General features: G+C 74.3%; 3 protein-coding genes across 3 annotated transcripts in view; all 3 read right to left on the reverse strand.

Annotated features, from left to right (window-relative positions):
* Window positions 1–649: 649 nt before the first annotated feature.
* On the reverse strand, window positions 650–16,055 carry LOC135325256 (acidic fibroblast growth factor intracellular-binding protein-like; the record flags this gene model as incomplete). Its single annotated transcript, XM_064503136.1, is given in 10 exon segments — window positions 650–1,140; window positions 3,336–3,399; window positions 4,591–4,672; window positions 4,675–4,698; window positions 7,148–7,281; window positions 8,578–8,678; window positions 12,357–12,483; window positions 14,434–14,632; window positions 15,209–15,383; window positions 15,955–16,055. Coding segments are annotated over 9 exon segments (1,307 nt in total), but the record flags the coding sequence as incomplete, so codon positions are not given.
* Window positions 16,056–17,394: 1,339 nt separating this feature from the next.
* LOC135325257 (autophagy-related protein 2 homolog A-like) lies at window positions 17,395–52,859 on the reverse strand. Its single transcript, XM_064503138.1, has 28 exons — window positions 52,749–52,859; window positions 51,689–51,782; window positions 50,921–51,058; window positions 49,813–49,955; window positions 48,517–48,693; window positions 47,668–47,822; window positions 45,886–46,036; window positions 43,270–43,454; window positions 40,347–40,427; window positions 38,515–38,621; window positions 38,314–38,406; window positions 38,147–38,217; window positions 36,785–36,861; window positions 35,630–35,809; window positions 34,573–34,657; window positions 33,315–33,532; window positions 32,294–32,509; window positions 31,173–31,278; window positions 29,646–30,436; window positions 28,424–28,525; window positions 26,764–26,848; window positions 26,580–26,676; window positions 24,931–25,000; window positions 23,738–23,820; window positions 20,785–20,906; window positions 20,024–20,178; window positions 18,828–18,932; window positions 17,395–17,815 (listed from the first exon to the last, which is right to left on the reverse strand). The coding sequence occupies exons 1-28, from the start codon at window positions 52,855–52,857 to the stop codon at window positions 17,537–17,539; spliced, it is 4,275 nt and encodes a 1,424-aa protein (XP_064359208.1). The 5' UTR covers window positions 52,858–52,859; the 3' UTR covers window positions 17,395–17,536.
* A 4,921-nt stretch (window positions 52,860–57,780) lies between these two features.
* Window positions 57,781–68,688, reverse strand: part of LOC135325318 (transcription initiation factor TFIID subunit 4-like) — a 14,752-nt gene continuing 3,844 nt past the window's right edge. The window contains exons 2-11 of the mRNA XM_064503276.1: window positions 67,458–67,614; window positions 66,554–66,676; window positions 65,977–66,079; window positions 65,155–65,255; window positions 64,244–64,348; window positions 61,404–61,500; window positions 60,156–60,305; window positions 58,980–59,044; window positions 58,404–58,455; window positions 57,781–57,831 (exon numbers count right to left, since the gene is read on the reverse strand). Of these exons, the coding sequence (XP_064359346.1) occupies window positions 58,424–58,455; window positions 58,980–59,044; window positions 60,156–60,305; window positions 61,404–61,500; window positions 64,244–64,348; window positions 65,155–65,255; window positions 65,977–66,079; window positions 66,554–66,676; window positions 67,458–67,614 (933 nt within the window). The 3' untranslated portion in view covers window positions 57,781–57,831; window positions 58,404–58,423. The remainder of the gene's footprint in view (window positions 57,832–58,403; window positions 58,456–58,979; window positions 59,045–60,155; window positions 60,306–61,403; window positions 61,501–64,243; window positions 64,349–65,154; window positions 65,256–65,976; window positions 66,080–66,553; window positions 66,677–67,457; window positions 67,615–68,688) is intronic.

A 68,688-nucleotide genomic window follows, 5' to 3' on the forward strand; every position in this document is an offset into this window, starting at 1 on the left:
CTGGGGGGGGGGAACCCCAAATCACCCCCAAATCACCCCCCCCAGCACCCCGAGACACCCCAAAACCCCTTCATCCCCCCCAAAAGCGCCCCCAAACCCTCTGAGCCCCCTTAACTCCCCAAAACCCCCTTTTCACCCCCAAATCAGGACCCTCCCCCCCCCCCCAAAAAACCCACCCCGATGATGAGGTTTGGGGGATCCCTGGTTTTGGGGGGATCCCTGGTATTTTGGGGGGGGGGGTTGGCTGGGGGGGGCAGGATTTGGGAGCTCTGGGATGGGGATTTTGGGGTGAATCCCAGTTTTTTTGGGGTGGTCTTGGATTTGGGGTGCCGGGGGGGGGTCCCAGGTTTGGGGTGTCCCTAGATTTGGGGTGGGGGTCCCGGTTTTGGGAGCTCCGGGATGGGGATTTTTTTTGGGGGGGGGGGTCCTGGGTTTCTGGGGGGTCCCAGGGCTTTGGGGGGGGTCCAGGGGATTAGGGGGGTCCCAGGGGTTTTGGGGGGGGTCCCAGGTTTTGGGGTGTCCCTGGATTTGAGGGGGGGGGTGCTGGATTTGGGGGTGCTCCAGGGTGGAGATTTGGGGGAGTCCCAATATTTTGGGGGGGGGTTTCAGGGACTTGGGGGGGCACAGGGAGCTGGGGGGGGGGTCCCACATTTTGGGGGGGATCCCTGGGTTTTGGGGGGGGGCCCTGGATTTGGAGGAGGATCCCTGGATTTGGGGGGGGGTCCCCGGTTTTGGGGGGAGTCCCAGTTTTGGGGGGGTCCCTGGTTTGGGGGGGGGTCCCTGGTTTGGGGGGAGTCCCAGTTTTGGGGTCCCTGGTTTGGGGGGGGGTCCTGGTTTGGGGGGGGGTGTCTCAGGATTTGGGGGGCACAGGGAGCTGGGGGGGGTCCCAGATTTTGGGGCAGATCCCTGGGATTTGGGGGGGGTCCCTAGATTTGGGGGGGGTCCCCGGTATTCGGGGGGGTCCCCGGGTTTTTTGGGGGGGGGGGTCCCGGTTTCGGGGGGGTCCCCGGTTTTTTGGGGGGGGGGGTCCCGGTTTCGGGGGGGCTCCGGCACCTTCTCCACCAGGTCGATGAAGAAGTCGCGGACGTCCTTGGCGTGCGTCAGCTTGGCGGCCATGTTCACCAGCGCCCGCGACAGGTTCTGCGGGCCCAGGCGTCCGGGAACCCCCCCCCGTCACCACCCGCCAAGGGGCCCAGGCGTCCGGGACCCCCCCCCCTGTCACCACCCGCCAAGGGGCCCAGGCGTCCGGGACCCCCCCCCCGTCACCGCCCCGCCAAGGGGCCCAGGCATCCGGGACCCCCCCCCGTCGTCACCGCCCCACCAAGGGGCCCAGGCGTCCGGGACCACCCCCCCCGTCACCACCCGCCAAGGGGCCCAGGCGTCCGGGACCCCCCCCGTCGTCACCGCCCCGCCAAGGGGCCCAGGCATCCGGGTTCCCCCCCCCCCCGTCACCACCCCGTCAAGGGGCCCAGGCGTCCGGGACCCCCCCCCCCCCCCGTCACCGCCCCGCCAAGGGGCCCAGGCGTCCGGGACCCCCCCCGTCACCGCCCGCCAAGGGGCCCAGGCGTCCGGGACCCGCCCCCCGCCCCCGTCACCGCCCCGCCAAGGGGCCCAGGCGTCCGGGACCCCCGCCCCCGTCACCACCCGCCAAGGGGCCCAGGCGTCCGGGACACCCCCCCCCACTGTCACCGCCCCGCCAAGGGGCCCAGGCGTCCGGGACCCCCCCCCCCCGTCACCGCCCCGCCAAGGGGCCCAGGCGTCCGGGACCCCCCCCCGTCACCGCCCCGCCAAGGGGCCCAGGCGTCCGGGACCACCCCCCCCCGTCACCGCCCCGCCAAGGGGCCCAGGCGTCCGGGACCCCCCCCCGTCACCACCCGCCAAGGGGCCCAGGCGTCCAGGACCCCCCCCCCCCCGTCACCGCCCCGCCAAGGGGCCCAGGCGTCCGGGACCCCCCCCCCCCGTCACCGCCCCCCCAAGGGGCCCAGGCGTCCGGGACCCCCCCCGCCGTCACCGCCCCGCCAAGGGGCCCAGGCGTCGGGACCCCCCGCCCCCGTCACCGCCCCGCCAAGGGGCCCAGGCGTCCGGGACCCCCCACGTCGTCACCACCCGCCAAGGGGCCCAGGCGTCCGGGACCCCCCCTCCCCGTCACCGCCCCGCCAAGGGGCCCAGGCGTCCGGGACCCCCCCCCCCAATCACTGCCCCGCCAAGGGGCCCAGGCGTCCGGGACCCCCCCCCCCCGTCACCACCCGCCAAGGGGCCCAGGCGTCCGGGACCCCCCCCCCCCAATCACTGCCCCGCCAAGGGGCCCAGGCGTCCGGGACCCCCCCCGCCGTCACCGCCCCGCCAAGGGGCCCAGGCGTCCGGGACCCCCCGCCCCCGTCACCGCCCCGCCAAGGGGCCCAGGCGTCCGGGACCCCCCACGTCGTCACCACCCGCCAAGGGGCCCAGGCGTCCGGGACCCCCCCTCCCCGTCACCCCCGCCCCGCCAAGGGGCCCAGGCGTCCGGGACCCCCCCCCCCCCCAATCACTGCCCCGCCAAGGGGCCCAGGCGTCCGGGACCCCCCCCCCCCGTCACCACCCGCCAAGGGGCCCAGGCGTCCGGGACCCCCCCCCCCCAATCACTGCCCCGCCAAGGGGCCCAGGCGTCCGGGACCCCCCCCCCCCGTCACCGCCCCGCCAAGGGGCCCAGGCGTCCGGGACCCCCCCCCCCCAATCACTGCCCCGCCAAGGGGCCCAGGCGTCCGGGACACCCCCCCCCCACTGTCACCGCCCCCGCCAAGGGGCCCAGGCGTCCGGGACCCCCCCCCCAATCACTGCCCCGCCAAGGGGCCCAGGCGTCCGGGACCCCCCCCCCCACCGTCACCGCCCCGCCAAGGGGCCCAGGCGTCCGGGACCCCCCCGTCACCACCCCGCCAAGGGGCCCAGGCGTCCGGGACCCCCCCCCCGTCACCACCCGCCAAGGGGCCCAGGTGTCCGGGACCCCCCCCCCTCCCCCGTCACTGCCACACGAAGGGGCCCAGGCGTCCAGGACACCCCATCACCACCCCGCCAAGGGGCCCAGGCGTCCGGGGGGGGCCCAGGTGTCCGGGACCCCGCATCACTGCCACACCAAGGGGCCCAGGCGTCCGGGGGGGCCCAGGCATCCGGGATCCCCCATCATCACCCCGCCAAGGGGCCCAGGCATCCGGGGGGGGGCCCAGGTGTCCGGGACCCCCCGTCACCACCCCACCAAGGGGGCCCAGGCGTCCGGGGGGGGCCCAGGCGTCCGGGACCCCGCGTCACCACCCCAACCCAGGGGGCCCAGGCGTCCGAGGGGCCCCGGCGTCCGGGCGCACCTTGAAGTTGGCCTCCATCTCGGCGTAGACGGAGATCTTGCCGCGCAGCGCCGTGCACACCAGGCTGGGGGGGGGGGGGGGGGAAACCTGCTGCAGCCGCTGCCCCCCCCCGGGGCCCAGGCGTCCGGGAGACCCCCCCTCCCCCCTCCCCGGGGCCCAGGCGTCCGGGCACCCCCACCAGGGACCCAGGTGTCCAGTTGCCCCCTCCCCCCCCCCCCAAAAGGGGCCCAGGCGTCCGGGCACCTCCCACACAAGGGGATCCACATGTCCGGGTGCTCCCGGGGGCCCAGGCGTCCGGTTGCCCCCCCCCCCCAACAGGGGCCCAGGCGTCTGGTTGCTCCCCCCCCCCCCCCAACAGGGGCCCAGGCGTCCGGGTGCTCCCTCCCCTTCCCTAAAGGGCCCAGGTGTCCGGGCACTTCTCACCCAGGGGGGACCCAGATGTCCGGGTGCTCCCGGGGGGCCCAGGCGTCCGGTTGCATTCCCCCCCCCCTCCCCCAACAGGGGCCCAGGCGTCCGGGCGCCCCCCCCCCCCCAGGGGCCCAGGCATCCGGTTGCCCCCCCCCAACAGGGGCCCAGGTGTCCAGTTGCCCCCCCCCTCCACAGGGGCCCAGGCGTCCGGGTGCTCCCTCCCTGGAGGGGCCCAGGCGTCCGGTTGCCCCCCCCCCCCCCAGGGGCCCAGGCATCCGGTTGCCCCCCCCCCAACAGGGGCCCAGGTGTCCAGTTGCCCCCCCCTCCACAGGGGCCCAGGCGTCCGGGTGCTCCCTCCCTGGAGGGGCCCAGGCGTCCGGTTGCCCCCCCCTCCACAGGGGCCCAGGCGTCCGGGTGCTCCCTCCCTGGAGGGGCCCAGGCGTCCGGTTGCCCCCCCCCCCCCCCCAGGGGCCCAGGCATCCGGTTGCCCCCCCCCCAACAGGGGCCCAGGTGTCCAGTTGCCCCCCCCCTCCACAGGGGCCCAGGCGTCCGGGTGCTCCCTCCCTGGAGGGGCCCAGGCGTCCGGTTGCCCCCCCCCTCCCCCCCCAGGGGCCCAGGCATCCGGTTGCCCCCCCCCAACAGGGGCCCAGGTGTCCAGTTGCCCCCCCCCCTCCACAGGGGCCCAGGCGTCCGGGTGCTCCCTCCCCAGAGGGACCCAGGCGTCCGGGCGCCCCCCCCCCCCCCAACAGGGGCCCAGGCGTCCGGGTGCTCCCGGGGGGCCCAGGCGTCCGGGTGCTCCCTCCCCAGAGGGGCCCAGGCGTCCGGGCCCCCCCCCCCCGCGCGGCACCTCTTGTGCAGGTCGAGCAGGTCCTTGTCGGCCACCAGCACCTTGAGCTCCTTCAGCTCCTGCAGGAACATGCGGGGCAGCTCCCGTCCGGCTCCGCCGCCTCCGGCGCTGCCCCCGCGGCCACAGGGCACGTCAGCGACGCCGGGGACACCGGGGACACCGGGGACGGCAGGGACACCGGGGACAGCAGGGACAGCGGGGACAGTGGGGACAGCGGGGACACCGGGGACAGCGGGGACGCACAACGCCGGGGACGCCGGGGACAGCGGGGACACCGGGGACAGTGGGGACAGTGGGGACAGCAAGAACACCAGGAACAACGGGGATACTGGGGACACCGGGGACACCAGGGACACCGAGGATGCACAATGCCGGGGACACCGGGGACAGTGGGGACACCGAGGACACCAGGGACACCGGGACACCGAGGATGCACAATGCCGGGGACACCGGGGACAGTGGGGACACCGAGGACACCAGGGACACCGGGGACACCGAGGATGCACAATGCCGGGGACACCGGGGACAGTGGGGACACCGAGGACACCAGGGACACCGGGGACACCGAGGATGCACAATGCCGGGGACACCGGGGACAGTGGGGACATGCGATGCCAGGGGCAGCGGGGATGTCAGGGACAGTGGGGACAGCAGAGACAGCGGAGACACCGAGGACACCGGGGACGCACAACGCCGGGGACACCGGGGACAGCGGGGACGCACAATGCCAGGAACAACGGGGATACTGGGGACACCGGGGACAGTGGGGACACCGAGGATGCACAATGCTGGGGACACCGGGGACAGTGGGGACACCGAGGACACCAGGGACACCGGGGACAGTGGGGACACCGGGGACGCACAACGCCAGGGACGCTGGGGACAGTGGGGACACGCAATGTCAGGGACACCGGGGATGCCGGGGACACTGGGGACAGTGGGGACACCGGGGATGCACAACGCCGGGGACACCGGAGACAGTGGGGACACGCGATGCCGGGGGCAGTGGGGATGTCGGGGACAGTGGGGACATCAGGGATGCACTGGGGACAACTGGGATGTCGGGGATGTCGGGGACACCGGGGACACCAGGGACAGCGGGGACAGTGGGGACACCGAGGACGCACAACAGCGGGGACAGTGGGGACACGCGATGCCGGGGGCAGTGGGGACATCGGGGACGTCGGGGACAGTGGGGACATCAGGGACACACTGGGGACAACTGGGACACTGGGGATGTCGGGGACACGCAATGGCGTTGGGGACATGCAATGTCAGGGACACTGGGGACACGGATGCAGGGTGATGTTGGGACGGCGGGGACACAGATGTCGGGGGACGTCAAGGAGCATCAAGAGACGTTGGGGACACAGGACACCACGGGGACATGGGGACACCAAGGACACGGGACATCAAGGGCCACTGGGGACAGGGGACATCAGAGACGTTGGGGATATGGACGTCAGGGGACATCGGGGACACCGGGGATGGGGGATTTCAGGGGACATTGGGGGACACAGGCAGCTGGGACAGCGGGGATGGGGGACACATGGGGACACCGGGGGACACGGGGACACTTGGGGACACCAAGGACATGTGAACATGACGGGACACAGGTATGTGGGGGACACTGGGGGACACCAGGGAGAGGTGGGGACACAAGGACACGTGGGCCAAGGGAGGGACACAGGGATGACGGAGCCATGGGGGACAGTGGTGACATTGGGGTCCCAGGCGTATTGGGGACATTGGGGGGGGACATGGGGACATCAGGGACTCAGGGACATGGGGGGACACGAGGGGACATTGGGGACACCAAAGGGACGCAAAGCACCTTCATCCCAGAGTCACGGCAGCTCCCAGAGTGTCCCTGTCCCCTGTGTCCCCCCAATGTCCCCACGTCCCCGGGGTGTCCCCAGGGTGTCCCCGAGGTGTCCCCGAGGTGTCCCCTCACCCAGGGCGCCCTGGATCCGGTGCTGCATCATGCTCTGGGCGCAGGCAGCCCCGTCCCGTGGTGTCCCTCCATCCCCGCGTCCCCGTGTCCCCACGTCCCCGGGGTGTCCCCGAGGTGTCCCCGAGGTGTCCCCGAGGTGTCCCCTCAACCAGGGCGCCCTGGGTCCAGTGCTGCATCATGCTCTGGGCGCAGGCAGCCCCGTCCCGTGGTGTCCCTCCATCCCCGCGTCCCCGGGGCGTCCCCGTGTCCCCACGTCCCCGGGGTGTCCCCAGGGTGTCCCCGAGGTGTCCCCGAGGTGTCCCCTCACCCAGGGCGCCCTGGGTCCAGTGCTGCATCATGCTCTGGGCGCAGGCAGCCCCGTCCCGTGGTGTCCCTCCATCCCCACGTCCCCGGGGCGTCCCCGTGTCCCCACGTCCCCGAGGTGTCCCCAGGGTGTCCCCGAGGTGTCCCCTCACCCAGGGCGCCCTGGGTCCAGTGCTGCATCATGCTCTGGGCGCAGGCAGCCCCGTCCCGTGGTGTCCCTCCATCCCCACGTCCCCGGGGTGTCCCCGTGTCCCCACGTCCCCGAGGTGTCCCCGAGGTGTCCCCGAGGTGTCCCCTCACCCAGGGCGCCCTGGGTCCAGTGCTGCATCATGCTCTGGGCGCAGGCCGCCAGGTCCCCGAAGCTCAGGAACTGCAGCCGCCGTTTCCCCGTCTCGAAGCGGCTGTTGGCGAAGAAGACGACGGCGGCGTAGTCCCTGCGGGGGGGGGGGGGGCACCCAAGGGTGACGCGTGGGCACGGAGCACCCACAGCCCCCGGTTGCGGGGGGAGGCTGGGGTGCACTGGGACCCCCCCCCCAGCACCCACAGGAGACCCAGGGGACCCCCAGCATCTATGGGGAGACCCAGAGCACCCATGGGACCCCCCCAGCACCCATGGGACCCCCAGCACCCAGGGGAGACCCAGAGCACCCATGGGACCCCCCCCAGCACCCACGGGACCCCCAGCACCCATGGGGAGACCCATAGCACCCATGGGACCCCCCCCAGCACCCAGGGGACCCCCAGCACCTGTGGGGAGACCCATAGCACCCAGGGGACCCCCCCCCAGCACCCAGGGGACCCCCAGCACCCAGAGGAGACCCATAGCACCCATGGGACCCCCCCCAGCACCCACGGGACCCCCAGGACCCATGGGAGACCCACGGTGCCCCTGGGACCCCATAGCACCCGTGGAAGACCCATAGCACCCATGGGGCCCCCCAGCACCCGTGGGAGACCCACAGCGCCCCTGGCACCCCATAGCACCCATGGGCGACCCGCCACCACATAGCGCCCATGGGATCCCGAGGAGCCCCACAGCACCCAGGGGGCGTGGCCCAGCCATGGGGGCGTGTCCCGGGGGGCGTGGCCTCGCGGGGGCGTGACCTGAGGCAGGACATTCGGGGGGCGTGTCCCGGGGCGGGGCGTGCCTGGGGGCGTGTCCTGGCGGGGGGCACACCCAGGGGGGCGTGTCCCAGGGGCCATGTCTCCCCGGGGGTGTGTCCCACGGGGGGGGGGCGTGCCAAGGGGGCGTGGCCTGGTAGGGGGCGTGTCCCAGGGGGCGTGTCCTGGCTGGAGAGGGCGTGTCCCAGGGGCCATGTTCCAGCAGTGGTGGGGGAACCCCACGCCAAGGGGGTGTGGCCTGGCAGGGGGCGTGTCCCAGGGAGGTGTGGCCTGGCAGGAGGGGGCGTGGCCTGACCAGGGGGCGTGGCCTGACCAGGGGGCGTGTCCCAGGGGCCATGTCTCCCCAGGGGGGATGTCCCAGCAGGGGGGGGAACTGCACCAAGGGGGCGTGGCCTGGCAGGGGCGTGTCCCAGGGGGCGTGTCCTGGCAGGGGGCGTGCCAAGGGGGGCGTGGCCCGGCCGGGGGGCGTGTCCCAGGGGCCATGTCCCAGCAGTGGGGGGCCCCCCTGCGCCAAGGGGGCGTGGCCTGGCAGGGGCGTGTCCCAGGGGGCGTGGCCTGGCAGGGGGCGTGTCCGGGGGGGCGTGGCCTGGCGGGGGGGGCGGGCCCACCTGGCGAGCCCCTCGGAGAGCAGGAAGAGGTGCTGGATGTTGTCGGCCAGGGGCCCCCGCAGCTCCTCCACCGCCTTGAACACCCGCTTGAAGTTGTCGAACTGGGGGGGGGGGACACACACGGGGGGGGTCAGCACCCATGGGGGGGCACCCAGGGGACCCCCCCACCCATGGGACACCCCCCCGCAGCTCCTCCACCGCCTTGAACACCCGCTTGAAGTTGTCGAACTGGGGGGGGGGACACACGGGGGGGGGTCAGCACCCATGGGGGGGCACCCAGGGGACCCCCCCACCCATGGGACACCCCCCCGCAGCTCCTCCACCGCCTTGAACACCCGCTTGAAGTTGTCGAACTGGGGGGGGGGACACACGGGGGGGGGTCAGCACCCATGGGGGGGCACCCAGGGGACCCCCCCACCCATGGGACACCCCCCCGCAGCTCCTCCACCGCCTTGAACACCCGCTTGAAGTTGTCGAACTGGGGGGGGGGACACACGGGGGGGGGTCAGCACCCATGGGGGGGCACCCAGGGGACCCCCCCACCCATGGGACACCCCCCCGCAGCTCCTCCACCGCCTTGAACACCCGCTTGAAGTTGTCGAACTGGGGGGGGGACACACGGGGGGGGGTCAGCACCCATGGGGGGGCACCCAGGGGACCCCCCCACCCATGGGACACCCCCCCGCAGCTCCTCCACCGCCTTGAACACCCGCTTGAAGTTGTCGAACTGGGGGGGGGGGGACACAGGGGGGGGGTCAGCACCCATGGGGGGGCACCCAGGGGACCCCCCCACCCATGGGACACCCCCCCGCAGCTCCTCCACCGCCTTGAACACCCGCTTGAAGTTGTCGAACTGGGGGGGGGGGACACGGGGGGGGGGTCAGCACCCATGGGGGGGCACCCAGGGGACCCCCCCACCCATGGGACACCCCCCCGCAGCTCCTCCACCGCCTTGAACACCCGCTTGAAGTTGTCGAACTGGGGGGGGGGACACACGGGGGGGGGTCAGCACCCATGGGGGGGCACCCAGGGGACCCCCCCACCCATGGGACACCCCCCCGCAGCTCCTCCACCGCCTTGAACACCCGCTTGAAGTTGTCGAACTGGGGGGGGGGGACACGGGGGGGGGTCAGCACCCATGGGGGGGCACCCAGGGGACCCCCCCACCCATGGGACACCCCCCCGCAGCTCCTCCACCGCCTTGAACACCCGCTTGAAGTTGTCGAACTGGGGGGGGGGACACACGGGGGGGGGTCAGCACCCATGGGGGGGCACCCAGGGGACCCCCCCACCCATGGGACACCCCCCCGCAGCTCCTCCACCGCCTTGAACACCCGCTTGAAGTTGTCGAACTGGGGGGGGGGACACACGGGGGGGGGTCAGCACCCATGGGGGGGCACCCAGGGGACCCCCCCACCCATGGGACACCCCCCCGCAGCTCCTCCACCGCCTTGAACACCCGCTTGAAGTTGTCGAACTGGGGGGGGGACACACGGGGGGGGGTCAGCACCCATGGGGGGGCACCCAGGGGACCCCCCCACCCATGGGACACCCCCCCGCAGCTCCTCCACCGCCTTGAACACCCGCTTGAAGTTGTCGAACTGGGGGGGGGACACACGGGGGGGGGTCAGCACCCATGGGGGGGCACCCAGGGGACCCCCCCACCCATGGGACACCCCCCCGCAGCTCCTCCACCGCCTTGAACACCCGCTTGAAGTTGTCGAACTGGGGGGGGGGACACACGGGGGGGGGTCAGCACCCATGGGGGGGCACCCAGGGGACCCCCCCACCCATGGGACACCCCCCCGCAGCTCCTCCACCGCCTTGAACACCCGCTTGAAGTTGTCGAACTGGGGGGGGGACACACGGGGGGGGGTCAGCACCCATGGGGGGGCACCCAGGGGACCCCCCCACCCATGGGACACCCCCCCGCAGCTCCTCCACCGCCTTGAACACCCGCTTGAAGTTGTCGAACTGGGGGGGGGGACACACGGGGGGGGGGTCAGCACCCATGGGGGGGCACCCAGGGGACCCCCCCACCCATGGGACACCCCCCCGCAGCTCCTCCACCGCCTTGAACACCCGCTTGAAGTTGTCGAACTGGGGGGGGGGGGACACACGGGGGGGGGGTCAGCACCCATGGGGGGGCACCCAGGGGACCCCCCCACCCATGGGACACCCCCCCGCAGCTCCTCCACCAGCTCCTCCACCGCCTTGAACACCCGCTTGAAGTTGTCGAACTGGGGGGGGGGGACACACGGGGGGGGGGTCAGCACCCATGGGGGGGCACCCAGGGGACCCCCCAGCCCCATTTTGGGGCGATTCCCTGCAGTTTTGGGGCGATTTCTCGCAGTTTTGGGGCAATCCCCGTTTTGGGGCGATTTCTCGCAGTTTTGGGTCAAGTCACACCCGGCGGCAGCAGCTCTCGAGGCTGACGCCCATCGCAGGGTGCCGGGGCCGGGCTCCCTGGGGTGCCCCATGGCCCCATTTTGGGGTGATTCCCCCCCATTTTGGGGCCGTTCCCCATGGTTTTGGGGCAATCCCCATTTTGGGGGTGATTCCCCACCATTTTGGGGTGATTTCTCGGGGTTTTGGGGCCGTCTCGCACCCGGCGGCGGCCACTCTTGAGGCTGACGCCCATCGCCGGGCTCCCCAGGGCCCCGTTTTGGGGTGATTCCTCGCAGTTTTGGGGCGATCCCCACCCCCCCATTTTGGGGGTGATTCCCCACCATTTTGGGGTGATTTCTCAGGATTTTGGGGCCATCTCGCACCCGGCAGCAGCAGCTCTTGAGGCTGACGCCCGTCTCGGCGCTGACGCCCATCGCGGGGCTCCCCAGGGCCCCATTTTGGGGCGATTCCTTGCGGTTTTGGGGCGATCCCCACCCCCCCATTTTGGGGGTGATTCCCCACCATTTTGGGGCGATTTCTCATGGTTTTGGGGCCATCTCGCACCCAGCAGCAGCAGCTCTTGAGGCTGACGCCCATCGCGGGGCTCCCCAGGGCCCCGTTTTGGGGCGATTCCTTGCGGTTTTGGGGCGATCCCCACCCCCCCATTTTGGGGATGATTCCCCACCATTTTGGGGTGATTTCTGGGGGTTTTGGGGCCATCTCGCACCCGGCAGCAGCAGCTCTTGAGGCTGACGCCCATCGCGGGGCTCCCCAGGGCCCCGTTTTGGGGCAATTCCTTGCGGTTTTGGGGTGATCCCCACCCCCCCATTTTGGGGGTGATTCCCCACCATTTTGGGGTGATTTCTCAGGGTTTTGGGGCCATCTCCCACCCAGCAGCAGCAGCTCTTGAGGCTGACGCCCATCGCGGGGCTCCCCAGGGCCCCGTTTTGGGGCGATTCCTTGCGGTTTTGGGGCGATCCCCACCCCCCCATTTTGGGGATGATTCCCCACCATTTTGGGGTGATTTCTGGGGGTTTTGGGGCCATCTCGCACCCGGCAGCAGCAGCTCTTGAGGCTGACGCCCATCGCGGGGCTCCCCAGGGCCCCGTTTTGGGGCAATTCCTTGCGGTTTTGGGGTGATCCCCACCCCCCCATTTTGGGGGTGATTCCCCACCATTTTGGGGTGATTTCTCAGGGTTTTGGGGCCATCTCCCACCCAGCAGCAGCAGCTCTTGAGGCTGACGCCCATCGCGGGGCTCCCCAGGGCCCCGTTTTGGGGCCGTTCCCCGCCGTTTCGGGGCCGTTCCCCGCGGTTTCGGGGCGATTTCTCGGGGTTTCGGGGCGATGCCCGTTTTGGGGTGAAACCCCGGGGTTTTGGGGCCGTCTCGCACCTGGCGGCGGCAGCTCTTGAGGCTGATGCCCGTCTTGGCGCTGACGTCGTCCAGGTCCTTCTTGGTGCCCTTGGAGAGCTTCTTGCCCAGCACCTCGCGGGCGAAGGCCTCGTCGAAGGCGTAGTACCTGAGCGCCGCGTCACCGGGGGGGCAAATACCCCCCCAGGGGCCCAAATACCCCCCCGGGGACCCCAAATACCCCCCCAGGGGCCCAAATACCCCCCCGGGACCCCAAAATACCCCCCCGGGGGCCCCAAAATACCCTCCTGGGGACCCCAAATACCCCCCCGGGGACCCCAAATACCCTCCTGGGGACCCCAAATACCCCCCCGGGACCCCAAATACCCTCCTGGGGACCCAAAATACCTCCCTGGGGACCCAAAATACCCCCCCAGCCCCAAATACCCCCCCAGGACCCCAAAATACCCCCCCGGGGACCCCAAATACCCTCCTGGGGACCCCAAATACCCCCCCGGGACCCCAAAATACCCCCCCAGGGGCCCAAAATACCCCCCCGGGACCCCAAATACCCCCCCGGGACCCCAAAATACCCCCCCGGGGACCCCAAATACCCTCCTGGGGACCCAAAATACCCCCCGGGACCCCAAAAAACCACCTGGGACCCCAAAATACCCCCCCAGGGGCCCAAAATACCCTCCTGGGGACCCCAAATACCCTCCTGGGGACCCCAAATACCCCCCCGGGTACCCCAAAATACCCCCCCGGGACCCCAAATACCCTCCTGGGGACCCCAAATACCCCCCCGGGGACCCCAAATACCCCCCCGGGACCCCCAAATACCCTCCTGGGGACCCCAAATACCCCCCCGGGACCCCAAAATACCCCCCCGGGGACCCAAAATACCCCCCTGGGACCCCAAATACCCTCCTGGGGACCCCAAATACCCCCCCGGGACCCCAAATACCCCCCCAGGACCCCAAAATACCCCCCTGGGGACCCCAAAATACCCTCCTGGGGACCCCAAAATACCCCCTGGGACCCCAAATACCCCCCCGGGGACCCCAAAATACCCCCCCCGGACCCCAAAATACCACCCCAGGGGCCCAAAATACCACCCCAGGGGCCCAAAATACCCCCCCGGGACCCCAAATACCCCCCCGGCCCCAAATACCCCCCCCAGGGGCCCAAAATACCCCCCTGGGGACCCCAAAATACCCCCCTGGGGACCCAAATACCCCCCCGGGGACCCAAAATACCCCCCCAGGGGCCCAAAATACCCCCCTGGGGACCCAAAATACCCCCCCGGGACCCCAAATATCCCCCGGGACCCCAAATACCCCCCCAGGGGCCACATATGCCCCCCCCCAAAGACCCCCAAATGCCCCCTGGGACCCCCAAAATGTCCCTCTGAGATCCCAGTGCCTCCCAGTGCCCCCCAGCTCCATCCCAGTCCCCTTCCAGTGCCTCCCAGTGCCCCCCAGCTCCACCCCGGTTCCTCCCAGCCCCCTCCCAGTGCCTCCCAGTGTCCCCCAGCTCCATCCCAGCTCCACCCCAGTCCCTCCCAGCTCTACCCCAGTGCCTCCCAGTGCCCCCCAGCTCCACCCCAGTGCCTCCCAGCTGCTCCCAGTCCCTCCCAGCCCCCTCCCAGTCCCTCCCAGCTCCACCCCAGTCCCTCCCAGTGTCCCCCAGCCCCCTCCCAGTGCCCGCTGGCTCCATCTCAGTCCCTCCCAGTGCCCCTGGCTCCACCCCAGTCCCTCCCAGCCCCCTCCCAGTGCCCCCCAGCTCCATCCCAGCCCCTCCCAGTGCCCCCTGGCTTCACCCCAGTCCCTCCCAGCCCCTCCCAGTGCCCTCCAGCTCCACCCCAGTCCCTCCCAGTGCCTCCCAGTGTCCCCCAGCCCCCTCCCAGTGCCCCCTGGCTCCATCTCAGTGCCTCCCAGTGCCCTCCAGCTCCACCCCAGCCCCCTCCCAGTGCCCCCTGGCTCCATCTCAGTCCCTCCCAGCCCCTCCCAGCCCCCTCCCAGTGCCCCCCAGCTCCACCCCAGCCCCCTCCCAGTGCCCCCCAGCTCCATCCCAGTGCCTCCCAGTGCCTCCCAGCGCCTCCCAGCGGGGCGGGCACCTCTCCACCAGCATGGCCTGGCGCGAGGGGGGGATCTGGAAGAGGAGCTGCTGCACCAGCTTGGGGGGGGCGTGGAGCAGCCGCTCCAGCATGTGGAAGGTGCGGTAGTGGTCCATGGTGTCACTCTGCAGCACCGCCAGCGAGGCCCCCGTGCCCGCCAGCACGTCCCCCCGCAGCCGCCGGGCCACCGCCTCCGCCACTGCCACACGGGGGGACACGTGGGGACACGTGGGGACGCGGGCGCGGGGACGCCGGGGCCCCCCCAGGGCGCGGGAGCCACCCGGCGAGGCCCCCGTGCTGGCCAGGACGTCCCCCCGCAGCCGCCGGGCCACCGCCTCCGCCACTGCCACACGGGGGGACACGTGGGGACACGGCCGGGGGGACACGGAGCTGGGGACACCGGGGACATGGCCACCAGGGCCCCCACCGGGCCACCGCCTCCGCCACTGGGACATGGGGACACGGGGACACGGCTGGGGGGACACAGAGCTGGGGACACCGGGGACAGCGGGGACATGTCAGGGGGACACAGAGCCGGGGACACTGGGGACACGGCCACCAGGGCCCCCACCAGGCCACCGCCTCCACCACTGGGACAGGGGACACGGAGCTGGGGACACCGGGGACACAGCCACAGGGACACCGGGGACACGTGGGGACCCGGCCCCCAGGGACCCAGGCGTCCGAGGGGCCCAGGCGTCCGGCACCCATCCCACAGGGGGCCCAGGCGTCCGGCGAGGGGCCCAGGCGTCCGAGGGGCCCAGGCGTCCGGTACCTGAGTGCCCGTCGAGCCAGAGCTGATAAACCTCCTCGTCGATGAGGGTCGTGTTGCCCACGAAGATGTCCAGGTCGCTCGTCATGGCGGCGCCCGCCTGCGGGCCCAGGCGTCCGGGCGACACCCCCTCCGGCAGGGGCCCAGGCGTCCGGGTGACACCCCCACACACACCTGCCTGCGGGCCCAGGCGTCCGGGTGACACCCCCTCCGGCAGGGGCCCAGGCGTCCGGGTGACGCCCCCCTCCCACACACACACACCTGCCTGCGGGCCCAGGCGTCCGGGTGACACCCCCGCTCTCCCCCCCACTCCCGCAGGGGCCCAGGCATCCGGGCACCGACCCCCCCTTCACAGACCCAGCTGTCAAAGTAACCCCCCCCTCCCAGGGGCCCAGGCGTCCGAGTAACCTCTCCCACAAGGGGCCCAGGCGTCCGGGAGCCCCCCCACAAGGGGCCCAGGCGTCCGGGCACTGACACCTCCCCCCCCGAGGGGCCCAGGCGTCCGGGCACTGACACCCCCCCCCGAGGGGCCCAGGCGTCCGGGCACCGACACCCCCCCCCCCCGAGGGGTCCAGGCATCCCCCAGCCCCCCCCCCCCCCCACAAGGGGCCCAGGCGTCCGGGCACTGACACCCCCCCCCCCGAGGGGCCCAGGCGTCCGGGCACCGACCCCCCCCCCCCCGAGGGGCCCAGGCGTCCCCCCAGCCCCCCCCCCCCCCCCACAAGGGGCCCAGGCGTCCGGGCACTGACCGCGGCGGGATCCGGCCCCTCCGCACCTGCCTCCCGCCCCTTCCGGGGGACGGCGGTGACGCAGCGCCGTGACGTCACGCGCAGGGGGCGGGGCGGCGCGCTCGGACGCCGGGGCCCCTCCCCTCCCCTCCCCTCCCCTCCCGGCCGTGGCCCCCCCCGCCCCGGAAGGGGCCCAGGCGTCCGAGCCGCGTCCCTCCCCCTCCCCGGGCAGCCGGGGGCAGGGGCGGAGCCAGGATGCCCCAGTGCCACCAGTGCCACCATTACCGGTGTCACCAGCACCAGTGTCACCAGTGTCACCAGTGCTACCGTATCCCCTTGTCACCAGTGTCACCAGTGGGACCAGTGTCATGTGCCAGCAGTGTCACCAGTATCACCAGCACCACTATCACCAGTGTCATGTGCCACCAGTGTCACCAGTGCCACCAGTGCTACCGTATCCCCTTGTCACCGGTGTCCCCAGTGTCACCAGTGCTACCGTATCCCCTTGTCACCAGTGTCACCAGTGTCACCATTACCAGTGCCATCAGCACCAGTATCACCAGCGCTATGCGCTACCAGTGTCACCAGTGTCACCAGTGCCATGTGTCACCGGTGTCCCCAGTGTCCCCATCACCGGTGTCACCAGTATCCCCAGTGTCACACCAGTGCCACCAGTGCCAGCACCTCTTTATTGGGGACACGGGGGGGGTGGGGGGGGCCAGACCGCGGCCTTTGGCACAGGCTGGGGAGGGGGTGGCACTGTCCCCAGGGGTGACATGTCCCCACGGTGTCCCCAGGGGTGACACGTGTCCTTGCAATGTCCCTGGGGGTGGCACGTGTCCTTGTGGTGTCCCCGGGGGTGACACGTGTCCTTGCAATGTCCCCGGGGGTGGCACGTGTCCTCGTGGTGTCCCCAGGGGTGACACGTGTCCTTGCAATGTCCCCGGGGGTGACATGTGTCCTCGTGGTGTCCCTGGGGGTGACATGTGTCCTTGCAGGGTCCCTCGCGGTGGCACTTGTCCCCACGGTGTCCCCGGGGGTGACATGTGTCCTTGCAATGTCCCCGGGGGTGACATGTGTCCTCGTGGTGTCCCCGGGGGTGACACGTGTCCTTGCAATGTCCCCGGTGGTGACATGTGTCCTCGTGGTGTCCCTGGGGGTGGCACTTGTCCCCACGGTGTCCCCGGGGGTGGCACGTGTCCTTGTGGTGTCCCCGGGGGTGACATGTGTCCTCGTGGTGTCCCCGGGGGTGACACGTGTCCTTGCAATGTCCCCGGGGGTGGCACGTGTCCTTGTGGTGTCCCCGGGGGTGACATGTGTCCTCGTGGTGTCCCCGGGGGTGACACGTGTCCTTGCAATGTCCCCGGGGGTGGCACGTGTCCTTGCAGGGTCCCTCGTGGTGGCACTTGTCCCCACGGTGTCCCCGGGGGTGACATGTGTCCTTGCAGGGTCCCTCGCGGTGGCACTTGTCCCCACGGTGTCCCCGGGGGTGGCCCGTGTCCCCCAGCGTCCCGGGGTCCTGTGGCATCCCTGGGGGTGGCCCATGTCCCCGGGTGGGTCACCCTGTCCCCGACGTCCCCCGAAGTCCCCGACGTCCCCGACGTCACGGCGTCCCCTCGTCGCGGTGCCGCGTGCGGCCGGGCGGGCGGGTGGCCGGGGGACGCGGGTGGCCCCGGGAGCCTCCCAGGAGGCCGGCGGTGGCCGCGGTGACAGCGGTGACAGCGGTGGTGGCCGTGGTGGTGGCAGTGGTGGTGGTGGCCGTGGTGGTGGCCTTGGTGGCCTTGGTGGCCTTGGTGGCCGCCCGGGGTCGGCCCAGGCTCCCCCCTCGCAGCAGAGCGGCCGCTGCCACCGTCCCCCGCGAGGACAGCGGGACCTGGAGACACTGGGGACGGGGGGGGGACAGGGGGACAGGGGGGGACAGGGGGGGACATGGGGGACACGGGGGGGGACACAGGACATGGGGGGACATGGAGACAGGGGGGACATGGGGGGACATGGGGACACAGGACATTGGGGACAGTGGGGACACGGGGGGACATGGCACAGGGGACAGGGGGGACATTGGGGACAGGGGGGACGGGGGGGACACTGTCAGTGGGACCCCTCAACCCCAACTGGGCCATACTGGGAGCCCAAAGCTACACTGGGACCCCCCGACTGGGCCATACTGGGACCTCTAAGCTGTACTGGGAGCCCCCAACTCCCAACTGGGCCGTACTGGGAGCCCATAGCTCTACTGGGACCACCCGACTGGGCCATACTGGGATCTCTCAGTTATACTGGGAGCCCCCCAACTCCAACTGGGCCATATTGGGGACCCCCCTGTGGCCATACTGGTCCCAGTGGCCATACTGGTCCCCCCCCCAGCCATACTGGTCCCAGTGGCCGTACTGATGTCCCCCCCCAGCCATACTGGTCCCAGTGGCCGTACTGGTCCCAGTGGTCATACTGGGACCCCCTACCTCAAGCTTTACTGGTCCCAGTGGCCGTACTTGTCCCCCCCCTTAGCCATACTGGTCCCAGTGGCCATACTGGTCCCACCCCAGCCATACTGGTCCCCCCCCCAGCCATACTGGTCCCAGTGCCCATACTGGTCCCCCCTTCCAACTGTACTGGTCCCTCCCCCATCTATACTGGTCCCAGTGTCCATACTGGTCCCCCCCCATCCATACTGGTCCCCCCCCATCCATACTGGTCCCACTGCCCATACTGGTCCCCCCCCCCCCAGCCATACTGGTCCCCCCCACAAGCCGTACTGGTCCACCCCCCCAAGCTGTACTGGTCCCAGTGCCCATACTGGTCCCCCCCTCAGCCATACTGGTCCCCCCCCAGCCGTACTGGTCCCAGTGCCGTCCTGCCCCCCCCCCCCGCGCGGGGGCCGGTGCTGCGCTCACCTCGGGGACGGTGCCGGCGCCCGGGGGGGGCCGGGGCCGGGGCGGGGGCAGGGCCCGGGGGGGGCCGGGGGGGGCCACAACCTCGTAGAGCGTCGCCGCCACCGCCTGCGGGCCGGACGCCTGGGTCCCTCGCGCCGGGCAGCCGGACGCCGGGGCCCCTCCCGGACGCCTGGGCCCCTCCCAAACACCTGGGCCCCCCGGACGCCTGGGCACCCCCAGACACCTGGGACCCCCCCAACCTGAGCCCCCCCGGCCACCTGGGCCCCCTCCCGGATGCCTGGGCCCCCCCGAACGCCTGGGTCCCCCCACACCTGGGCCCCTCCCGGCCGCCTGGGCCCCTCCCGGCCGCCTGGGCCCCCTCCCAGATGCCTGGGCCCCCCCGGACGCCTGGGGCCCCCCGGACTCCTGGGCCCCTCCTGGACTCCTTGGCCCCCCCCCCAGATGCCTGGGCCCCCCTGGACGCCTGGGCCCCTCCCAGACACCTGGGCCCCCCCCTACACCTGGGCCCCCCCAGATGCCTGGGCCCCCCTGGACGCCTGGGCCCCTCCCAGACACCTGGGCCCCCCCCTACACCTGGGCCCCCCCAGATGCCTGGGTCCCTCCCGGACGCCTGGGCCCCCCCAGACACCTGGGCCCCTCCCAGACGCCTGGGTCCCTCCCGGACACCTGGGCCCCCCCCGGACACCTGGGCCCCCCCCCACCTGAGCCCCCCTGGACGCCTGGGCCCCTCCCAGACACCTGGGCCCCCCCCACACCTGGGCCCCCCCGGATGCCTGGGCCCCTCCCGGACGCCTGGGCCCCTCCCGGATGCCTGGGCCTCCCCGGACACCTGGGCCCCCCCGGCCGCCTGGGCCCCCCGGACGCCTGGGCCCCCCTGGCCACCTGAGCCCCCCCACACCTGAGCCCCCCCGGACACCTGGGCCCCCCCGGACACCTAGGCCCCCCCACACCTGAGCTCCCCCGGACACCTGGGCCCCCTCCTGGATGCCTGGGCCCCCCCGAACGCCTGGGCCCCCCCACACCTGGGCCCCCTCCCAGACCCCTGTGCCCCCCCCCGGCCACCTGGGCCCCCCCCCACCTGAGCCCCCCCGGACGCCTGGGCCCCCCCCGGACGCCTGGGCCCCCCCCACACCTGAGCCCCCCCGGACACCTGGGCCCCCCCGGACGCCTGGGCCCCCCCGGACGCCTGGGCCCACCTGGAGGGCCTGGAGCAGGCGGGCGCCGAGGCGGAGGGCGGCGGCGGCGGTGGAGGCGCCGAGGGAGGCGGCGCCGCGCTGGAGCCCCCGGACGAGACGCCCGTCGCGCCGGCACCGCGTCAGCGGCAGCCACAGCAGCTCCCGCGCGCCCTGCACTGCACACGCCACCCACACGCTAAGCACACGCCACCCGCACGCTAAGCACACGCCACGCACACGCTAAGCACACGCCAAGCACACACCAAGCACACGCAACGCCGCGCCCGGCGCCCGTCGCGCCCGCGCTGCCCCAGCCGCAGCAGCTCCCGCGTGCTCTGCACTGCACGCACATGCTAAGGACACGCTAAGGACACGCTAAGGACATGCTAAGGACATGCTAAGGGCACCTTGGGGACATTTGGGGACACTTGGGGACATTTGGGGACACTCACGGAGCTGGAGGACGGCGTGCACGGGCCCCACGCCCCCCCGCAGCCCCGGCAGCCCCGGCGGGGGGACGACGCGGGGGGACGGGGACGTCATAGGGAGCGCCGGGACGCGTTGGGGACACTCGGTGACGCGTTGGGGACATTTGGGGACGCGTTGGGGACACTCACGGAGCTGGAGGACGGCGTGCACGGGCCCCACGCCCCCCAGCAGCCCCGGCAGCCCCGGCGGGGGGACGACGCGGGGGGACGGGGACGTCATAGGGAGCGCCGGGACGCGTTGGGGACACTCGGTGACGCGTTGGGGACATTTGGGGACACGTTGGGGACACTCACGGAGCTGGAGGACGGCGTGCACGGGCCCCACGCCCCCCAGCAGCCCCGGCAGCTGGTTGCGGCGGATGTCGCTCAGCCACTCGCCCAGGGCGAAGCTCAGCACCTTCTCCAGCCCCAGCAGCCTGCGGCGGGGACGGGGACGCCGTGGGGACGGGGACACGGGGACATGGGGACACGGGGACATGGTGGGGACAGGGACATGGGGGGACACGGTGGGGGGACGCAGTGGGGACAGGGACACGGGGACACGGTGGGGACGGGGACACGGGGACACGGGTACATGGTGGGGACAGGGACATGGGGACGCAGTGGGGACAGGGACATGGGGGGACGCGGTGGGGGGACGCGGTGGGGACAGGGACACGGGGACACGGTGGGGACAGGGACACAGGGACACAGTGGGGACAGGGACGCCGTGGGGACGGGGACACGGGGACAAGGACACGGGGACATGGTGGGGACAGGGACATGGGGGGACACGGTGGGGGGACGCAGTGGGGACAGGGACACGGGGACACGGTGGGGACGGGGACACGGGGACACGGGTACATGGTGGGGACAGGGACACGGGGACGCAGTGGGGACAGGGACATGGGGGGACGCGGTGGGGGGACGCGGTGGGGACAGGGACACGGGGACACGGTGGGGACAGGGACGCCGTGGGGACAGGGACACGGGGACAAGGACACGGGGACATGGTGGGGACAGGGACATGGGGGGACGCGGTGGGGGGACGCAGTGGGGACAGGGACACAGGGACACAGTGGGGACAGGGACGCCGTGGGGACGGGGACACGGGGACAAGGACACGGGGACATGGTGGGGACAGGGACATGGGGGGACATGGTGGGGGGACGCGGTGGGGACAGGGACACAGGGACACAGTGGGGACGGGGACGCCGTGGGGACGGGGACACGGGGACACGGGGACACGGGGACGCAGTGGGGACAGGGACATGGGGGGACACAGTGGGGGGACGCGGTGGGGACAGGGACACGGGGACACGGTGGGGACAGGGATGCCGCGGGGACGGGGACACGGGGACACGGGGACACGGGGACAAAGACACGGGGACACGGTGGGGGGACGCGGTGGGGACAGGGACACGGTGGGGACAGCGACACGGGGACATGGGGACAGGGGACACGGTGGGGACGGGGACACGGGGACAAGGACACGGGGACAGGGACACGGGGATGGGGGACATGGGGACACGGGGACATGGGGACACGGGGATAGGTGACATGGGGACGGGGGACACGGGGACGCAGTGGGGACGGGGACATGGGGACAAGGACATAGGGACAGGGAACACGATGGGGACGGGGACACAGGGACAGGGGACGTGGGGGACACGGGGATGGGGGGATGTGTGAACACAGGGATGTGGGGACATGGGGACACGGGGACGTGAGGACGGGGGACACAGGGACATGGGGATGGGGGGACAGAGGGACACAGGGAACATGGTGGGGAGGGGGACATGGGGACAGGGACACGGGGACGGGGGATATGGGGACACGGGGACGCGGTGGGGATGGGGGAAATGGGGACAGGGGACACGGGGACATGAGGGACAGGGGGACACAGGGACATGGGGATGGGGGGACAGGGGACACGGGGACATGAGGGACAGGGGGACACAGGGACATGGGGATGGGGGGACAGAGGGACACGGGGACATGAGGGACAGGGGGACACAGGGGATGGGGGGACACAGTGGGGATGCGGGACAGGAGGACAGGGGGACATAGGGACACAGGGACATGGGGACAAGAGGGACATGGGGACACGGGACCCCCAACCCCCTGGGGCCCCCCCCAGCCTGGGGACATGGGGACACGGGGGGACACGGGGCCCCCCAATTGCCACAGCCCCCCCGGTTGCCCTTAGTTGCTCCCAGTTGTCCCAGTTACCCCCAGCAGCCTCCCAGCAGCCCCCAGTAGCTCCTGTTGCCCCCCAGTAGCCCCCAGTTACCCCCAGTAGCCCCCAGCAGCCCCCAGTAGCCCCCAATAGACCCCAGTAGTCCCCCAGCAGCCCCCCAGTCCCCCCAGTAGCCCCCAGTCCCCCCCCAGTAGCCCCCCAGTTCCCCCCAGTCCCCCCCAGTAGCCCCCTAGTTCCCCCCAGTAGCCCCCAGTTCCCCCCAGTCCCCCCCCAGTGGTCCCCAGTAGCCCCCCAGTTCCCCCCAGTCCCCCCCAGTAGCCCCCAGCAGCCCCCCAGCAGCCCCCAGTCCCCCCCCAGCAGCCCCCAGTAGCCCCCCAGTTCCCCCCAGTAGCCCCCAGTTCCCCCCCAGTAGCCCCCAGTTCCCCCCAGTCCCCCCCCAGCAGCCCCCCAGTAGCCACCAGTCCCCCCCAGCAGCCCCCAGTAGCCCCCAGTAGCCCCCCAGTTCCCCCCAGTAGCCCCCAGTCCCCCCCAGTAGCCCCCCAGTTCCCCCCAGTCCCCCCCCAGCAGCCCCCCAGCAGCCCCCAGTCCCCCCCAGCAGCCCCCAGTAGCCCCCCAGTTCCCCCCAGTAGCCCCCAGTCCCCCCCAGTAGCCCCCAGTTCCCCCCAGTCCCCCCCAGCAGCCCCCCAGTAGCCACCAGTCCCCCCCAGCAGCCCCCAGTAGCCCCCAGTAGCCCCCAGTTCCCCCCAGTAGCCCCCCAGTTCCCCCCAGTAGCCCCCAGTCCCCCCCAGTTCCCCCCAGTCCCCCCCCAGCAGGCCCCCACTAGCCCACAGTCCCCCCCAGTTCCCCCAGTCCCCCCCCAGCAGCCCCCCAGCAGCCCCCCAGTCACCCCAGTTGCTCCCAGTTCCCCCCAGTAGCCCCCAGTCCCCCCCAGTCCCCCCCCAGCAGCCCCCCAGTAGCCCCCAGTCCCCCCCAGTCCCCCCCAGCAGCCCCCAGCAGCCCCCCAGTCGCCCCAGTTGCTCCCAGTTCCCCCCAGTTCCCCCCAGTTCCCCCAGTCCCCCCCCCGCGCACCCCTGGCGGCAGCAGAGACGCTTGAGCTTGAGCTCGGAGCAGTTGAGCTGCGCCAGGCCCAGGAGGATCCCCGCGAAGGCGCCCTGGGGACCGCGACAGGGACGTCACCCGTGCCACCCCGGCACGGCCGCCACCCCCGGGACACGGCCGCCACCCCCGGGGACCCGGACGTCACCCCCGGGGACATGGCCACCACCCCCGGGGACCTGGATGTCACCCATGGGGACACGGATGCCACCCTCGGGACATGGCCACCACCCCCGGGGACCCGGACGTCACCCCCGGGGACATGGCCACCACCCCTGGGGACCCAGATGTCACCCCCAGGACATGACCACCACCCCCAGGACATGGCCACCACTCCCGGGGACCCACATGTCACCCCCAGGACATGGCCACCACCCCCAGGACATAGCCACCACTCCCGGGGACCTGGCCACCACCCCTGGGGACCCAGATGTCACCCCCGGGGACACGGACGTCACCCCCGGGGACCTGGATGTCACGCCCGGGGACACGGCCACCACCCCCGGGGACCCGGACATCACCCCTGGGACACGGCCACCACCCCCGGGGACATGGCCACCACCCCCGGGGACCTGGATGTCACCCACGGGGACACGGCCACCACCCCAAGGACATGGCCACCACCCCCAGGGACATGGCCACCACCCCTGGGACCTGGCCACCACCCCTGGGGACCCGGATGTCACCCCAGGACATGGCCACCGCCCCAAGGACATGGCCACCACTCCCGGGGACCTGGCCACCACCCCGGGGGACCCACATGTCACCCCCAGGACATGGCCACCACCCCTGGGACACAACCACCGCCCCTGGGGACCTGGCTGTCACCTCCTGGGTGTCCCCATCCCCCCCTGACCTGGCTATCAGGCTTTGGGGACCCTTTCGTCACCCCCGGGGTGGCCGTCCCCCCCCCGGGACACTTCTGTCACCCCTGGGGCCATCTGTCACCCCTGGAGGCATCTGTCACCCCCCTGGGACGTGTCTGTCACCCCCGGGATGTGCCTGTCACCCCCGGGGCTGCCTGTCGCCCCGAGGGACACACCCGTCACCCCGAGGGACCCGTGCGTCACCCCGAGCGACGCCCGTCACCCCGAGGGACACCCCTGTCCCCCCCCCAGGACACGTTTGTCCCCCGGGGCCCCCGGGGGTGGCCGCGTCCCCGTCACCTGGTCCATGGCGATGTGCTTGCCGTGGTAGTCGAGCCAGATGGGCACCTCGGCCGTGAAGCGGAACTCCCTGGGGACGCCGGGGACACCGTCACCGCGGGGACACCGTCACCCCCGGGGACACCCGGCCCCATCCAGGGACCCCCGGCACCGCCCCGGGGACCCCCGGCCACCCTGGGGACACCCAGACGCCCTGGGGACCTTCACCATCACGCTGGGGACATCCTGCCACCACCCCGGGGACACCCGGCCACCCCGGGGACCCCCAGAACCACCCTGGGGACCCCCGACACCCCCCAGGACACCCCCGGGACCCCCGACACCCCCCCAGGACCCCCCAGGGACCCCCGACACCGCCCCGGACCCCCTGGGGACCCCTGACCCCCCCCCAGGACCCCCCGGGGACCCCTAAAAACCTCCCAGGACCCCCCGGGGACGCCCGACACCCCCCAGGACACCCTGGGGACCCCCAACACCCCCCCGGACACTCTGGGGACCCCCAAAAACCTCCCAGGGCACCCTGGGGACCCCCGACACCCCCCAGGACACGCTGGGGACCCCCAACACCCGCCCATGGCACCCCGGGGACCCCCAACACCCACCCAGGACTACCCGGGGACCCCCAAAACCCTCCCAGGGCACCCTGGGGACCCCCGACACCCCCCAGGACACCCCGGGGACCCCCAACACCCGCCCATGGCACCCCGGGGACCCCCAAAACCTCCCAGGACACCCTGGGGACCCCCGACCCCCCCATTACACCCCAGGGACCCCCAACACCGACCCAGGGCACCCTGCGGACCCCCGACCCCCACCCAGGGCATCCCGGGGACCCCCGACACCCACCTGGGCACCCCAGGGACCCCCAACACCCCCCCAGGACCCCCCGGGGTCCCCCGACCCCCACCCAGGGCACCCTGGGGACCCCCGACCCCCACCCAGGGCATCCCGGGGACCCTCGACACTCGCCCATAGCACCCTGGGGACCCCCAACACCCCCCCAGGACCCCCCGGGGACCCCCGACCCCCCCCAAGGCACCCTGGGGACCCCCACAGCCACCCAGGACACCCCGGGGACCCCCGACACCCCCCAGGACCCCCCAGGGACCCCCAACACCCCCCCATGACACCCCGGGGACCCCCGACACCCCCCCATGACACCCTGGGGACCCCCAACACCCACCCAGGACACTCCGGGGACCCCCGACACCCCCCCAGGACACCCTGGGGACCCCCAAAACCTCCCAGGACACCCTGGGGACCCCCAACACCCACCCAGGGCACCCTGGGGACCCCCGACCCCCCCCCAGGACCCCCCGGGGACCCCCGACCCCCCCCAAGGCACCCTGGGGACCCCCACAGCCACCCAGGACCCCCCGGGGACCCCCGACACCCTCCCAGGACCCCCCAGGGACCCCCAACACCCCCCCAGGACACCCCGGGGACCACGATGGTGACCCAGGGCACCCTGGGGACCCCCGACCCCCCCCCAGGACCCCCCGGGGACCCCCAACACCCACCCAGGACACCCCAGGGACCCCCGACACCCTCCCATGACACCCCGGGGACCCCGATGGTGGCCCAGGGCACCCTGGGGACCCCCGACCCCCCCCAGGACCCCCCCCGGGGACCCCCGTCGCCCCCAGCACCGGAAGTAGATGGGCTGCTCGGCTTCGGCCTCCTCCTCCTCCTCCTCCTCCTCCGCCGCCGCCGCCAGCACGGGGGGGGCCCCGGCGTCCGGGCAGGCTGGGGGGGGCCGGGGGGGGTGAGGGCGGCGCCGTGGGGCACCCCTGCACCCCGCACCCCCCCCCCGGCACCCATGGGTGCCCCTACCGTGGGGGGGCGCCGGGGGGGCCTTGGGGGGGCCGACGCCGCTGGCCACCTCGCTGAAGAAGTCCTTGAGGAAGATGAGGGTGTCCTGGGGGGGGGGGGACACGGGGAGGGTGTCGGGGGGGTGACAGCACCCATGGGTGCCCCACGGCGCCTCGCCACCCCCCTCGGGGAGCCGGGGATGCCCCAGGGTGGCTTGTGACCCCCCCCGGGGGTCCATGTGCCCCTGGGGGGGCCCAGACACCCATGGGTGCCCCATGACCCCCCCCCGGTGCCCCATAGACCCCCTGGGTGCCCCACACACCCATGGGTGCCCCATGACCCCCCCCGGTGCCCCATAGACCCCCTGGGTGCCCCGTGACCCCCCCTGGGTGCCCCACACACCCATGGGTGCCCCATGACCCCCCCCCGGTGCCCCATAGACCCCCTGGGTGCCCCACACACCCATGGGTGCCCCATGACCCCCCCCGGTGCCCCATAGACCCCCTGGGTGCCCCGTGACCCCCCCTGGGTGCCCCACAGCCCCCTGGGTGCCCCATGCCCCCGCCCCCCCATGCCCCATAACCCACCTGGGTGCCCCACAGCCCCCCCCCAGAGCACCCAACCCCCCCCCCAGGCTCAATGCATTCTCCCTAGGGTGCCCCAAAACCCCCCCCGGGGGGGGCACCCTGGACCCCCCCCCAGGACCCCTCCTAGACCATCCAGGACCCTATTGGGACCCCCAGGACCTCCGCAGGACCCCCCAGGGCACCCATGGGACCCCCCCGGGCCCCCAGGACCCCCCCAGGACCCCCCAGGGCACCCATGGGACCCCCCCGGGCCCCCAGGACCCCCCCCCCGGACCCCAGGACCCCCCCAGGGCACCCATGGGACCCCCCCGGGCCCCCAGGACCCCCCCAGGACCCCCGGGACCCCCCCAGGGCACCCATGGGACCCCCCTGGGCCCCCAGGACCACCCCAGGACCCCCGGGACCCCCCCAGGACCCCCCCTGGGCCCCCGGGACCCCCCCAGGGCACCCATGGGACCCCCCGGGACCCCAGGACCCCCCCGGACCCCAGGACCCCCCCAGGGCACCCATGGGACCCCCCCGGCCCCCCCCACCTGGTCGAGGTCGAGGCGCAGGGGCAGCAGGGCCACCCGCAAGCAGCACTCGGGGGCCCCCGTGTCCCCCCCCCGGACCCCGGGACCCCCCCAGGACCCCCCCGGACCCCCCGGACCCCCCCAGGGCCCCCATGGGCCCCCCCCGGCCCCCCCAGGACCCCCCCCGGACCCCCGGGACCCCCCCAGGGCACCCATGGGACCCCCCCGGCCCCCCCAGGACCCCCCCCGGACCCCCGGGAGCCCCCCAGGGCACCCATGGGACACCCCCGGACCCCCCCAGGACCACCCCAGGACCCCCGGGACCCCCCCAGGGCACCCATGGGACCCCCCCGGCCCCCCCCACCTGGTCGAGGTCGAGGCGCAGGGGCAGCAGGGCCACCCGCAAGCAGCACTCGGGGGCCCCCGTGTCCCCCCACCCCCCGGACCCCGTGACCCCCCCAGGACCCCCCCGGACCCCCGGGACCCCCCCAGGGCACCCATGGGACCCCCCGGGACCCCAGGACCCCCCCCGGACCCCAGGACCCCCCCAGGGCACCCATGGGCCCCCCCCGGCCCCCCCACCTGGTCGAGGTCGAGGCGCAGGGGCAGCAGGGCCACCCGCAAGCAGCACTCGGGGGCCCCCGGGGGCGACTGGGGCAGCACGTGCAGAGCCTTCACCGAGAGCTGGGGGGGTCACGGGGGGGGACGGGGACACGGGGGGACATGGGGACACGGGGGGGACACGGGGGGACAGGGAACACAGGGGGAGAGGGAGGGACATGGGGGACACGGGGACATGGGGGGACATGGACACAAGACACAGGGACATGAGGGGACACGGGGACATGGGGGATACAGGGGACACAGGGGGACATGGGGGACACAGAGGGACATGGGGGACACAGAGGGACATGGGGGACACAGGACACAAGGGACACAGAGACAGAAGGGAACACAAGGCAACATGGGGGACAGAGGGGGACAAGGGGGACAGAGGGGGACATGGGGGACAGAGAACACAGGGGACACGGGGCACAAAGGACACAGGAGAACATGGGGACACACGGACATGGGGGACATCAAGGACACGGGACACGGGGACACAAGGGGACACAAGGGGACACGAAGTGACATAGGGCACATGGGACATGGGGGGACGTGGGGGGACAAGGAGGGACATGGGGGGACACATGGATGGGGGACACAGGGACATGGGACACAGGGACACAAGGGGACACGGAGGGACATGGGGGACACGGGGGGAGAGAGAGGGACACGGGGACAGGGCAGACACGGGGGGACACAGGGGACACGGGGGGACACAGGGACAGGGGACATGGGGGGACACAGGGGACACATGGAGGGGACATGGGGGGAGAGGAAAGGACATGGGGACAGGGCAGACATGGGGGGGACACAGGGGGGGACACAGGGACAGGGCGGACATGGGGGGGACACGGGACACAGGGACAGGGTGGACAAGGGGGGGACACAGGGGACACGGGGGGACAAGGGGGGACACAGGGACAGGGGGGACACGGGGGGGACACAGGGGACATGGGGGGACACGGGGGGAGAGGAAGGGACAGGGGGACAGGGCGGACATGGGGGGGACACGGGACACGGGGGGACAAGGGGGACACAGGGACAGGGGGGACACGGGGGGGGACACGGGGGGGACACGGGGGGACACAAACAGATGGGCTATGGGGGGGGGGGGCCGGGCAGGCCCCACAGCCCACGGCCCACACCTGTGTCCCCCCCGTGTCCCCGTGTCCCCCCCGTGTCCCCCCCCCCCCGGGACGCACCATGGGGCGGGGGCCGCGCCGGGGCCCCCCCCGGGGCCGCAGCAGCCTCTGGGCCCGCGAAGCCGCCAGCCGGTCGCGGACCTCCAGCTCCTGCACCAGCAGCACTTGGCGGGCGGCGGGGCGCTCGCCCGGCCCCACGGCTGCCCCACGGCGCTGCCCCACGGCGCGGCCGCCTTCCTCCGCCGTCTCCTCCTCCTCGGGGCGCTCGCCCGGCCCCACGGCTGCCCCACGGCGCTGCCCCACGGCGCGGCCTTCCTCCTCTTCCTCCTCCTCCTCCTCCTCGGGCGCTCGCCCGGCCCCACGGCTGCCCCACGGCGCTGCCCCACGGCGCGGCCGCCTTCCTCCTCCTCCTCTTCCTCCTCCTCGGGCGCTCGCCCGGCCCCATGGCTGCCCCACGGCGCTGCCCCACGGCGCGGCTGCCTTCCTCCGCCGTCTCCTCCTCGGGGCGCTCGCCCGGCCCCACGGCTGCCCCACGGCGCTGCCCCACGGCGCGGCCTTCCTCCTCTTCCTCCTCCTCCTCGGGGCGCTCGCCCGGCCCCACGGCTGCCCCACGGCGCTGCCCCACGGCGCGGCCGCCTTCCTCCGCCGCCTCCTCCTCCTCCTCGGGGCGCTCGCCCGGCCCCACGGCTGCCCCACGGCGCTGCCCCACGGCGCGGCCTTCCTCCTCCTCCTCCTCCTCGGGGCGCTCGCCCGGCCCCACGGCTGCCCCACGGCGCTGCCCCACGGCGCGGCCGCCTTCCTCCTCCTCCTCTTCCTCCTCCACGTAGCTCTCGTGCTGCAGGCTCACCTGGGGGGGGGAGCTGTGGGGCTGCCCCATGGCCCCCCCCTGCCCCATGGCCCCCCCCGCCCCATGGCTGCCCCACGGCTGCCCCCAGGGCCGTGAGCACGGGATGGAGGTGCCCAAGGACCCCCAACACCCCCTTGTCCCTCTCTAGGCCCCCCCTGGACCCCCGTTACCCCCTCTGGGACCCCCCAGGACCCCCCCAGGCTCCCATTGGACCCCCCAGACCCCCTGGGACCCCCCCCGGCTCCCATAGCCCCTCCAGGACCCCCCTGGACCCCCCTGGGACCCCCCCAGACCCCCAGGACCCCCATGGGACCCCCCCAGACCCCCATGGCACCCCCCAGACCCCCCCGGACCCCCAGACCCCCCCGGGACCCCCCCGGACCCCCATGGGACCCCCCCGGGACGCCCCAGACCCCCATGGGATCCCCCCAGACCCCCAGGCCCCCCCCAGACCCCCCCAGACCCCCCCCCGGCCCCACCTTGCTGAGCTGCAGCTCCACCAGCAGGTGCTGGAGGTGCCCGGGGCCCCCCCGGGACCCCCCCAGACTCTCCAGACCCCCCCAGGACCCCCCGGGACCCCCCCGGCCCCCCCCCGGCCCCACCTTGCTGAGCTGCAGCTCCACCAGCAGGTGCTGGAGGCGCCCAGGACCCCCCCGGGACCCCCCCAGACTCTCCAGACCCCCCCAGGACCCCCCTGGGACCCCCCCAGACCCCCCCGGGACCCCCCCGGCCCCACCTTGCTGAGCTGCAGCTCCACCAGCAGGTGCTGGAGGCGCCCGGGACCCCCCCGGCTGCGCCAGGCGTCCTGCGGGCGCTCGGGGCCCCCCCGGGAGGGGCGGGGCCTAACAAGGGGGTGGGGTCACTGCCGGCCCCGCCCACCCCCACCCCAACCGCACCCCCTCCCCACCAGGAGTGTGTGCTCTGCTTTAGCCACGCCCCTCGCCAAGCCCCTCCCACCCTAAACCCCGCCCATGCCAAGCCCTAGGGGCGTGGCCGCCACTTTAGCCCCACCCACACCCTATACCACAGCACCATTAGCTCCGCCCCTGGGCCCCCAAGACCCTCCAAGCTCCACCCACTCCCAAGCCCCGCCCACCCCACCTCAGGGGTGTGGCCTCCACTTTAACCCCACCCCACCCATATCATGGCTCGAGGGGCGTGGCCTCCTTTAGCCCCACCCCCTGGGCACGCAGGACCCTCCCAAACACCGCCCACCCCCCCCCCTCCCTGGGGGTGTGGCGTCATTTAGCCCCACCCCCTGGGCACCCAGGACCCCCCAAGCCCCTCCCACTCCCTCACCTGGGGGCGTGGCCTCCTTTAGCCCCACCCCCTGGGCACCTGGGAACCCTCCAAACCCCTCCCATTCCCCAAAACCCACCCTGGGGGCGTGGCCTCCTCTAGCACCGCCCCCTGGAGACCCAGGACCCTGCCACCTCCCCCTCCCCTCCCCACCTGGGGGCGTGGCCTCCTTTAGCCCCGCCCCCAGGCACCTAGGCCCCCTCCAAACCCCTCCCACTCCCCCACTTGGGGGCGTGGCCTCCTCTAGCCCCACCCCCGGGCACCTAGGCCCCCTCCAAACCCCTCCCACTCCCCCACTTGGGGGCGTGACCTCCTCTAGCCCCACCCCCAGGCACCTAGGCCCCCTCCAAACCCCTTCCACTCCCCCACTTGGGGCGTGGCCTCCTCTAGCCCCACCCCCAGGCACCTAGGCCCCCTCCAAACCCCTCCCACTCCCCCACCCAGGGGGAGGCGTGGCCTCTTTTAGCCCCGCCCCCAAGGGCACAACACACCCGCCCCCCTCCCCCTCCCGAGCAGGGCGGGCCCGCGGCGGGGGGGGGGGGAAGGGGCGTGGCCTACCCAGCGGCGGGGGCGGGGCCAGGCCCGAAGTCCCGCCCCCCGTAGAGGTGCCAGCCCAGGGCGGCGTCGCGCAGCAGCAGGCGGCGGCGGGGGGGGGGGCAGCCCGGGGGGGGGGCGCAGCAGGTCGGCGCCCCCCCGCGGGCACCCGAAGTGCCCCTCCCGCACCCGCAGCCGCCCCGGCGCCAGGCGCCGCACCACCGGCTCCCCGTCCCGCGGCTGCGGGGGCACGTCAGGGCCCCGGCGTCCGGGGGGGGCCCAAAAAGGGACCCAGGTGTCCAGGCAACCCCCCCCCCGTCCCCCCCCCCCCAAGGGCCCAGGCGTCCGGGTGCCCCCCCCCAGGGGCCCAGGCGTCCGGGGGGCCCCAAAAAGGGACCCAGGCGTCCAGGCAACCCCCCCCCGTCCACCCCCCCCCCAAGGGCCCAGGCGTCCGGGTGCCCCCCCCCAGGGGCACAGGCGTCCGGGGGGCCCCAAAAAGGGACCCAGGTGTCCGGGTGCCCCCCCCCCCCCGGGGCCCAGGCGTCCAGGCAACCCCCCCCGTCCACCCCCCCCCAAGGGCCCAGGCGTCCGGGTGCCCCCCCCCAGGGGCCCAGGCGTCCGGGGGGCCCCAAAAAGGGACCCAGGCGTCCAGGCAACCCCCCCCCGTCCCCCCCCCCCACAAGGGCCCAGGCGTCCGGGTGCCCCCCCGCCCCCCCCCAAGGGCCCAGGCGTCCGGGTGCCCCCCCATGCCCCCCCCAGGGCCCAGGCATCCCCTCTGCGGGCAGGCGTCCGGGTGGCCCCCCAAAAAGGGACCCAGGCGTCCAGGCAACCCCCCCCATCCCCCCCCCGGGGCCCAGGCGTCCTGGCACCCCCCCTCAGGGGCCCAGGCGTCCCCCCCATGGGGCCCAGGCATCCGGGTGCCCCCCCCAGGGGCCCAGGCGTCCCCTCTGCGGGGCCCAGGCATCCAGGTGCCCCCCAAACGGGGCCCAGGCGTCCGGGTGCCCCCCCACGCCCCCCCCCAGGGGCCCAGGCGTCCGGGACTCACGGGGATGCCGGTGCCGGGGGCGTCGAGGATGCAGAAGCCGTCGGGGTCGGAGGCGTCGCCGCCCTCGGGGGGGGCCGCCGTGGGGCCGGGGGGGGCCGTGGGGCCGGGGGGGGCCGCCGTGGGGCCGGGGGCGGCTGCCGTGGGGCCGCCGTGGGGCCGGGGCCCCCCCTCGCCGGGGAAGAGGTAGACGGAGACCGGGGGGGGCGGCGGCGCCCCGTCTGGGGGGGGGTGTCAGCCCCATAGCTGCCCCCCGCGACCCACAACTGCCCCCCCGGGCCCATAACTGCCCCCCCAGACCCACAGCTGCCCCCCCCGGGCCCATAACTGCCTTCCCAGACTGACAACTGCTCCCCCCAGACCCATAACTGCCCCCCCCGGACCCACAACTGCCCCCCCCGGGCCCATAACTGCCCCCCCAGACCCATAACTGCCCCCCCAGGACCCATAACTGCCTCCCCAGACTGACAACTGCTCCCCCCAGACCCATAACTGCCCCCCGGACCCATAACTGCCCCCCCGACCCATAACTGCCCCCCCAGGACCCATAACTGCCTCCCCAGACTGACAACTGCTCCCCCCAGACCCATAACTGCCCCCCCCAGACCCACAACTGCCCCCCCTGGACCCATAACTGCCCCCCCTGGACCCACAACTGCCCCCCCCGGGCCCATAACTGCCCCCTCAGGACCCATAACTGCCTCTCCTGGACCCATAACTGCCCCCCAGACCCATAACTGCCTCCCCAGACTGACAACTGCTCCCCTCAGACCCATAACTGCCCCCCCGGACCCATAGCTGCCCCCCCCGGACCCACAACTGCCCCCCCAGGACCCATAGCTGCTCCCCCTGGACCCACAACTGCCCCCCGGACCCATAGCTGCCCCCCCGGACCCATAGCTGCCCCCCCGGACCCATAACTGCCCCCCCCGGACCCACAACTGCCCCCCCAGGACCCATAGCTGCTCCCCCTGGACCCACAACTGCCCCCCCGGACCCATAACTGCCCCCCCAGGACCCATAATTGCTCCCCCAGACCCACAACCTCTTCCCTGGACCTACAACTGTTCCCCTGGACCCATAACTGCCCCCCCGGACCCATAGCTGCCCCCCGGACCCACAACTGCCCCCCCGGACCCACAGCTGCCCCCCCAGGACGCATAGCGTCCCCCCGACCCATAACTGCTCCCCAGGACTGATAGCTGCCCCCTCGGACCCACAACTGCCCCCCCGGACCCATAGCTGCCCCCCCCGCGGTTACCGGGGGGCCGTGGGGCGCCGTGGGGCGGGGGGGGGGCGTCGAGCAGGGCGTCCGCCAGGTCCTGCTGGTTGATGGCGGCCGGCGCCTGGGGGGGGCGGGGGGGGGGTGGGAGCCCCACGGCGACCCACGGAGCCCCCCGACCCACGGAGACCCCCGCCCCATAGCACCTGCCCCACGGCGACCCCTGCCCCATGGAGCCCCCCGCCCCATGCAGCCCCCTGCCCCACGGAGACCCCCCAGCCCCACTTGGGGGTCACTGGGGGTCCCTCGGCCCTCTCTGACCCACTTGGGGGTCACTATGGGGCAGACTGGGGTCCCCACATCCCCCCTAGCCCCACTTGGGGGTCTCTATGGGGCAGATTGGGGTCCCCACGTCCCCCCCAGCCCCACTTGAGGGTCCCCCCCATCCCCCCCAGCCCCACTTGGGGGTCTCTATGGGGCAGACTGGAGTCCCCCCGTCCCCCCCAGCCCCACTTGGGGGTCTCTATGGGGCAGACTGGGGTCCCCACCTCCCCCCCAGCCCCATGTGGGGGTCTCGGCTGGGTCCCTGGGCCCTCCCTGACCCACTTGGGGGTCACTATGGGGCAGACTGGGGTCCCCATGTCCCCCCTAGCCCCACTTGGGGGTCCCCCCCAGCCCCCCCAGCCCCACTTGGGGGTCTCTATGGGGCAGACTGGGGTCCCCACGTCCCCCCCAGCCCCACTTGGGGGTCTCGGCCAGGTCCCTGGGCCCTCCCTGACCCACTTGGGGGTCTCTATGGGGCAGACTGGGGTCCCCACCTCCCCCCCAGCCCCACTTGGGGGTCCCCCTGTCCCCCCAGCCCCACTTGGGGGTCTCTATGGGGCAGACTGGGGTCCCCACATCCCCCCCAGCCCCACTTGGGGGTCACTATGGGGCAGACTGGGGTCCCCCCCAGCCCCACTTGGGGGTCACTATGGGGCAGACTGGGGTCCCCACATCCCCCCCAGCCCCACTTGAGGGTCCCCCCCAGCCCCCCCAGCCCCCCTTGGGGCCCGCTATGGGGCAGGGCGGGGGGTGTCCCGGCGGCGCAGCCCACCTGGGGGCGGCGGGGGGCGGCGGGGGCCGCCGTGGGTCGCGCCGTGGGGCGGCCGGGGGGGCGCAGGTCTCCGCGGGCCCCCAGGTAGCGCAGGAGGCGGCCGAGGGCGGCGGCGGAGTCGGCGCAGGTGCGGAGGCGGGCGCGGGCGGCCGGGCAGCGCAGCTCCTCCCGGGGGGCCCCCTGCGCCCCATAGCGCCCCATAGCGACCTCCAGCGACCCATAGCGACCCGCCACGCCCCAGGGACCCGACCCACAGCGACCCACGGTGACACATGGGGACCCCTGGGGACACCCCATCCCCCTCGGTGCCCCCCAGAGCAGCCCCACGGCGCCCCATAGCACCCCACGGCACCCCACGGTGACCCACAGCGCCCAGCGGGACCCACGGATGTGCAGCAGCCCCACGGCCACCCGTGCAGCAGCCCCATGGTGCCCCATGGCTACCCCAGCCCTGCCCCACGGCGCCCACCAGCACCCCATGGCCACCTCCGGCCACCCCCGGCCTTGCCCCACGGCACCCCATGGCGCCCCACAGCCACCCCACGGCACCCCATGGCACCCCACGGCGCCCCACAGCACCCCATGGCCACCTCCGGCCACCCCCGGCCTTGCCCCACGGCACCCCACGGCGCCCCACAGCCACCCCACGGCACCCCATGGCACCCCACGGCGCCCCACGGCACCCCATGGCACCCCACGGTGCCCCACAGCCACCCCATGGCACCCCATGGCACCCCACAGCCACCCCACGGCACCCCACGGCACCCCACGGCGCCCCACAGCCAGCCCACGGCACCCCATGGCACCCCACAGCCACCCCGGCCCAGCCCCACGGCGCCCCACAGCACCCCACGGCACCCCATGGCACCCCACAGCCACCCTGGCCCTGCCCCATAGCACCCCACGGCCACCCCTGGTGCCCCCCAGCACCCCCCTGGCCACCCCGGCCCTGCCCCACGGCCCCGCCCCACGGCGCCCCACTGACGGGGCCACCCCACAGCACCCCACGGCCCCCCCAGCTCTGCCCCATGGCCCCGCCCCACAGCACCCCACGGCCCCCCCCAGCCAACCTGGTGCCCCCCAGCACCCCCCCGGCCACCCCGGCCCCGCCCCACGGCCCCGCCCCACGGCCCCGCCCCACGGCGCCCCACTGACCGGCGCCCGGCCGTCGGCGCTGCCCCTCCAGGTCACCAGCAGCTCCAGCACGTCCACCTCCGCCACGCACACGTAGTCTGGGGGCCGGACGCCTGGGTCCCCGCCCGGACGCCTGGGCCCCGCCCGGACGCCTGGGTCCCTCCCCGGACACCTGGGACCCCCCCGGACGCCTGGGCCCCTCCCGGACGCCTGGGCCCCTCCTGGATGCCTGGGTCCCTCCTGGATGCCTGGGTCCCTCCCGGAAGCCTGGGTCCCTCCCCGGACGCCTGGGCCCCTCCTGGATGCCTGGGTCCCTCCCGGACGCCTGGGTCCCTCCTGGATGCCTGGGTCCCTCCCCGGACGCCTGGGTCCCCGCCCGGACGCCTGGGCCCCTCCTGGATGCCTGGGTCCCTCCCGGACGCCTGGGTCCCCGCCCGGACGCCTGGGTCCCTCCTGGATGCCTGGGTCCCTCCCGGAAGCCTGGGCCCCTCCTGGACGCCTGGGCCCCTCCTGGATGCCTGGGTCCCCGCCCGGACGCCTGGGTCCCCGCCCGGACGCCTGGGCCCCTCCCGGACACCTGGGTCCCTCCCCGGACGCCTGGGTCCCTCCTGGATGCCTGGGTCCCTCCCGGAAGCCTGGGCCCCTCCTGGACGCCTGGGCCCCTCCTGGATGCCTGGGTCCCCGCCCGGACGCCTGGGTCCCCGCCCGGACGCCTGGGCCCCTCCCGGACACCTGGGTCCCTCCTGGATGCCTGGGTCCCCGCCCGGACGCCTGGGCCCCCCCCGGACGCCTGGGTCCCCGCCCGGACGCCTGGGCCCCGCCACCCGGACACCTGGGCTCCTCCTGCCCGGACGCCTGGGCCCCCCCCCCAGGGGTCAGAGAGGGTCTTTGTGGAGCCGTGGGGTGACAGTGGGGCCATGGGGGACCCTGGGGAGCCATGGGGTGACACGAGGGTGACACAGGGGTAACACGGGGAACCCTGGGGACCCATGGGGTGACACGAGGGTGACACGGGGTGACACGGGGAACCCTGGGGACCCGTGGGGTGACACAAGGGTGACACAGGGGTGACACAGGACCCTGGGGACCCGTGGGGTGACACAGGGGTGACGGGGCGGTGACATGGTGACACTGAGGACCCATGGGGTGACACGGGGGTGACAAAGGGCTGACATGAAGCTAACAAGGGTGACACAAGGGTGACACGAGGGTGACACAAGCAACACGAGGGTGACGTGAGACAACACAGGGAAACCCCACGGCCATTTGGGGTGACGCCAGGGTGACACAAGCGACACAAGGTGACAGAGGAGTAACACAAGGTGACAGAGGGTGACACAGGGTGACACAGGGTGACACAAGGTGACGCCGGGGCCCCGGTACCTCGGCACAGGTCGAGGCTCTCGCTCCGGTCTTTGTCCGAGAGGAAAACGGCCGCGTCGTCCACGATGAACCTGGGGGCGGGGGGGGGGTGTCAGCGCCGGACGCCTGGGCCCCTCCGCACCCCGGACGCCTGGGCCCCGCCCCGGACGCCTGGGCCCCGCGGGCACCTCATGAGGAAGACGGAGGTGTCGGTGACGATGTTGCTGGAGACGCTGAAGGAGTCGGCGGTGACGAGGACCCGCAGCGGCAGGTAGAGCGGCCTGGGGGGGGGGACGGGACGCGGAAAGGGGGGTCAGGGGGGCCCAGGCGTCCGGGGGCCCCCCCATCCCACCCCCCCGCGGCGCGGCGGGGGCCCAGGCGTCCGGCACCTGTAGTCGAGGGCGCAGCGGGCCAGGTGCACGTGCAGCTCGGTGACGGGGGTGGGCGGCGCGTAGCCCGGCACGGCCTCGTCCGCCAGCGCCAGGAACTCCAGCAGCTGCGCGGCCCAAAACGGCCCCGGTTCGGCCCGAAACGCAGGGGTGGAATCGCCCCGACCCCCCCCGGGACCCCGAGTCGCCCCGAACCCCCCCAAAATCACCCCCGACCGCCCCAAAATGGCCCCGGTTCAGCCCAAAATGGAGGGGTGGAATCGCCCCGACCCCCCCCGGGACCCCGAGTCACCCCGAACCCCCCCAAATCACCCCGAACCCCGCCAAAATCACCCCCGACCGCCCCAAAATGGAGGGGTGGAATCGCCCCGACCCCCCCCCGGGACCCCGAATCACCCCAAACTGCCCCAAAATCACCCCCGACTGCCCCAAAACGGCCCCGGTTCGGCCCGAAACGCAGGGGTGGAATCGCCCCGACCCCCCCCCGGGACCCCGAGTCACCCCGAACCCCCCCAAAATCACCCCGAACCCCCCCAAAATCACCCCCGACCGCCCCAAAATGGAGGGGTGGAATCGCCCCGACCCCCCCCGGGACCCCGAGTCACCCCGAACCCCCCAAAATCACCCCGAACCCCCCCAAAATCACCCCCGACCGCCCCAAAATCACCCCTGACCGCCCCAAAATGGCCCCGGTTCAGCCCAAAATGGAGGGGTGGAATCGCCCCAACCCCCCCGGGACCCCGAGTCACCCCGAACCCCCCCAAAATCACCCCGAACCCCCCCAAAATCACCCCCGACTGCCCCAAAACGGCCCCCAACCACCCCAAAATGGAGGGGTGGAATCGCCCCGACCCCCCCCGGGACCCCGAGTCACCCTCAAACCCCCCCAAAATCACCCCCGACCGCCCCAAAATGGCCCCGGTTCGGCCCAAAACGGAGGGGTGGAATCGCCCCGACCCCCCCCCGGACCCCGAGTCACCCCGAACCCCCCCAAAATCACCCCCGACCGCCCCAAAATGGAGGGGTGGAATCGCCCCGACCCCCCCCGGGACCCCGAATCACCCCGAACCCCCCAAAATCACCCCCGACCGCCCCAAAATCACCCCCGACCGCCCCAAAATGGCCCCGGTTCAGCCCAAAATGGAGGGGTGGAATCGCCCCGACCCCCCCCGGGACCCCGAGTCACCCCGAACCCCCCCAAAATCACCCCCGACCGCCCCAAAATGGAGGGGTGGAATCACCCCGACCCCCTCAGAACCCCGAATCACCCCAAACTGCCCCAAAATCACCCCTGACCGCCCCAAAATGGCCCCGGTTCAGCCCGAAACAGAGCGGTGAATCACCCCGACCCCCCCGGTACACCAGAATCACCCCCAAACCGCCCCAAAATCACACCCGACTGCCCCAAAACGGCCCCGATTCAGCCCAAAACGGAGGGGTGGAATCACCCCGACCCCCCTGGAACACGCGAGTCACCCCGAACCCCCCCAAAATCACCCCCGGCTGCCCCAAAATGGCCCCAATTCAGCCCCAAACGGCCCCGATTCGCCCCAAAATGGATGGATGAATCACCCTGGCCCCCCGGAACCCCCAACTGCCCCAAAACAGCCCCAGTTCGCCCCAAAATGGACAGGCAGAATCGCCCCAACCCCCCCAAAACACCCGCACACCCCCAACCCCTAAGTGCCCCCCCCGGCACCCTCACCCTTGATGCCCCCCCAGGACCCCCCGGAGCCGCCCCCCACCCCGGAGACCCCCCAACCCCCCCCACTGCCCCCCCAGATCCCCCCCAGCCCCCTCCCTTGCTGCCCCCCCCCCCGTGCCCCCCCCACCTGTTGGTTCCAGCTGTTCTGGGCGGGGCCCAGGCGGTGCCGCAGCGACACCCCCTCCAGCAACACCGACACCAGGATCTCCTACGGCAACACCCGCACACGGTGACACCGACACCAACACCCCCAACACCCCCTCCAGCAACACCCACACCAGGATCTCCTACGGCAACACCCGCACACGGTGACACCGACACCCACACCCCCAACACCCCCTCCAGCAACACCCACACCAGGATCTCCTACGGCAACACCCGCACACGGTGACACCCACACCAACACCCCCAACACCCCCTCCAGCAACACCCACACCAGGATCTCCTACGGCAACACCCGCACACGGTGACACCCACACCAACACCCCCAACACCCCCTCCAGCAACACCGACACCAGGATCTCCTACGGCAACACCCGCACACGGTGACACCCACACCCCCACCCCCAACACCCCCTCCAGCAACACCCACACCAGGATCTCCTACGGCAACACCCGGACACGGTGACACCAACACCCCCACCCCCAACACCCCCTCCAGCAACACCCACACCAGGATCTCCTACGGCAACACCCGGACACGGTGACACCAACACCAACACCCCCAACACCCCCTCCAGCAACACCCACACCAGGATCTCCTACGGCAACACCCGCACACGATGACACCAACACCAACACCCCCAACACCCCCTCCAGCAACACCGACACCAGGATCTCTTACGGCAACACCCGCACACGGTGACACCCGCACCAACACCCCCAACACCCCCTCCAGCAACACCCACACCAGGATCTCCTACGGCAACACCCGCACACGGTGACACCAACACCAACACCCCCAACACCCCCTCCAGCAACACCCACACCAGGATCTCCTACGGCAACACCCGCACACGATGACACCGACACCAACACCCCCAACACTCCCTCCAGCAACACCGACACCAGGATCTCCTACGGCAACACCCGCACACGGTGACACCGACACCAACACCCCCAACACCCCCTCCAGCAACACCCACACCAGGATCTCCTACGGCAACACCCGCACACGGTGACACCGACACCAACACCCCCAACACCCCCTCCAGCAACACCCACACCAGGATCTCCTACGGCAACACCCGCACACGGTGACACCAACACCAACACCCCCAACACCCCCTCCAGCAACACCCACACCAGGATCTCCTACGGCAACACCCGCACACGATGACACCGACACCAACACCCCCAACACTCCCTCCAGCAACACCGACACCAGGATCTCCTACGGCAACACCCGCACACGGTGACACCGACACCAACACCCCCAACACCCCCTCCAGCAACACCCACACCAGGATCTCCTACGGCAACACCCGCACACGGTGACACCGACACCAACACCCCCAACACTCCCTCCAGCAACACCCACACCAGGATCTCCTACGGCAACACCCGCACACGGTGACACCCACACCCCCACCCCCAACACCCCCTCCAGCAACACCGACACCAGGATCTCCTACGGCAACACCCGCACACGGTGACACCCACACCCCCACCCCCAACACCCCCTCCAGCAACACCCACACCAGGATCTCCTACGGCAACACCCGGACACGGTGACACCAACACCCCCACCCCCAACACCCCCTCCAGCAACACCCACACCAGGATCTCCTACGGCAACACCCGGACACGGTGACACCAACACCAACACCCCCAACACCCCCTCCAGCAACACCCACACCAGGATCTCCTACGGCAACACCCGCACACGATGACACCAACACCAACACCCCCAACACCCCCTCCAGCAACACCGACACCAGGATCTCTTACGGCAACACCCGCACACGGTGACACCCGCACCAACACCCCCAACACCCCCTCCAGCAACACCCACACCAGGATCTCCTACGGCAACACCCGCACACGGTGACACCAACACCAACACCCCCAACACCCCCTCCAGCAACACCCACACCAGGATCTCCTGGGGCAACACCCAGACATGGTGACACCAACACCCACACCCCCATCAACACCAACACCCCCTCCAGCAACACCCACACCAGGATCTCCTACGGGAACACCTGGACATGGTGACACCAACACCAACACCCCCAACACCCCCTCCAGCAACACCCACACCAGGATCTCCTACGGCAACACCCGCACACGGTGACACCGACACCCACACCCCCATCAACACCAACACCCCCTCCAGCAACACCCACACCAGGATCTCCTGGGGCAACACCCAGACAGGGTGACACCGACACCCACACCCCCCCCACCGACACCAGGATCTCCTGGAGCAACACCCCGCCTCAACACCCACCCCGGGTGACACCAACACCCCCACCGACACCCGCGGCTCCTGCAGCACTGCCAACCGCCGTGACACCGCCGCGGGTGACACCCCCCCCGCCACGGGTGACACGAGCACACCCGGCCTCGGCGGCCACACGTGACACGAAGGCACCCGGCCCCCCCCGGCCCCCCCCACGTCACGAGGGCGCCCGGCCTCAGCCACACGTGTGTCACGACGGCGCCCGGCCTCAGCCACATGCGACATGAGGGGCCCTGGCCCCCCCCCCCCGCCCCCCCCCGTGTCACACGGGCGCCCAGCCCCGGCCACACGTGTCACGACGTCGCCCGGTCTCAGTCACACGTGTGACACGACGGTGCCCGGCCTCAGTCACACGTGTCACGAGGGCACCCGGCCTCAGCCACACGTGTGTCATGAGGGCGCCCGGTCTCAGTCACACGTGTCACGAGGGCGCCCGGCCTCAGCCACACGTGTGACACGACGGTGCCCGGCCTCAGTCACACATGTCACGAGGGCACCCGGCCTCAGCCACACGTGTGTCACGAGGGCGCCCGGTCTCAGCCCCCCCCCCCGCGTCCCCCCCCCCCTCCCCGGGGGGCCGTGGCACCTTGACGTTGGCGGCGGGGCGCAGGGCGAGGGCGGCGGCGGCGGCCAGCATGCGGGGGGGCCGCGGGGCGCCGGGGGGGGGCGGCGCCGGCTCCTCCCAGGGCAGCAGCGTGGGGCGCAGGTGGGGGGGGGGCGCCCCCCCCGGCAGCTCGGGGGCCCCCCCCGACGGCGGCCCCGGCACCGCGCCTGCGGGAGACGGGGACCCCCCCCCCCGCCGTCAGCACCCGCGCCTGGGGTGGGGGGGGGGGGATTCTCCGGGGGGGTCGTAGGGGGCTGGGACCCCCCCGGAGGTGCCGTGGCGGGGGGGGGGAAACGGGAGCCCGTGGGGATTCTCTAGGGGCTTCTATAGGGTTGGGTGGGGGGCCGGGACCCCCCCCCAGGTGCTGTGGGGGGGCCTGGGACCCCCCCCGGACACAGACCCCATGGGGACAGGAGCCTGGGGGGATTCTCTAGGGGCTCGTACGGGGTTGGGCGGGGGCTGGGACCCCCCCAGAAGCCCCGTGGGGGGGCCGGGACCCCGGGGGGATTCTCTGGGGGCTCGTAGGGGGCTGGGACCCCCCCGGGGATGCTGTGGAGGGAGCTGGGAGCCCGGGGGGATTCTCCAGGGGCTCATAGGGGGCTGGGCTGGGGGCTGGGACCCCCCCCGAGGACACTGTGGGGGGGCCGGGACCCCGTGGGGATTCTCTGGGGGCTCGTAGGGGGCTGGGCTGGGAGCCAGGACCCCCTAGAAGGTGCCATGGGGGGGCTGGGACCCCCCCGGAGGTGCCGTGGGGGGGCCGGGACCCCGTGGAGACTCTCCAGGGGCTCATATGGGGCTGGGCCGTGTGCTGGGACCCCCCCAGAAGCCCCGTGGGGGGGCTGGGAGCCTGGGGGGATTCTCCAGGGGCTCGTACAGGGTTGGGCCGGGTGTTGGGACCCCCCCAGAAGCCCCATGGGGGGGCCGGGACCCCGGGGGGATTCTCCAGGGGCTTGTACAGGGTTGGGCTGGGGTCCGGGACCCCCCCAGAAGCGCCGTGGGGGGGCCGGGACCCCGGGGGGATTCCCTGGGGGCTCATAAGGAGCTGGGACCCCCCCCGAGGATGCTGTGGAGGGGGCTGGGACCCCGTGGGGATTCTCTGGGTGCTCGTAGGGGGCTGGGCTGGGAGCTGGGACCCCCCCCGAGGATGCTGTGGGGGGGCTGGGACCCCGTGGGGATTCTCCGGGGGCTCGTAGGGGGCTGGGCTGGGGGCTGGGACCCCCCTGGGGATGCTGTGGGGGGGGCTGGGACCCCGTGGGGATTCTCTGGGTGCTCGTAGGGGGCTGGGACCCCCCCGGAGGTGCCGTGGGGGGGCCGGGACCCTGTGGAGACTCTCCAGGGGCTCATAGGGGGTTGGGCTGGGGGCGGGGGCTGGGGCTGGGACCCCCCCAGAAGCCCCGTGAGGGTGTTGGGACACCGTGGGGATTCTCCAGGGGCTCGTAGGGGGTTGGGCCGGGTGTTGGGACCCCCCCAGAAGCCCCATGGGGGGGCCGGGACCCCGTGGGGATTCCCCGGGGGCTCGTACAGGGTTGGGCTGGGGGCCGGGACCCCCCCAGAAGCCCCGTGGGGGGGTTGGGAGCCCGGGGGGATTCTCTAGGGGCTCGTATAGGGTTGGGCTGGGGGCTGGGACCCCCCCGGAGGTGCCATGGAAGGGACTGGGACCCCGTGGGGATTCTCCAGGGGCTCGTAGGGGGCTGGGCCGTGTGCTGGGACCCCCCCAGAAGCCCCGTGGGGGGGTTGGGAGCCCGTGGGGATTCCCCGGGGGCTCGTACAGGGTTGGGCTGGGGGCCGGGACCCCCCCAGAAGCCCCGTGGGGGGGCCGGGACCTCGGGGAGATTCCCTGGGGGCTCATAAGGGGCTGGGACCCCCCCGAGGACGCTGTGGGGGGTCTGGGACCCCGTGGGGATTCTCCAGGGGCTCGTAGGGGGCTGGGCTGGGGGCCGGGACCCCCCTGGGGATGCTGTGGGGGGGCTGGGACCCCGTGGGGATTCTCTGGGTGCTCGTAGGGGGCTGGGACCCCCCCGGAGGTGCCGTGGGGGGGCCGGGACCCCGTGGAGACTCTCCAGGGGCTCATATGGGGTTGGGCTGGGGGCGGGGGCTGGGGCTGGGACCCCCCCAGAAGCCCCGTGAGGGTGTTGGGACACCGTGAGGATTCTCCAGGGGCTCATATGGGGCTGGGCCGGGTGTTGGGACCCCCCCAGAAGCCCCGTGGGGGGGCTGGGACCCCGTGGAGACTCTCCAGGGCCTCGTAGGGGGCTGGGCTGGGCTGGGGGCTGGGACCCCCCCGGAGGTGCCATGGAAGGGACCGGGACCCCAGGGGGATTCTCCAGGGGCTTGTATAGGGTTGGGCTGGGGGCTGGGACCCCCCGGAGGTGCCGTGGGGGGGGCCAGGACCCCGGGGGGATTCCCGGGGGGCTCGTAGGGGGCTGGGACCCCCCCGGAGGTGCCATGGAAGGGACCGGGACCCCGTGGGGATTCTCCAGGGGCTCGTAGGGGGCTCGTAGGGGGCTGGGACCCCCCCGGAGGTGCCGTGGGGGGGGCCAGGACCCCGGGGGGGTTCCCAGGGGCTCATAGGGGGCTGGGCCCAGGGGGGGGTCACACCTTCGTGGTAGAGGGCGAAGCGCTGCGCCTCGACGCAGACGTAGCCGCGGCCCTCGCGGCCCTCGAAGCGGGAGACGGCGACCGCCGTGCAGCCGCCCACGTCCAGCACCAGCTCCCCGTGGGCCCCCGGCACCGTGCGGCCCCCCTCGTCCTGCGGGGGGGACACGGGGACACGTCAGGGGACACGCGGGGACGTGGGGGGATGCAGGGGGACACAGGGTGACATGGGGACGCAGGGGGACGCGGGGGGACGCGGTGCAGCCGGCCACGTCCAGCACCAGCTCCCCGTGGGCCCCCGGCACCGCGCGGCCCCCCTCGTCCTGCGGGGGGGACACGGGGACACGTCAGGGGACACGCGGGGACGTGGGGGGATGCAGGGGGACACAGGGTGACAGGGGGACGCAGGGGGACGCGGGGGGACGCGGTGCAGCCGCCCACGTCCAGCACCAGCTCCCCGTGGGCCCCCGGCACCGCGCGGCCCCCCTCGTCCTGCCGGGGACATGTGGGGTGACACGAGGGTGACACTAGGGTCCCCAAGCGACCTGGGGACCTAAAGGGTGTCCCTGCACCTCCAAGGGTGACATGAGGGTGACACAAGGGTCCCCAAGGTGACGTGGGGACCTAAAGGGTGTCCCTGCACCTCCAAGGGTGACATGAGGGTGACACTAGGGTCCCCAAGTGACCTGGGGACCTAAAGGGTGTCCCTGCACCTCCAAGGGTGACATGAGGGTGACACAAGGGTCCCCAAGGTGACCTGGGGACCTAAAGGGTGTCCCTGCACCTCCAAGGGTGACATGAGGGTGACACAAGGGTCCCCAAGGTGACGTGGGGACCTAAAGGGTGTCCCTGCACCTCCAAGGGTGACATGAGGGTGACACAAGGGTCCCCAAGTGACCTGGCGACCCAAGGGGTGTCCCTGCACCTCCAAGGGTGACACGAGGGTGACACTAGGGTCCCCAAGTGACCTGGGGACCTAAAGGATGTCCCTGCACCTCCAAGGGTGACAGGAGGGTGACACAAGAGTCCCCAAGGTGACCTGGGGACCCAAGGGGTGTCCCTGCACCTCCAAGGGTGACATGAGAGTGACACAAGGGTCCCCAAATGACCTGGGGACCCAAGGGGTGTCCCTGCACCTCCAAGGGTGACATGAGGGTGACACAAGGGTCCCCAAGTGACCTGGGGACCTAAAGGGTGTCCCTGCACCTCCAAGGGTGACAGGAGGGTGACACAAGGGTCCCCAAGTGACCTGGGGACCTAAAGGGTGTCCCTGCACCTCCAAGGGTGACATGAGGGTGACCCGAGCACCCCAAGGTGACCCCAGGGGTGTTCCCAGGCCACCGAAGGTGACATTGAGGGTGACCTGGGGACCCCAATGTGACCTGGGGACCCAAGGGGTGTCCCCGGGACACCGAGGGTGACACAAGAAGCCCTGCAGTGGCCCCGGGTGACACGAGGGACCCTGGGGTGACCCTGGGTGACACAAGGGACCTTGCAGTGGCCCTGGGTGACACAAGGGACCCTGGGGTGACCCTGGGTGACACAAGAGACCCTGCAGTGGCTCCGGGTGACACGGGGACCCTGGGGTGACCCTGGGTGACACAAGGGACCCTGCAGTGGTCCCAGGTGACACAAGGGACCTTGCAGTAGCCCCGGGTGACACAAGAGACCCTGCAGTGGCCCTGGGTGACACGAGGGACCTTGCAGTGGCCCCAGGTGACACAAGAGACCCTGCAGTGGCCCCGGGTGACACGAGGGACCCCGGGGTGGCCCGGGTGGCCCCACCTTGGTGTCGCAGAGGACGGTGACGCGGCCCTGCAGCACGGTGACGCTGGCGGCGACGCGGCTCAGCCCCTCGGGCTCCGGCTCCGGCTCCGGCGGCGCCTCCTCTTCCTCCCCCCCCTCCTCCTCCTCCTCCTCCTCCTCCTCCGAGTCCGAATCTGCGCGGGGGCAGCGGGGGGGTCGCGGGGGCCCAGGCAGCCGGGACCCCCCCCCCCACCCCGGGGACCCAGGGGACCCAGGGTCACCCCAAGGGGCCCAGGTGTCCGGGCCACCCCCTCCCCACACCCCCAGGGGCCCAGGCGTCCGGGACCCCCCCCAGGGACCCAGGGGTCCAGGGCCCCCCCAGGGGTTCGAGATCCCCCCCCCAAGGGCCCAGGCATCTGGGTCACCCCCCTGCCCCCCCTCGGGGGCCCAGGCATCCGGGCCCCCCCCCCCAGTCCCCCCAGGGGTCCAGGACCCCCCCCAGGGGCCCAGGCGTCCAGGTCCCCCCCTCCCCTCCCTGGGGGCCCAGGCGCCCGGGTCCCCCCTGCTCCCCCCCCCGGGGGGCCCACGCGTCCGGGCTCACCCAGCCCCCCCCATCCCCCCCCCCGGGGTCCCAGGCGTCCGGGCTCACCCAGCCCCCCCATCCCCCCCCCCGGGGGGCCCAGGCGTCCGGGCTCACCCAGCCCCCCCCATCCCCCCCCCCCGGGGGGCCCAGGCGTCCGGGCTCACCCAGCCCCCCCCATCCCACCCCCCCGGGGGGCCCAGGCGTCCGGGCTCACCCAGCCCCCCCCATCCCCCCCGGGGGGCCCAGGCGTCCGGGCTCACCCAGCCCCCCCATCCCCCCCCGGGGGCCCAGGCGTCCGGGCTCACCCAGCCGGGCCGCCGACTTGCAGGGCTTGAAGGTGTCGGGGCCGGCGGGGGAGGGGGGCGGGCGCCCCGGCAGGGGGCGTGGCCGTCCGCGTGGGCGTGGCCCTCGGAGGGGGCGTGGCTCTCCGGGGGGCGGGGCCGGGGTAGGAGGGCTCCCACAGCAGCAGGTCGTTATAGATCCTGGGGGCGGGACCGGAATGCGCGGGGGGAGGGCCCAGGCGTCCGGGCCCCCCCCAATCCCCCCCTCCCGGGGCCCAGGCGTCCGGGCCCCCCCCCAATCCCCCCCCTCCCGGGGCCCAGGCGTCCGGGCCCCCCCCCCAATCCCCCCCTCCCGGGGCCCAGGCGTCCAGGCCCCCCCCCCCAATCCCCCCCCTCCCGGGCCCAGGCGTCCGGGCCCCCCCCCAATCCCCCCCGCCCGGGGCCCAGGCGTCCGGGCCCCCCCCCAAACCCCCCTCCCAGCGCCCCAGTCCGAGAGCCCCCCCCCCCCCAGGACCCAGGCGTCCGAGTGCCCCCCCCAACCCCCCCATAGGGCCCCGGTGTCCGGCTCCCCCCCCCAGGGGCCCAGGCGTCCGGGTGCCCCCCCAACCCCCCATAGGGGCCCCGGCATCCGGCTCCCCCCCCCCAGCAGTGACCCGGTGTCTGGGCCCCCCCACCCCATAAGGGCCCCGGTGTCCGGCTCCCCCTGCCCCCCCCCCCAGGGGCCCAGGCGTCCGGGTGCCCCCCCCACCCCATATGGGCCTTGGCGTCCGGCTCCCCCTGCCCCCCCCCGGGGCCCAGGCGTCCGGGTGCCCCCCCAACCCCCCCATAGGGCCCCAGCATCGGCTCCCCCCCCAGGGGCCCAGGCGTCCGGGCCCGGGGCCCAGGCGTCCGGGCCCCCCCCTCCAATCCCCCCCTCCCGGGGCCCAGGCGTCCGGGTGCCCCCCCCCGCAGGGACCCCAGTGTCTGGGCCCCTCCCCACCCCATATGGGCCCCGGCATCCGGCTCCCCCTGCCCCCCCCAGGGGCCCAGGCGTCCGGGTGCCCCCCCCATAGGGGCCCCGGCATCCGGCTCCCCCCCCCCAGGGGCCCAGGCGTCCGGGTGCCCCCCCCACCCCATATGGGCCCTGGCGTCCGGCTCCCCCTGCCCCCCCCCCGGGGCCCAGGCGTCCGGGTGCCCCCCCCCAACCCCCCCATAGGGGCCCCGGCATCCGGCTCCCCCCCCCCAGGGGCCCAGGCGTCTGGGTGCCCCCCCCATAGGGGCCCCGGCATCCGGCTCCCCCCCCCGGGGCCCAGGCGTCCGGGTGCCCCCCCCCGCGCTGACCTGTTGTAGAGGCGCTGGGCCAGGGGGGCCCCGGGCAGGCGCAGGTGGGCGCAGGGCAGCGACACCCCCAGGCGCCAGGCGGCCCCCCCCAGCGCCCGGCCCGCGAAGGCCCCCAGCTCCGCCGCGCTGCCCGGCAGCACCCGCTGCGGGGGGGGCACCCATGGGACCCCCCCGCGGCACCCTGACCCCCCCCGGCACCCCAAACCCCCCCAAAGCCCGGCGCCCCCCCCCCCAGCGCCCGGCCCGCAAAGGCCCCCAGCTCCGCCGCGCTGCCCGGCAGCACCCGCTGCGGGGGGGGCACCCATGGGACCCCCCCGCGGCACCCTGACCCCCCCGGCACCCCAAACCCCCCCAAACCCCCCCAAAGCCCGGCCCCCCCCCCCCCCCCAGCGCCCGGCCCGCGAAGGCCCCCAGCTCCGCCGCGCTGCCCGGCAGCACCCGCTGCGGGGGGGGCACCCATGGGACCCCCCCGCGGCACCCTGACCCCCCCCGGCATCCCCGAAGCCCACCCAAACCCCGGCCCCCCCCCAGGCCCCCCCCACCCCCAGCCCCACTGCGCTGCGCCCGCCAGCACCACCCACGGGAGCGGGGACCCCCTGGGACCCCCCAGCCCCCCCATGACCCCCCAGGGCTCCCCAACCCCCCCCATGGAGCCCCCAGGACCCCCCCAAACCCTTTTGACCCCCCCCAGGCCCCCCCAGGCCCCCCCGAGATCCCCCCAACCCTTTAGACCCCCCTGGATCCCCCTGTAGCTCCTCAGGGCCCCCCCAAACCCTTGAGCCCCCCCCAGGACCCCCCCGGACCCTCCACGACCTCCCCAGGCCCCCCCAAGCCCTTTAGCCCCCCCCGGCACCCCCAGGCCCCCCCAAACCTTTGAGGCCCCCCGGAACCCCCCCGGACCCTCCACGACCCCTTGTGCCCCCCCCAAGCCCTTTAGCCCCCCCCAGACGCCCCCCAGGCCCCCCCAAACCCTTGAACCCCCCCAGGACCCCCCCGGCCCCTCCACGACCCCCTGTGCCCCCCACAAGCCCTTTAGCCCCCCCCGGACCCCCCCCAGGCCCCCCCAAACCTTTGAGCCCCCCCCGCCCCCCCCGGCCCCCCCCCGCACCTCGTGGCCCTCGTAGAGGCTGCGGCGGGCGGAGAAGGGCGACGGGGGGGGCGGGGGGGGCTCGTCGGGGCTCGGGGGGGCGCCGGGGGGGGGCCCGGGGGGCGCCGGGGGCCGCGGGGGGCCATCGTCACCTCCAGCCTGCGGGGCCCAGGCGTCCGGGCGGCTCGTACTGCGCTGCCCCCCCCCCCCGGGGCCCAGGCATCCGGGAAGCCCCCCCCCCCGCTTTACCAACCCCCCCCCCGGGGCCCAGGCATCCGGGAAGCCCCCCCCCCGCTTTACCACCCCCCCAAGGGCCCAGGTGTCCGGGAAGCCCCCCCCCACTTTACCACCCCCCCCCCAGGAGCCCAGGCATCCAGGAGCCCCCCCCGGATTTACAACCCCCCCCCGAGACCCAGGAGTCCGGGAACCGCCCCCCCCCCCGCGGCTTCACCCCCCCCCAGGGGCCCAGGTGTCCGGGACCCCCCCCCCGGGGCCCAGGCGTTCGGGACCCCCCCATTCCCCCCCGCCGGGGCCCAGGGTTTTGGGACCCCCCCCCCTTTTTCGACCCCCCCCGCAGGGCCCAGGCGTCCTGCCCCCCCCCATGGGGGCCCAGGCGTCCTGCCCCCCCCCGTGCCCCCCCCCCCCGGCTCACGTGGGCAGCAGGGGCCGGGGGCCGCCGCAGGGGTCAGCACCGGGGCCCAGGCGTTCGGGACCCCCCCCCTTTTTCGACCCCCCCCCCCCGCGGGGCCCAGGCGTCCTGCCCCCCCCGTGCCCCCCCCCCCGGCTCACGTGGGCAGCAGGGGCCGGGGGCCGCCGTGGGGGTCGGGGCCGGGGCCCAGGCGCAGGCAGGGCACCTCGCCCAGCTCCCCCGACTCGAAGCAGCCTGCGGGCACACGCGTGTGCAAAGCGTGTCACGGGGAGCACACGCGTGTGCAAAGCATGTCACAGGGAGCACACGCGTCTGCAAAGCGTGTCACAAAGGACACACAGGGCACACGTGTCCCAGGCGTGTTGCACAGTGCACGTGTGTGCGAGGCATGTTGCACGGGGCACACGGGACACACGCGTGTGCTACATGTATCACACAGGTCACATGCCTCACGTGTGTGCTAGGCGTGTCACACAGCACATGGGACACACATGGTGCACAGAGCACACGCATGGGCTGGGGCATCACACCACGCACACACGTGTGCTAGTCACGTCACACAGAACACACGTCTGTGCTAGGCATGTCACATGAGTCACACGAGACACACATGACAGCTGGGGCACACACGCGTGCTACGTGTGTCACGCGGGGCATATGGGACACACATGGCGCATGGGGCACATGTGTGAGCTAAAGGGGTAGCACCGGGCACACGCGTGTGCTAGGCGTGTCACGCAGGGTACGCAGACCATGCAAGACACGCGGGGCACACGCGTGGGCATGGCGGGGCACACAGGGCACGGCACATGGCACACACGTGTGGGCACGGCACATAGCGCATGTGGGGCACATCCCGTGTGCCAGGCGTGTGCCAGGCGTGTGTCACACGTGTGCCAGGCGTGTGTCACATGTGTGTCACGCGTGTTCAGGCGTGTTCACTAACCGCGCAGCTGGGTGCACAGCAGCTCCACACACACACGGGGCCGGGCCCCAGCACCCCCCCAGCCCCCCATGTGCCATATATGCGTCATGTGTGTGCCAAGTATGCATCACGTGTGTCACGTGTGTCACGCGTATTCACCCACCGTGCAGCTCCGTGCAGAACACCTCTAGGCGCAGCGCGTCACCCCCAGCCCCCCCGCGTGTGTCACATGTGTGTCACGCGTGTGCCAGGCGTGTGCAGGCGTGTGCACTCACCGCGCAGCTCCTCGCAGCGCAGCTCCAGGCGGGCGGGGCCGGCGCGCAGGCGGGGCCGGCGCAGCTCCAGGCGCAGCGCGTCGCCCCCAGCCCCCCCCGCGTGTGTCATACGTGTGTCACGCGTGTGTCACGTGTGTGCAGGCGTGTGCACTCACCGCGCAGCTCCTCGCAGCGCAGCTCCAGGCGGGCGGGGCCGGCGCGCAGGCGGGGCCGGTGCAGCTCCAGGCGCAGCGCGTCACCCCCAGCCCCCCCCGCGCGTCAGGCGTGTGTCACGCGTGTGCAGGCGTGTGCAGGCGTGTGCACTCACCGCGCAGCTCCTCGCAGCGCAGCTCCAGGCGGGCGGGGCCGGCGCGCAGGCGGGGCCGGCGCAGCTCCAGGCGCAGCGCGTCGCCCCGCAGGGCCGGCCGGTGCCAGGGCCGCCGGGCGCCCGGGGGCCGCAGGTCGGGGGCCGGGAAGCGCAGCCGCGCCGTCCCCCGCGGCGCCGCCGCCCGCAGCCGTAGCCCCGCCCCCGGCTCTGGCTCCGCCCCCTGCGGGATGAGGGGGCGGGGTCAGCGCAGGGCACGCCCCCCTTGTGTCAATGGGGGGCGGGGCCTGGCCTGGCGCCTCCCTGTGGCAGTGCGGGGCTGCAGGGAGGCTCCGCCCCATCGCTTGTTCCTCCCACCGCCCTCCCCTTGGCCCAAGCCCCGCCCCTTTCTGAGCCCCGCCCCTTTCCAAGCCCCACCTCCTGGCCCAAGCCCCTCCCCCGCACACCACCACTCACCTGAGCCCCTCCCCTTTCCCCAAGCCCCGCCCACAGCCTCCCCCCGGCCCAAGCCCCGCCCCTTTCTGAGCCCCGCCCCTTTCCAAGCCCCACCTCCTGGCCAGAGCCCCTCCCCTCCCCACACACCGAGCCCCTCCCCTTGCCCCAAGCCCCGCCCCAGCCCCGCCCTTTGCCCCAAGCCCCGCCCCCTTTTCAGCCCCACCCCTTTCTGAGCCCCACCCCTTTCCAAGCCCCACCTCCTTGCCAAAGCCCCTCCCCACTGCAGACTCCACCCCCACCCCCGGACGCAGGCCCCGCCCCCCATGTCGCGGGCGGGGCCATGGCGGGGGCGGGGCCGGCGAGGCGGTGCAGCAGGGGCCCCAGGCCCCGCCCCACCCCAGGCCCCGCCCCCAGCCCCGGGCACAGGCCCCACCCCCTCCATACTGTGGGCGGGGCCATGGTGGGGGCGGGGCCAGCCAGGCGGTGCAGCAGAGGCCCCAGGGGGTCCAGCAGCCCCAGGCCCCGCCCCACCCCAGGCCCCGCCCCCGAGCGCAGGCCCCGCCCCCTCCGTACCGTGGGCGGGGCCGTGGCCACGCCGGGGGGGCGGGGGGGGCCGGCGAGGCGGTGCAGCAGGGGCCCCAGGCGGTCCAGCAGCCCCAGGTCCAGCTCCGTCAGGAAGGGGCCCAGCTCCGCCTCCAGCTCCGCCTCCTGCGCACGGGGGGGGGGGGACGTCGGTGGGGGGGCTCCGGGGGGGCCAGGGAGGCGGGGGGGCCACCTGGGGGGGCATCGGGGGGGCTGGGGGGCACCAGGGGGGACCGGGGGGGCATCAGGAAGGGCCAAGGGGACATCGGGGTCATCAGCAGGGGCCGGGGGGGGGGTCGGGGGGGTCAGGGGGTCCAGGGGGGGCCGGGGGGGCGCTGAAAGGGTGCTGGGGGTGCTGGGGGGGTTCCAGGGAGGCGGGGGGGGGTCCGGGGGGGCATCGGGGGGGCTGGGGGGCACCAGGGGGGACCGGGGGGGCATCAGGAAGGGCCAACAGGACATCAGGGGGCATCAGCAGGGGCCGGGGGGGGCAATGGGGGGGTCCCAAGTGTATCAGGGGGTCCCGGAGTTATTGGGGGGGGGGTCCTGGGGGTATCGGGGGGGTCTCAGGGTTATTGGGGGGGTCCCGGGGGTATCGGGGGGGTCCCAGGGGTATCAGGGGGCTGCCAGGGGGCAATAGGGGGGTGCTGGGGGCAATGGGGGGGTCCTGGGGTTATTGGGGGGGGGTCCCGGGGGTATCGGGGGGGTCCCAGGGGTATCAGGGGGCTCCCAGGGGACAATAGGGGGGTGCTGGGGGCAATGGGGGGGTCCTGGGGTTATTGGGGGGGGGTCCCGGGGGTATCGGGGGGGCCCCAGGGGTATCAGGGGGCTCCCAGGGGACAATAGGGGGGTGCTGGGGGCAATGGGGGGGGTCCTGGGATTATTGGGGGGGTCCCAGGGGTATCTGGGGGGTCCCAGGGGTATCAGGGGGCTCCCAGGGGACAATAGGGGGGTGCTGGGGGCAATGGGGGGGTCCTGGGGTTATTGGGGGGTGTCCCGGGGGTATCGGGGGGGTCCCAGGGGTATCAGGGGGCTCCCAGGGGACAATAGGGGGGTGCTGGGGGCAATGGGGGGGTCCTGGGGCTCTTGGGGGGGGTCCCGGGGGTATCGGGGGGGTCCCAGGGGTATCAGGGGGCTGCCAGGGGGCAATAGGGGGGTGCTGGGGGCAATGGGGGGGTCCCGGGGTTATTGGGGGGGGTCCCGGGGGTATCGGGGGGGTCCCAGGGGTATCAGGGGGCTCCCGGGGGGAATAGGGGGGTGCTGGGGGCAATGGGGGGGTCCTGGGGTTCTTGGGGGGGATCCTGGGGGTATCGGGGGGGCCCCAGGGGTATCAGGGGGCTGCCAGGGGGCAATAGGGGGGTGCTGGGGGCAATGGGGGGGTCCCGGGGTTATTGGGGGGGGCCCAGGGGTATCGGGGGGGTCCCAGGGGTATCAGGGGGCTCCCGGGCGCAATAGGGGGGTGCTGGGGGCAATGGGGGGGTCCTGGGGTTCTTGGGGGGGGTCCCGGGGGTATCGGGGGGGCCCCAGGGGTATCAGGGGGCTGCCAGGGGGCAATAGGGGGGTGCTGGGGGCAATGAGGGGGGTCCTGGGGTTCTTGGGGGGGCCCAGGGGTATTGGGGGGGTCCCAGGGGTATCGGGGGGGTCCCGGGGGGGCCCTGGGGGGGTCCGGGGGGTCTCACCGGCGCCGAGGGGCCCCCGGGGGGGCGGTAGCGCAGGCGGGCGCAGGGCCGGGTGGGGGCGGCGCTGGCCTCCGCCCCCGGGAAGACCAGCAGCTGGGGGGGGGAGAGGGGGCGGGGCTAAGCACGGCTGGCCCCGCCCCCAGCGTGTGGCCACGCCCCCTGCTTCCACCTGCCAAGGCAGGGCTGCCCCCCCATAACAAGCCCCGCCCCCCCCAGTCTCCACCCACCCTCCCAGGCAGGATCCGCCCCCAGGCGTAGCCCCACCCACTCATGCAAGCCCCACCCACCTCAGCACAGACTGGCTCCACCCCCTGCCCAGGCCCTGCCCCTTGCCCCGCCCACCTGGGCTCCGGCAGGCTCCGCCCTCAGCAGCACCCCAGCACCTCCAGCCCCGCCCCCTGGGCAGGCCCCGCCCCGGCTCCACCCTCACCCTGAAGCCCCACCCACCCCAAAGCCCCGCCCACCTGCGCGCAGGGCGGCTCCTCCTCCGGCAGCACCTCCAGCCCCCAGCCAGGCCCCGCCCCCGGCTCCACCCCTCCTCCCGGGGCCCCGCCCCCGAAGCCCCGCCCACCCCGAAGCCCCGCCCACCTGGGCGCAGGGCGGCTCCTCCCCTGGCAGCACCTCCAACAGCTCCAGCCCCGCCCCCGGCCCCACCCCCTCCCAGGCCCCACCCCTGGCTCCACCCCACCCGAGGCCCCGCCCCGAGGCCCCGCCCATCCCGAGGCCCCGCCCACCTGGTCCCAGTGCTGCTCCTCCCCCGGCCGTGCCTCCAGCCCCGCTCCCAGCCCCACCCCCTCCCAGGCCCCACCCCTGGCCCCACCCCACCCCGAGGCCCCGCCCACCCCGAGGCCCCGCCCACCTGGGCGCAGAGCGGCTCCTCCCCCAGCAGCACCTCCAGCAGCTCCAGCCCCGCCCCCTCCCAGGCCCCACCCCTGGACCCACCCCACCCCGAGGCCCCGCCCACCCCGAGGCCCCGCCCACCTGGGCGCAGAGCGGCTCCTCCCCCAGCAGCACCTCCAGCAGCTCCAGCCCCGCCCCCAGCCAGGCCCTGCCTCTGGCTCCACCCCCACCCCTGAAGCCCCACCCACCCCGAGGCCCCGCCCACCGCGAGGCCCCGCCCACCTGGGCGCAGGGCGGCTCCTCCCCCGGCAGCACCTCCAGCAGCTCCAGCCCCGCTCCCAGCCAGGCCCTGCCCCTGGCTCCACCCTCACCCCCGAAGCCCCACCCACCCCGAGGCCCCACCCACCCGAGGCCCCGCCCACCCCGAAGCCCCGCCCACCTGGGCGCAGGGCGGCTCCTCCCCCGGCAGCACCTCCAGCAGCTCCAGGCGGGCCAGGGTGAGGTGGGCGCCGCCCCCCCGGGGCCCCCCCGCTGCAGGGCGGCCTGGGCGGCCCCCGCCCGCAGGCGCAGGTGGGGCCGGGGCAGGGCGCGGGCCCAGGCGGGGGGGGGCGCCTCGGCCCGGCCCCCCAGCGCCCCGAAGAAGCCCCGCGCCAGCGCCCCGGCCGCCGCGGGGCTCGGGGGGGGGCCGGGGCCCTCGTGGGGCACCGCCAGCGCCAGCCCCCCCAGCGCCAGCCGCAGCCGCCACGGCGTCGCAGGGCCTGGGGGGGGCGCGGGGGGGGCGTCAGGGGGCCCAGGCGTCCGAGAGACGCCTCCAGACCCCCCCCAAAAGGACCCAGGCGTCCGGGGAGCCCCCCCCCCACAAAGGGACCCCGGCACCAGCCCCCCCCCAGCACCAGGTGCAGCCGCCATGGTGTCACCTCACCTGGGGGGGGGCGCGGGGGGGGCGTCAGGGGGCCCAGGCGTCCGAGAGACGCCCCCCGCCACCCCCAAAAGGACCCAGGCGTCCGGGGAGCCCTCCCCCCCGCAAAGGGACCCCAGCACCAGCCCCCCCAGCGCCAGCCGCAGCCGCCATGGTGTCACCTCGCCTGGGGGGGGGCGCGGGGGGAGCGTCAGGGGGCCCAGGCGTCCAAGAGACGCCCCCCGCCACCCCCAAAAGGACCCAGGCGTCCGGGGAGCCCCCCCCCCGCAAGGGACCCCAGCACCAGCCCCCCCAGCGCCAGCCGCAGCCGCCACGGCGTCACCTTGCCTGGGGGGGGGGCGCGGGGGGGGGGGCGTCAGTGGGCCCAGGCGTCCGAGAGACGCCCCCCTGCTACCCCCAAAAGGACCCAGGCGTCCGGGCAGCCCCCCCCGCAAAGGGACCCCGGCACCAGCCCCCCCCCAGCGCCAGGTGCAGCCGCCATGGTGTCACCTCGCCTGGGGGGGGGCGCGGGGGGGGCGTCAGGGGGCCCAGGCGTCCGGGAGACACCCCCCTCCCCAAAGGGACCCAGGCGTCCGGGGAGCCCCCCCCCCCCCCCGCAAGGGACCCCAGCACCAGCCCCCCCAGAGCCAGCCGCAGCCGCCATGGTGTCACCTCGCCTGGGGGGGGGCGCGGGGGGGGCGTCAGGGGGCCCAGGCGTCCGGGAGATGCCCCCAGACCCCCCCCAAAGGGACCCAGGAGTCCGGGGAGCCCCCCCCGTCCCAAAGGGCCCAGGCGTCCGGGGAGAGCAGCCCCCCCCCCCCAAAGGGACCCAGGCGTCCAGGTGCCCCCCCCCGCTGGGGCCCAGGCATCCGGGGAGCCCCCCCACGCCCCCCAAAAGGGCCCAGGCGTCCGGGACTCACCGGGGGGGGCGGAGGAGGCGTCAGACGAGGGGGGCCGCGGCGGGGGGCTGCCCTGGGGGGGGGCGAGGGGGTGTCAGCGGTCCAGGGCCGCCCCCCCCACCCAGCGACCCCCCCGGGACCCCCCAGTCCCATTTGCCCCCCCACTTGCTCCTTGTTGCCCCCCCCAGCCCCCCTTTTGCCCCCTTCCCCCCCAGTTGCCCTCCAAACCCACATTCCCCCCCCCAGCCCGCCAATTGCCCCCCCAGCACCCCACGAGCCCCCCCGGCCCCCCATTTCCCCCCCCAGCCCCATATCACCCCCACTTGCCCCCCCAGCCACCCATTTCCCCCCCCCAGCCCCATATCACCCCCACTTGCCCCCCCGGCTCCCCATTTGCCCCCCCCAGCCCCATATCACCCCCACTTGCCCCCCCGGCTCCCCATTTGCCCCCCCCAGCCCCCCCATGAGCCCCCCCAGCACCCCATGGGCCCTCGCAGCCCCCCCATTTGCCCCCCCAAACCTCAATGTAGCCCCCCCGGCCCCCAATGTGCCCCCCCAGCCCCCCTCGGCCCCCCAATGCCCCCCCCGCGCGCTCACCGTGGGGCTGGGGGGGGGGCTGGGGGCATCGCTGCTGCTGGAGCCCGTCATGGAGTAGAAGAGCTCTGGGGGGGGGCGTTAGGGGGGAGCTGCCCCCCCCAAATTCCCCCCCCGCCCCCCAACTGCCCCCCCCAAACTGCCCCCCGCCCCCCAAGTGCCCCCACCCCCGCCCCGCTGCCCCTCCCAGCCCCCCCCATTCCCCCCCCAATGGCCCCATGCACCCCCACTGCCCCCCCGCCCCCAATTGCCCCCCTGGCCCCCCTCATTACCCCCCCTGGAGCCCCAATTGCCCCCACTGCCTCAGCAGGGCCCCCAAGTGCCCCCCCATGGCGCCTAATTACCCCCCATGCCCCTAAATGCCCCCATGTCCCCCCCAATGGCCCCCCCAGCACCCCCAGATACCCCCAAACTGCCCCCCAACACCCCCAGCACCCCCAACTGCCCCCCAGCACCCCCAGGTGCCCCCCCAGCACCCCCAAGTGCCCCCCAACTACCCCCAACTGCTCACCAACACCCCCAATTACCCCCCAGCACCCCTCATTGCCCCCCCAGCACCCCCAATTGCCCCCCCAGCACCCCCAGGTGCCCCCCCAACACCCCCAACTGCCCCCCCAGCACCCCCAGATACCCCCAAACTGCCCCCCAACACCCCCAGCACCCCCAAGTGCCCCCCCAGCACCCCCAAGTGCCCCCCAACTACCCCCTAACTGCTCCCCAACACCCCCAATTACCCCCCAGCACCCCTCATTGCCCCCCCAGCACCCCCAATTGCCCCCCCAGCACCCCCAGGTGCCCCCCCAACACCCCCAACTGCCCCCCAACACCCCCAAATTGCCCCCCAGCACCCCCAACTGCCCCCCAACACCCCCAACTGCCCCCCCAGCACGCCCAAACTGCCCCCCAGGCCCCCAAACTGCTCCCCAGCACCCCAAAATGCCCCCCACCACCCCCAATGGCCCCCCAACACCCTTAATGGCCCCCCAGCAGCCCCAAACTGCCCCCAACACCCCCAACTGCCCCCCAACACCCCCCATTGCCCCCCCAGGCCCCCAAACTGCCCCCCAACACCCCCAAAACGCCCCCCAACACCCCCAATTACCCCCAGCACCCCAAATTGCCCCCGAACGCCTCTCCTTGCCCCCCCCCAGCACCCACAGGGCCCCCCGGGCTGCTCACCGGGGCCGGGGGGGCCGGGGGGGCTCGGGGGGGGGGCGCCGGGGCCCCCCCGCAGGCGCTGGCTCAGCTCCCGCTCGATCACCCGCAGGTCCTGGGGCGCCAGCGGACGGCTGCGGCCCGGCTCCGTGGGGGGGGCGGCCCCCCCCGGCCCTGCGACCCCCCCCCAAAAACCCGTCAGGGCCCCGGCGTCTGGGGCGGCCCCCCCCGGCCCTGCACCCCCCCCCCAAAAACCCGTCAGGGCCCCGGCGTCCGGGGGCGGCCCCCCCCGCCCTGCAACCCCCCCCCCCAAGACCCGTCAGGGCCCCGGCGTCCGGGGGGGGCACCCACACCCACCCAGGGGCCCTGGCGTCCAGAGTGGCCCCCCCCCGGCCCTGTGTCCCCCCCCCAAAACCCATCAGGGCCCCGGCGTCCGGGGGGGGCACCCACACCCGCCCAGGGGCCCCGGCGTCCGGGGGTGGCCCCCCCCGGCCCTGCAACCCCCCCCCAAAAACCCGTCAGGGCCCCGGCGTCCGGGGTGGCCCCCCCCGGCCCTGCGACCCCCCCCCAAAAACCCGTCAGGGCCCCGGCGTCCGGGGGGGGCACCCCCGGCCCTGCACCCCCCCCCCCAAAAACCCGTCAGGGCCCCGGCGTCCGGGGGGGGCACCCACACCCGCCCAGGGGCCCCGGCGTCCGGGGTGGCCCCCCCCGGCCCTGTGTCCCCCCCCCAAAACCCATCAGGGCCCCAGCGTCCGGGGGGGGCACCCACACCCACCCAGGGGCCCCGCCGTCTGGGGCAGCCCCCCCCTGGCTCTGCGCCCCCCCCCCAAGACCCGTCAGGGCCCTGGCGTCCGGGGGGGGCACCCGTGCCCACCGTGTGCCCCCCCCACCACCACCCAGGAGCCCCGGCGTCTGGGGGGGGGCACCTGCATCTGCCCAGGGGCCCTGGTGTCTTGGGGGGGGCACCTGCACCCATGAGGGGCCCCGGCGTCCGGGGGGGGGGCCCACGCCCGGCCAGAGGACCCAGATACCCCCCCGCCCCCACCCAGGGGGCCCAGGCGTCCGGGGGACCCCCCCGCCCCCAAGCCCAGGGCCCAGGTGCCCCCACCCCGCCGGGGGGCCCAGGCGTCCGGCCCCCCCCCCCAAGGAACCCAGGCGTCCGGGGGCACCCCCCCCCCCACAGCAGACACCCAGCCCCCCCCCGAGGGACCCAGGCGTCCGGGGGGGGCACCCTCCCCCCCCCGCCCAGGGGCCCCGGCGTCCGGGTCTCACCGGGGGGGGCGAAGGCGGCCAGCAGCCCCCGCAGGGCGCCCAGCTGGGCGGGGGGCAGCAGCAGCAGCAGCCCCCCCACCTGCCCCTCCAGCTCCACCTGCGGGGGGGGGCACCCATGGGTGCTGCACGTCCCAGGACCCCCCCGGGACCCCCCCGGGACCCCCGACCCCCCCAGGGCACCCTGACCCCTCCCAGGGCACCTCGAACCCCCCATGACCCCCCCAGCCCCCACCTGCCCCTCAGCTCCTACCCTGCACGGGGGGGGCACCCATGGGTGCTGCACGTCCCGACCCCCCCCCGGGACCCCCCAACCCCCCCAGGGCACCCTGACTCCCCCCCAGGCACCTCAAATGCCCCAGGACCCCCCAGCCCCCACCTGCCCCTCCAGCTCCACCTGCGGGGGGGGGCACCCATGGGTGCTGCACGTCCCGGGACCCCCCTGGGACCCCCCGGCACCCCTGGGACCCCCCCAGGGCACCCTGACCCCCCCAGGGCACCTCAAATGCCCCAGGACCCCCCCAGCCCCCACCTGCCCCTCCAGCTCCACCTGCGGGGGGGGGCACCCATGGGTGCTGCACGTCCCGACCCCCCCCCCGGGACCCCCCCGGCACCCCTGGGACCCCCCAGGGCACCCTGACCCCCCCCCAGGGCACCTCAAATGCCCCAGGACCCCCCCAGTCCCCACCTGCCCCTCCAGCTCCACCTGCGGGGGGGGTGCACCCATGGGTGCTGCACGTCCCAGGACCCCCCTGGGACCCCCCCGGGACCCCCCGACCCCCCCAGGGCACCCTGACCCCCCCCAGGGTACCTCGAACCCCCCAGGACCCCCCCAGTCTCCACCTGCCTCTCCAGCTCCACCTGCGGGGGGGGCACCCATGGGTGCTGCACGTCCCGACCCCCCTCCCCAGGACCCCCCCAGCACCCCTGGGACCCCCCAGGGCACCCTGACCCCCCCCCCGAGCACCTCAAATGCCCCAGGACCCCCCCAGCCCCCACCTGCCCCTCCAGCTCCACCTGCGGGGGGGGCACCCATGGGTGCTGCACGTCCCGGGACCCCCCCCCGGGACCCCCCCGGGAGACCCCAACACCCCTGCGACCCCCCCAGGACCCCCCAGGCCACCCAGACCCCCCCCAGGACCCCCCAGCCCCCACCTGCCCCCCCAGCTCTACCTGTGGGGGGGGGCACCCATGGGTGCTGCACTTCCTGGGACCCCCCCGGGACCCCCCGACCCCCCAGGGCACCCTGACCCCTCCCAGGGCACCTCAAATGCCCTAGGACCCCCCCAGCCCCCACCTGCCCCTCCAGCTCTGCGGGGGGGGGCACCCATGGGTGCTGCATGTCCCAACCCCCCCCGGGACCCCCCCGGCACCCCTGGGACCCCCCCGGGGCACCCTGACCCCCCCCAGGGCACCTCAAATGCCCCAGGACCCCCCCAGCCCCCACCTGCCCCTCCAGCTCCACCTGCGGGGGGGCACCCATGGGTGCTGCACGTCCCAGGACCCCCCCGGCACCCCCCGGAGACGCCAACACCCCTGCGACCCCCCCAGGCCACCCAGACCCCCCCCAGGACCCCCCAGCCCCCACCTGCCCCTCCAGCTCTACCTGCGGGGGGGGAGCACCCATGGGTGCTGCATGTCCCAGGACCCCCCCCGGGACCCCCCAACCCCCCCAGGGCACCCTGACCCCCCCCCAGGGCACCTCAAACCCCCCATGACCCCCAGCCCCCACCTGCCCCTCCAGCTCCACCTGCACGGGGGGGCACCCATGGGTGCTGCACGTCCCGACCCCCCCCCGGGACCCCCCAGGGCACCCTGACCCCCCCAGGGCACCTCGAACCCCCCAGGACCCCCCCAGTCCCCACCTGCCCCTCCAACTCCACCTGCGGGGGGGGGCACCCATGGATGCTACACGTCCCGACCCCCCCCGGGACCCCCCCGGCACCCCTGGGACCCCCCCAGGGCACCCTGACCCCCCCCAGGGTACCTCGAACCCTCCCCAACCCCGCAGCCCCACCTGCCCCTCCAGCTCCACCTGCGGGGGGGGCACCCATGGGTGCTGCATGTCCTGACCCCCCCCCCGGGACCCCCCCAGGACCCCACGACCCCCCAGGGCACCTCGAACCCCCCAGGACTCCCCAGCCCCCACCTGCCCCTCCAGCTCCACCTGCGGGGGGGGGCACCCCATGGGTGCTGCACGTCCCGGACCCCCCTGGGACCCCCCCGGCACCCCTGGGACCCTCCCAGGGCACCCTGACCCCCCCAGGCCACCCAGACCCCCCCCAGGACCCCCCCAGTCTCCACCTGCCTCTCCAGCTCCACCTGCGGGGGGGGCACCCATGGGTGCTGCATGTCCCAGGACCCCCCCCCGGGACCCCCCAACCCCCCCAGGGCACCCTGATCCCCCCCAGGGCACCTCGAACGCCTCCAGGATCCCCCCCCCCAGCCCCCACCTGCCCCTCCAGCTCCACCTGCGGGGGGGGCACCCATGGGTGCTGCACGTCCCGGGACCCCCCCGGGGCACCCCAACACCCCTGGGACCCCCCCAGGGCACCCGCATCCCCTCCCAAGCCCCCCAGCACCCATTGGCCCCCCTGACCCCCCCGGGACTCTCACAGCACCCAGGGGCCCCCCAGCACCCATAGGACCCCCCGACCCCCCCCGGCACCCTGTGCCCCCCCCCAGCACCCTGGGGCCACCAGCCCCCTCAGCCTCCCCCCCAGCCCCCCCCAGCACTCTGTGCCCCCCTGGGTCCCCCCGGCACCCATGGCCCCCCCCGGCACTCCGTGCCCCCCCCAGCACCCCTGGGCCCCCCCCCCGGCACCCATGGCCCCCCCGCTCACCTGGGCCCCCGGGGGGCCGCGGGGGGGGGGCAGGCGCAGCAGCAGCTCGGCGGGGCCGGGGCAGGAGCCCACCTGCACCGGGGGGGGGGCCGGCGCCCCGGGGGCCTGCGGGGGGGGACAGTGACACCGGGGGGGGACACGGGGACATGGGGGGGGACAGGGGGACATGGGGGGGCACCCCGGCGGCCTGCGGGGGGGGGCACGGTGACATGGGGGGGGACAGGGGGACATGGGGGGGGCTGGCGCCTCGGGGGGCCTGCGGGGGGGGACAGTGACACGGGGGGGACACGGGGACATGGGGGGGCACCCCGGGGGCCTGCGGGGGGGGACAGTGACACAGGGGGGGACACAGGGACATGGGGGGGCACCCCGGGGGCCTGCGGGGGGGGACAGTGACACAGGGGGGACACGGGGACATGGGGGGGCACCCCGGGGGCCTGCGGGGGGGGGGCACGGTGACACGGGGGGGGACACGGGGACATGGGGGGGTGTGGGGACATGGGGGGGCACCCCGGTGGCCTGCGGGGGGGGGGGCACGGTGACACGGGGGGGGACACGGGGACATGGGGGGGCGCAGGGACATGGGGGGGGCACCCCGGGGGCCTGCGGGGGGGGGCACGGTGACACAGGGGGGGACACGGGGACATGGGGGGGTGCAGGAACATGGGGGGGCACCCCGGCGGCCTGCGGGGGGGGGCACGGTGACATGGGGGGGGACAGGGGGACATGGGGGGGGGGGGTGCGGGGCGGGTCCCAGGGTGCCGGGGGGGAACCTGGGGGCACCCTGGGGTGCTGGGGGGGGTGCGGGGGGTCCCAGGGTGCCGGGGGGGAAACCTGGGGACACCCCAGGGTGCTGGGGGGGGTCACTGCGGGTGGGGGGCACCCCGGGGTGCCGGGGGGGGGTCACTCACCGGGGGGGGGTCGCAGCAGTAGAGCCGCAGGTCGCTGAACCGCAGCAGCTTGTGCAGCGCCGGGGGGGGGGGCCGGGGCCCCCGGCTCGCCGTACTCCAGCCTGCGGCCCGGACGCCTGGGTCCCCCGGACGCCTGGGCCCCCCAGGAGCCCCCCCCACACCCTCCCGGACGCCTGGGCCCCCCCCAGACCCCCCCCCGAACTCGCCGTACTCCAGCCTGCAGCCTGGACACCTGGGTCCCCCGGACGCCTGGGCCCCCCCACAGACCCCCCAAACCGCCCCAGACACCTGGGCCCCCCCACAGACCCCCCCCCACCCCCCCGGACGCCTGGGCCCCCCCCAGAGCCCCCCCACACCGCCCCAGACACCTGGGCCCCCCCACAGACCCCCCCCCACCCCCCTGGACGCCTGGGCCCCCCCCAGAGCCCCCCCACAACCCCCCAGACACCTGGGCCCCCCCACAGACCCCCCCACCCCCCCGGATGCCTGGGCCCCCCACAGCCTCCCCCCGCCCCCCCTGGCTTGCCATACTCCAGCCTGCAGCCCGGACGCCTGGGCCCCCCCAGAGCCCCCCCCACACCCCCCCGGACACCTGGGCCCCCCCACAGACCCCCCCACATCCCCCCGGATGCCTGGGCCCCCCCCCAAACCCCTCCCGCCCCCCCCAGCTCACCATACTCCAGCCTGCGGCCCAGACGCCTGGGCCCCCCAGAGCCCCCCCACCCCCTCTCAGATGCCTGGGCCCCTCCCAGACGCCAGGGTCCCCCCCCCCGGACACCTGGGCCCCCCCCCCGGACACCTGGGCCCCCCCCCCCGCCGCACCTGTGCAGATGGAGCTCGAGGGCGGCGCCGGGGGGGCCGTCGCCGGGGGGCAGCTCCAGCCGCAGCACCGTGTCCACCAGCGTCACCCGCACCCGCCGCACCACTGCGGGGGGGGACGGGCTCAGGGGGGCCCCCCCGGGCACCCACGCACCCCCCCGGGGTGCCCCCAGCCCCCCCCGGGGCACCCACGCACCCCCCCGGGCACCCACGCACCCCCCCCGGGGGGGTGTCAGGCCTCAGGTCGCCTCCCGGACGCCTGGGGCCCCCCCCGCCCCCCCCCGGATGCCTGGGCCCCCCCTGGGTCCCCTTCCAGCCACCTGGGTCCCCCCCGGACACCTGGGTCCCCCCCTGCCCCCCCCCCGGGCCCCCCCGGACACCTGGGTCCCTCCTGGACACTCAGGCCCCCCCCCCAAACACCCATGTCACTTCTCTGCCCCCCTGGGCCCCCCCCGGACGCCTGGGCCCCCCCTGGGGTCCCCCGGTTGCCCCCCCCGGACACCTGGGCCCCCCCCCGGACACCTGGGCCCCTCCCGGACACCTGGGCCCCCCCGGACGCCTGGGCCCCCCCCGGACGCACCTGAGTCGATGGCGACGGCGACGGCCTCGAGGCCCTCGAGGGGGGGCAGGGGCTCCTCGGGGGGGGGCTCGGGGCCCGGGGGCGGCCCCCCCCCCCCCCCGCCGCCGCCGCGCTGCCCTGGGCCTGCGGGGCGTGAGCACGCGTGACCACACGTGTCCTCGCGTGACCAAGGGGGTCCACACGCGCTGCCACGCCTCCACACGCCTCCACACGCCTCGACACGCGGCCCCCCCCCCACCGCCACCCCCCCCCAGCCCGGGGGGGACACAGGGACGGGCTGGGGGGGACACGGGGGTGACATGGGGGGGACCATGGGGACGTGGGGGGGACCCCGGGGACACACAGAGGTGGGAGGGGGCAGGAGGGACGTGGGGACACGGGGAGGGGCTGGGGGTGACACGGGGGGGGACGGGGGGGACACGGGGGGGGTCCCGGGGGGGACACAGAAGGGGCCACGGGGACACACAGAGGTGGGAGGGGGCAGGGGTGACATGGGGACACGGGGGGCCACAGGGGGTGACCCGGGGGGACACGGTGACACGGGGAGGGGCTGGGGGAGACACAGGGACACAGTGGGGACACAGGGGGTGACACAGGGGGGACACGGTGACACGGGGAGGGGCTGGGGGAGACACAGGGACACAGTGGGGACACAGGGGGTGACCTGGGGGGGACACAGTGACACGAGGAGGGGCTGGGGGGGACACAGGGACATGGGGGTGACCATGGGGGGTGACACAGGGGGGACACGGTGACACGGGGAGGGGCTGGGGGTGACACGGGGCCACAGTGGGGACACAGGGGGTGACACAGGGGGGACACAGTGACACAGGGAGGGGCTGGGGGTGACACGGGGACACGGGGGGGGACACAGGGGGGTGACCCGGGGGGGGGGGACACTCACGGGCGCAGGGGCGCAGGGCCAGGCGCAGCCCGGTGACCTCGAGGACGCAGGGCTGGGTGGCCAGGGCGGCCCAGGGCACGGCCACCGCCACGGCGCCCACGCTGCCCTCCGCCAGCTCCAGGGGGGCCCCGGCCGCCGCCAGCGCCTCGCTCACCGCCTGCGGGGGGGGGACACGCCGTCGGGGGGGGCCCGGGCGGCCGGGGAGCCCCCCCCAATCCCTGGGGTGGGTGTTAGAGGGGCCCAGGCGTCCGGGGAGCCCCCCCCAATCCCTGGGGTGGGTGTTAGAGGGGCCCAGGCGTCCGGGGAGCCCCCCCCCGCCAACCCCCGATCCCTGGGGTGTCTGTGAGAGGGGCCCAGGTGTCCGGGGAGCCCCCCCCAATCCCTGGGGTGGGTGTTAGAGGGGCCCAGGCGTTCGGGGAGCCCCCCCCGCCAACCCCTGATCCTCGGGGTGTCTGTGAGAGGGGCCCAGGCGTCCGGGGAGCCCCCCCCAATCCCTGGGGTGGGTGTTAGAGGGGCCCAGGCGTCCGGGGAGCCCCCCCCCGCCAACCCCCGATCCCTGGGGTGGGTGTTAGAGGGGCCCAGGCGTCCGGGGAGCCCCCCCCCGCCAACCCCCGATCCCTGGGGTGTCTGTGAGAGGGGCCCAGGCGTCCGGGGAGCCCCCCCCAATCCCTGGGGTGGGTGTTAGAGGGGCCCAGGCGTCCGGGGAGCCCCCCCCCGCCAACCCCCGATCCCTGGGGTGTCTGTGAGAGGGGCCCAGGTGTCCGGGGAGCCCCCCCCAATCCCTGGGGTGGGTGTTAGAGGGGCCCAGGCGTTCGGGGAGCCCCCCCCGCCAACCCCTGATCCTCGGGGTGTCTGTGAGAGGGGCCCAGGCGTCCGGGGAGCCCCCCCCAATCCCTGGGGTGGGTGTTAGAGGGGCCCAGGCGTTCGGGGAGCCCCCCCCGCCAACCCCTGATCCTCGGGGTGTCTGTGAGAGGGGCCCAGGCGTCCGGGGAGCCCCCCCCAATCCCTGGGGTGGGTGTTAGAGGGGCCCAGGTGTCCGGGGAGCCCCCCCCGCCAACCCCCGATCCCTGGGGTGGGTGTTAGAGGGGCCCAGGCGTCCGGGGAGCCCCCCCCGCCAACCCCCGCCAACCCCCAACCCCCAGTATGTGCGTGAGAGGGGCCCAGGCGTCCGGGGGAGCCCCCCCGACCCCACTGTGTGTGTGAGAGGGGCCCAGGCGTCCGGGGAGCCCCC

The sequence above is a fragment of the Dromaius novaehollandiae genome, chromosome 35 (genome assembly GCF_036370855.1).
Source record: "Dromaius novaehollandiae isolate bDroNov1 chromosome 35, bDroNov1.hap1, whole genome shotgun sequence".
Taxonomy (NCBI): Eukaryota; Metazoa; Chordata; class Aves; order Casuariiformes; family Dromaiidae; genus Dromaius; species Dromaius novaehollandiae.

Bases quoted from the DNA above. Each gene is read 5' to 3' on its own strand.
- LOC135325257 (XM_064503138.1), bottom strand. From the start codon at position 52,857: ATGACACACGCGGGGGGGGCTGGGGGCGACGCGCTGCGCCTGGAGCTG. The intron at 36,862-38,146 runs GTACCGGGGCCC...TCCGGCCCCCAG, and splicing joins GAGCCTCGACCTGTGCCGAG to ACTACGTGTGCGTGGCGGAG. The intron at 31,279-32,293 runs GTAGGCCACGCC...CCCCCTTGTTAG, and splicing joins GGCCCCGCCCCCGCCGCTGG to GCCCCGCCCCTCCCGGGGGG.